At 35.5% G+C, this 69,971-nt stretch overlaps 1 protein-coding gene and 2 non-coding genes across 3 annotated transcripts; all 3 read right to left on the bottom strand.

Annotated features, from left to right (window-relative positions):
* Window positions 1-4,680: 4,680 nt before the first annotated feature.
* On the bottom strand, window positions 4,681-4,787 carry LOC141699257 (small nucleolar RNA R71). The gene has a single exon (XR_012565732.1). It is a non-coding gene; the product is annotated as a small nucleolar RNA R71 (small nucleolar RNA).
* A 5,474-nt stretch (window positions 4,788-10,261) lies between these two features.
* On the bottom strand, window positions 10,262-10,368 carry LOC141699177 (small nucleolar RNA R71). The gene has a single exon (XR_012565659.1). It is a non-coding gene; the product is annotated as a small nucleolar RNA R71 (small nucleolar RNA).
* A 29,881-nt stretch (window positions 10,369-40,249) lies between these two features.
* LOC141698665 (caffeoylshikimate esterase-like) lies at window positions 40,250-44,396 on the bottom strand. The gene is made up of 8 exons (XM_074503438.1): window positions 44,132-44,396; window positions 43,955-44,045; window positions 43,821-43,853; window positions 42,550-42,696; window positions 41,887-42,017; window positions 41,617-41,754; window positions 41,415-41,513; window positions 40,250-40,847 (listed from the first exon to the last, which is right to left on the bottom strand). Exons 1-8 carry the CDS (start codon window positions 44,150-44,152, stop codon window positions 40,455-40,457), a joined length of 1,053 nt encoding a protein of 350 aa, XP_074359539.1. The 5' UTR covers window positions 44,153-44,396; the 3' UTR covers window positions 40,250-40,454.
* Window positions 44,397-69,971: the final 25,575 nt, after the last annotated feature.

Raw genomic sequence — 69,971 nt, 5'->3', positions numbered from 1 at the left:
TGAGTTATCGATAAACCAAAATTCACTAGAGAACTCAGAGTTATCGATAAGTCAAGTCAACAATGAAGTTTCAGAGATATCGACAAGCCATCATGCCTATCGAGATGTCGAGTTCTCTACAGCTTAATTGGAGATCTCGAAGTGAAGAAATTTATCTAAGTACAGAATTGCAGAACAGTTCAATATCCAAGGTTGCAAATCAACAAACAATTCACACAGCTGAATTGACAAGTCTACAAAAAGCAGCTTGAGAGATGTGCAAGATTAATGGTAAAGATTAACTGACAAAGGAAGATTAAAGTGAACACGGGATGCTAAAGATATGCTAAGCCATAATGGAAGATCTATTTTTCTATAAATAGAAATGACAAGTGACAGTTTAGAAAAGCTAATAACATGTCTTATTACACACTGTGTAAACCAGTAGTTAACTGAGTTATAAAGTTAACATTGGTCCTTAGTCAGTAGTAAGAATTCAGATTAGAACTTGTTTTCTCTCTCAAGAAAGAAGCTAAGTTCTAAACCAAGAACTTAGAGATTTTGTAGCAAAACACTACTTGATTTATAATATAAAATTAAGTGAGTTTTGAAGATCTTTGTTCTACATGTTTGCAATGTTATTTATGTTTAACATCTATTCTACAAAATCATTGATAACAACCAACTGCTAAACCCAAAGTCGATTAAAAAGTAACCATTTAAGCCAAAACACATTCACCCCCCCCCCCTCTGTGTTGTATTCATACCTAACATAAATACGCAGATCCAGCCAGAAGGAATGTGGACTATCAAGAAGGAGAACATGTACTGCTAAAAGTATCACCATGGAAGGGATTGACTAGGTTTGGCAATAAAGGCAAGCTAAAGCCCCGTTACGTTGGTCCATTTGAAGTTCTGAAGAGAGTTGGAAAACTTGCATACGAGCTAGCTTTACCACCCCATATGCAGCATATTCATAATGTATTTCATGTGTCCATGCTTAAGAAATATAACCCTGATACAAGGAATGTAATAGAGTGTGAGCCGATAGAGCTTCAGGCAGATTTCTCGTATACAGAGAACAGCCGGTAAGAATTTTAGATCGGCAAGAGAGAGTATTAAGGAATAAGTCTGTATCATTAGTGAGAGTTTTGTGGAGAAACCCCGTGGTTAAAGAATTAACCTGGGAGCTTGAGAGCGATATGATAGAAAAGTATCCTCATTTATTTGCATAGCGTGATTCTGAGGACAGAATCCTATTAAGGGGGGAGAATGTAACGACCGAGAAAATTACACTTGTATTATATTATAATAAAGATAATTATGTGTATTATTATGTAATTAAATGTGTTGATTCATAAAACCCTAACTGCTATGTGCTACGTGTTGTCTGTTTTGATCAGAATGTGTTTCGGGTATTTATTGAGTGTTTTATTATAAGTTATAAGTTTTATCTGAAAACCCGTACATCTCAAATAGTGTTTTAAAAGCCTGTATTTCAAATAAAATCATTGGCCCTATTTTGCCAAAAACGACCGATACCATATCGCTATTCTGAACCCCTAAACATTTTACAAATTTACCTCGTTCACGAAAAACGACTTTTTCGGACCCCTTCGGGAGTCAAAAAACCCCACAAAAATCATATTTTTATTTTTATATGATCATGAAATTATCAAACATCATTTTTCTTTGCATTTATGTAATATTCGCAATTTTTGAGAATTTTTGGCATTTATTTTGTATTTATTGGATAATTAAAAATTCATATTTGATACCCAAAAATTATAAAAATTGGGGCCAAATATTTTTATTAGATGTGTTATTAGCCCCCTAATTTTATTTAGGAGTATTATTTTCATAAATATAAATAGCTGGATTTTTATTGATTATTCATTGATTAATTATAAAAAAATCAGAATATTCAAGAAATTGAGTTTGTTGGTGAAGAACACTCAAGAAATTAAACCTCAAATTTGAAGGTGATTCTGTTAACCAAATCCTTCATGTAAGTAGTCGTTTTAAAGCTTATTCAATCTAGTTTATGATTCTGTAAACGTTTTTGCTAATTGATTTCTCGATTTTTAATTCGTATTTTCGGGTTTAGTATTCGAATTCGGGTTTTGATTTTGGTTAGTTGTTTGATGATTATGTTGTTAGAAACATGTAGATCATCAAAATTCCAGTCGAAACGCACCGGTTTCATCGATTTCGGTTTAGGATTTCGAGCTCGCCGGACTTGGAACCCCGCTGCCGTGTTCTTGAAGTTCCGGCCACGTTCTCGGCGAAATAGCGATGAAGGAAGAAGGAGGGTGATGCCAGGGGTCGTGAGAAGTGAAATCCCAGAAGAAATCAACTGAAATCACCACGTTTGGACACCGTTTTCTTACCGGAACGACCACCGGCGGCGGAGCCGCGGTGGCTGTTCTTCCCGACCCGATTGGGTTGGGGGACGACCCGTTAACCCGGAAACCTCGACCCGGTTTCAATCCCCTAAACCCAGAAATCAATTCCCTGATTCTTTTTTTGATTTATTAATTATTTATTTATATTTTAGTAAATCAAAATCAATTTTTATTAATTCTAAAAATCAAATAAAAATTAGTTTTAAATTCTGACAAATATTACTAAGAATTTCTGAATTATTTTATTAATTTAGAAATTCAACTTTAATTATTTATTTATTTATTTATTATTTAATAATTAAATAATTAATTAATAAATATGATTACAAATATATCGAATAATATGATTGATAATTCAATAATTAGTCGAATAATATGAGTAACTCGTATTTATGCGAGTAGTGGATCGTTGAGTTGAATCATTGTTCGAGCAATAGTTTGTTTATTCGAAAAGTGTCGTAATAATTATTCGTATCGATGATTTATTTGTAAATAGTCGATTTAATCATATAATTGGTAATAATTTGTGAATAATTGTAATAAATTGTAATTAATCCTAATAATTAAGGATTAATTATTTTAAATTACTATAAATATTAAATAATTATTTAAAAATATAATTAAGGTTTAATTAATTGTGATTAATTAATTATAATTGATTTATAATTAATTAAATATTGTTTATTGCGTAGTAATTAAACCGTTAGTCCGATTTGAGTGAAACGAAGACCCTTAGACTCAGAAAAATGAGTCGATTCCATTAAAAATAATTATAAATCATAATTTCTTTCGGAAGAGAGTCGTCTTGTGGTAATTAATTGCTTGTAGGCCCTATTAGGGGTAGATTCGAGTCTAATAAATCTTAAAAAATTATAAAGCGAACCAGATAGGGTTTGTTAATGCGAGTTCAAGTCTAGTATCGATTCTAAAAATAATTATGAGTCTAAAATCAATTGTGTGCCTTATGTGCTATGTGCTTTACGAGATTATGTGAACTTTATGTGTCATATTATATGTGTGTGAGTCTGATAGAATCGTATGGGTAGACGATTAGGGCTGCGTGGTATCAATTCGAGATGCGCGTATGAAGTAAGTTATCTAAATGAATATCTTTCCATGATAGATTCAGTACCAACAAGGCGAATCAAGCCAGAGATAGAAGGCATTTAAGCATACAAGGTGAAGTGCACACCAGACAAGTTTTTCCCCTATTTTAAGTTCAGAATAGTGAAATATACCCCACTTTCCATATCAATTATAATTGATAATTCTTGTTCATATACACCCATACACAATTATTGATTCTTGTCTCTATTTCATTTCGATTCTTAATTTTTCCCAATTTATTGAATCATCTATTCATATCCCAATGTTGATACCCTTATTTATATATACTCTGATATATATATAAGTTGGCGTTTACTAGTTTCGTGTTATCTGATTAGTGTCAACACCATTACATTCTAAGGTTAAGAATAATAAGGCTATTGAATGAAGTATTTAATGAAGTTAGAATCCCATGTTTGTCATATATATTAATTCAACCATTCTTGTTCTCTAACTTATAATTATTAGTTTAATCTCTTAGTTTAATCAAAACCCAATTTGTTATTTGTCTTAGCATTGAGCGATAACCATACATTGTTGCATAGGTGCATAAATTGAACTTAACCTAAACCAGTCTATGTGGGAACGAATCTGATTTATATCTTATACTACTTGTGAACGCGTATACTTGCGTGAATATTAGCGCATATTTTCGCCCTAACAAGTTTTTAGCGCCGCTGCCTGGGACTCGGTGTTAATTTTTAGTTTATGTGTTTATCATCAGTGGTCATTAAAGTTCACTGACTCGGATTCTTTTACTTTCATGGTTTTTCTGTTTGTGTTTCAGGTACTCATTACAATGGGAGATCCAGCAGCACGAACCAAAGCCTTGATGGATTTTTCTCAACCCAAGATCAATGACATTCAATCTAGCATTGTCCGGCCAGCTATCACAGCTAATACCTTTGAGATCAAGCCTGTCATAATTCAATGAGTGTAGAATTCAATCCAGTTTGGGGATTCTTCAACGGAAGATCCCAATATGCACATTAGGGATTTTATTGAGATCTGCGACACCTTCAAGTTCAACGGTATTTCTGAAGATGCTGTGAAGCTGAGACTGTTCCCATTCTCTCTGAGGGACAAGGCTAAGAGCTGGTTACACTCTCTACCAGCTGGTTCGATTACTACTTGGGAAGATCTTGCTCAGAAGTTTCTTACTAAATTCTTCCCTATGGCGAAGACAGCTGCACTCAGGAATGCTATTACTCAATTTACGCAGCAAGCGGGAGAATCGCTATGTGAAGCTTAGGATTGCTACAAGGAGATGCTTAGGAAGTGTCCTCATCATGGAATGCCTGATTGGATGATCATCAATTATTTTTATGATGGGTTGGGAGCACAGTCCAGACCCATGCTCGATGCAGCATCAGGCGGAGCATTATGGGCAAAGAGCTATGAGGAAGCTTATGATCTAATTGAACTGATGGCTGCTAATGAATATCAGTATCCAACCCAGAGATTTCCACAGGGCAATTTAGCAGGAGTTCTTGAAGTGGATACAGCTACGGCTATCACTGCTCAACTAAATATGTTGTCTATGAAGATCGATTCTCTGGCTAACTATGGTGTTAAGCAGATAATTAGTGTTTATGAGCTGTGTGCAGGTCCGTATGTGACGGAGAAATGCGCTATATCTAGTGACTCATCTTAGTTTGTGAGCAACTTTCAGAGAACGCAGCAACCAGTTCCAGACACTTATCATCCTGACAACTGGAATCATCCTAACTTCAGCTGGAGCAACAATCAGAAGACGATGCAACAGCCGTTCCAGCAGTTTGTAAATAATCTATTCAACCCTCCTGGTTTTCAGCAACAAATTACACGAAAATAACAAACTCATGGTGCATGTCTATCTTCGAATGAAAAATCTGAATTGGAGGAGTTGCGGCTTATGTGCAAAAACCAGGCTCTTATATGCCAAAGCCAGGCTGTTTCTATCAAGACTCTGGAGAACCAAATAAGGCAAATTGCTAATGCCTTATTGAATCGACCACCAGGAACGGTTCCTAGTGATACAGAAATAAATCCAGGCAAGAGGGAAGTTGAAGAACAGGTGAACGCCATCACCTTAAGGTCTGGAAAGGTCGCAAGCCCCCAAATTCAGCAAGACGAAGAGCCTGAAAAATCTCAAGTTTCAGAAAATGCAGTTGTGGCTGAAGAAGAAGTGCAGAAGGAAGCAGAGTTGGAACCAAGGAAGACTATTGTGGAACACACTCCTCCTGAGGATAATACAGGGGATAAACAGATCTATCCTCCACCTCGATTTCCTAAGAGGCTGCAGAAGAAAAAGCTGGATAAGCAGTTTGAGAAGTTTTTAGAGGTGTTCAAGAAACTTCATATCAACATACCTTTCCCTGAAGCTCTTGAACAGATGCCTAGCTATGTGAGGTTTATGAAAGGTATTCTCTCTCGTAAAGTGAAGCTCGATGACTTAGAGACCGTTGCTCTAACGGAGTAATGCAGTGCTGTGCTACAACAGAAGTTGCCTCCGAAGCTTAAAGATCCTAGAAGCTTCACTATTCCTTGCACCATCGGAAACTTTTCATTCGACAAGTGTTTATGTGATTTAGGAGCTAGCATCAATCTGATGCCCTTATCTATCTTCAAGAAGCTTGGTCTTCCTGATCCAAAACCAACATACATGTCATTGCAACTAGCTGACCGTTCCATCGCTTATCCATGAGGTATAGTGGAGGATGTCTTGGTCAAGATGGATAAACTCATCTTCCCTTCTGACTTTGTAATTCTTGATTTCGAGGAAGATTAGAAGATTCCCATTATCTTGGGAAGACCATTCTTGTCTACATGCCAAACTATGATCGATGTGCAAAAAGAAGAGCTTTCGATGAAGGTTTACGATCAAAAGGTCACTTTTAATGTGTTCAAGGAAATAAAGTTACCCACAGCTAAAGAGGAGTGCTTTAAATTAGAGTGGGTCAACTCTGTAGTAAATTCAGAGCCTGAGAAATTGCCAAAGTCAAATGCCTTAGAGAGATCCTTAATAGGGGAATCAGTTATTAAAGATAAAGAAGGAGCAGAGCAACTGCATGTTTTGAATGCACCTCCGTGGAAGAGGAAGTTAGATATGCCATTTGATTCTCTTGGGTTAGCAGAGCTGAAAATTTCTCAAGAGCGTCTCGAGTCGTCTATTAAAGATGTTTCCACACTTGAGCTTCACCCACTACCAGATCACTTGAGTTATGCATTCTTGGATGCACCCCATAATAAGGGCTTAGGATATATTTTTAATGATGTAGAGGGTAGCCGAATGAATCCTACAGTGCCTACAGAGGGTTCTTCTCGTGTGCAGCAGGTAGTTGATAGGACTGGTGTTGGTGATGAGCAATACAGGCGAGTAATTAGGCGTATGGAGGCCATGCACGACATTCACCGTCGTTTTGCTGCAGATTTGACACAGGCTTTGGGCACTATTTTCCGAGCCACTGGTGTCGAGGTTGATTGGCCACCTGATCCTCCATCCGAAGAGGGTGATCTTTCTGACGACTAGGTATGCCTAAAATCCTTATTATTACCTTCAATAAGGACACTGAAAATAAATTTTAAGTTTGGAGGTGATAATGTAAGGATTAGTAGTGTGTTTGTGTCCATATAGATTCATATTGCATGTTTAGTTGTAGTTCATTCATATTTTTACATAATTGTTCATTTAGGACATATTTTTTTATTTTTATGTGATTTCATATAGTTGCATTTGCATGCATATTTAGCATGATCCCTTATGATGAACTATGTTATTTGATAAGTTGATGTTGATTTGAGTGTGGTGATGACCAATAGAGGGATGTTTAAGTCCTAATGAATTTATTTGCATGCCAGAAAAAAATATTTTCACAAAGTCTTATAGGGTTGCTTTTGATCTAGATCATGATCATACTTGTTTGTTGTTGAGATTTAATCACTTGGTTATATTTAGAATTTGTGATATTCTCGTAATGACGTAAAAACACTGATTTTGTTTTATCTGGAGAAAACTTGGATTTCATTGCTAGTAGCCCTATTTTTAAGATTTAAGAAATGGCCCTCTCTTAAGTAGGCCTGCACCTTTTAGGTGTTGTAAAGTTAGGCATCAAATGGCTAGTAGCCGGCTCATATTTTTATGAGTAGTCTAGGGTTGAATGAGATGGAACGAAACGCACTCATTCAGAAATTATTGAAAAAAAGAGAAAAAAGAAAAAAAGAAAAAAGTATGTGTTTATGCATAATTGATCAAGAGTGAGCTCTTTAATACTCGAGTTATTAAGTTCTAGGGGACTTTGTGCCTAGTGACCTAAGGCTTTTATAGTCTGGGATTTGCTAACCTAACGCTCGCTACATGGGTATTATTGCATAAGTCTTTTGGGACCTCATTCATTGCACGGTCAAATAAGCATCTTTGTTATGTGTTCAATAATAGTGTGAATCCTTGTATAACTCTAGTAGAAAAGAGGTGTTGTTAGTCATAATATGTTTATTGTCTATTCTGTTTATAAACTTTTGATTGTTTCGATGATAGATAAGTTATGGTTATTGATCTAGTATCGAGAGATATCTATTAAGCATTCCACACATGCACGTTTCTGGTTCATGAGTTGGTTTGTGGGATTTATTCGAATTCTGTTTTAAGTCATTACATTCTTAGAGGCATTGGCTTATTCATTTGGTTATGGTTATTCTGAGGGGATCGATTGCATTATCATTTAGTTGCATTCACGTAGTTGTATTCATGCATTAGGTTTGTTTTGTAGTTATGAGTCTGTTTATGCTTGAGGACAAGCATCGATTCAAGTTTGGGGGTGTGATTAGTGGATTTTATATTCACTTGAAACGCTTTATTACAAGGTTAAATTGGTGTTTTGGAATCAAGTTGTTGGTATTTTGATGTGTTTTTGTGTTATTGCATTTCATGTATCAGTTAAATGAAGAAAGGAGCTTTTAAAGGAAATATGATGAAAAGTGATCAGATTTGGAAGCCAAGGCCATTGTCAAGTTGGAAAATAAGATTCAAGTTATGGCAAAAATAAGATTCATCAGAATTTTTCAGAAGCCGCCCATGCGGCCACGTCAGAAGTGCACGCGACCGCGTGCTGACACGCGGCCGCCTCAGACCCGCGCGCGACCGCCTGCTGATGCGCGGCTGATTTCGCGATTTCACTGAAAAAGCTTTTTTTGAGTGGAATTTGATAATTTTAAGGGTACAGGTCCACTAGGGGCTTATATATACTTAAAAAAAGGGTTTTCATCATCCGGGAAGATTGGGAGATCAAGAAGAAGACCTAGAAGTACAAAACAACTCTGAAAAAGAAGATCTTATTTTCTACTTGTGATTCTTTGAAAATAGTTGTAACTTTGGATGCTCGTTTTCATTCTAGTTGAACCTAGACTTTTTTTATTCGTACTTTGATTATTATTCAGTTTATTAAGACCTTGTTTTATACCATGTTTTCATTGGAACCCATGATGACGATGAGTTGAATTATGGGCTAATCGTTATCATGGGATTCTAGCGGATTTACTTATGGATTTCAATAATTAATTTGTTTCGATATCTTGGTGTGTGGTGATTGATTGATATCCTAGTATTTATTGTGCTTATTTGTCTTATGTGCATAGCTAGCATATAAGATAGCGTGTTAATCTCTATTGAAGCGACAGTGAATATAGAGGTTTAGAACTTGCCATGCTAGCATAGGTTCATATTTGTTATGCAAGATTCGTAGGTAATTTTAACCATCTTACTTGCCCTATGTAATCGTGATAGATAACTTTTGCATTAAACCGTTATGTTTTCAATTCTTATAGACATATAAGGACTAAACATAATTGGTGTTTATTCAACTTCTATCTCTTTTGTGGATGCTTGGTAGTAGGGTATTCGTATAACGAAAGTTGGCGTTTACTAGTTTCGTGTTATCTGATTAGTGTCATCACCATTACATGCTAAGGTTAAGAACAATAAGGCTATTGAATGAAGTATTTAATGAAGTTAAAATCCATGTTTGTCATATATATTAATTCAACCATTCTTGTTCTCTTACGTATAATTATTAGTTTAATCTCTTAGTTTAATCAAAACCCAATTTGTTATTTGTCTTAGCATTGAGCGATAACCATACATTGTTGCATAGGTGCATAAATTGAACTTAACCTAAACCAGTCTTTGTGGGAATGAATCTGATTTATATCTTATACTACTTGCGAACGCGTATACTTGCGTGAATATTAGCGTATGTTTTCGCCCTAACAAGTTTTTGGCACCGCTACCGGGGACTCGGTGTTAATTTTTAATTTATGTGCTTGTCATCAGTGGTCGTTAAAGTTCACTGACTCAGATTCTTTTACTTTCATGGTTTATTTGTTTGTGTTTCAGGTACTCATTATAATGGGAGATCCAGCAGCACGAACGAAAGCCTTGATGGATTTTTCTCAACCAAAGATCAATGACATTCAATCTAGCATTGTCCATTTAGCTATCACAGCTAATACCTTTGAGATCAAGCCTAGCATAATTCAATAGGTACAGAATTCAATCCAGTTTGGGGTTCTTCAACGGAAGATCCCAATATGCACATTAGGGATTTCATTGAGATCTGCGACACCTTCAAGTTCAATGGTATTTCTGAAGATGCTGTGAAGCTAAGACTATTCCCATTCTCTCTGAGGATAATGCTAAGAGCTAGTTACACTTTCTACCAGCTGGTTCGATTACTACTTGGAAAGATCTTGCTCAGAAGTTTCTTACTAAATTCTCCCCTATGGCGAAGACAGTTGCACTCAGGAATGATATTACTCAATTTGCGCAGCAAACGGGAGAATCGCTATGTGAAGCTTGGGAGCGCTACAAGGAGATGCTTAGGAAGTTTCCTCAACATGGAATGCCTGATTGGATGATTATCAATTATTTTTACAATGGGTTGGGAGCACAATCCAGACTCATGCTCGATGCAGTATCAGGCGGAGCATTATGGGCAAAGAGCTATGAGGAAGCTTATGATCTAATTGAACTGATGGCTGCTAATGAATATCAGTATCCAACCCAGAGATGTCCACAGGGCAAGGTAGCAGGAGTTCTTGAAGTGGATACAGCTACGGCTATCACTGCTCAACTGAAGGTATTGTCAATGAAGATCGATTCGTTGGCTAACTATGGTGTTAAGAAGATAATTAGTGTTTGTGAGCTGTGTGCAGGTCCGCATATGACGGAGCAATGCGCTATATCTGTGTGCAAATTTAGATTATCATACAACTTACTTAGGGCTGTCAATTTAACTTAGTCTTGTTATAGTGCAGGCATGTCTTGTACAACAATCTCCCCCAATTTGTGAGAAGATTGCTTATCACAAATTCATTCCTGGTAACAAGACTAACCCCAAGCTACCATGAACAATTAAACTTTACATACAAATTGACAGAAATACAACATTTATACATAAAGGATTTCTTGAGTTTAACAGTTACATTCATTAATCAAACTTCTCATCTCCTATTTCTTTTCTAATGAGGTCCTTTAATTCTACAACTTCCAGTTCCTCTATGATTGGTGTTCCTCTTAATGCTTCTACAAGTTTGAGTTTATCTGCTAATGAATAATTGTTCAAGAACCCAACTCTAAATCTTGAGAATCTGCCAGCCTTGATGTTTAGAAATTATCCATCCTTGGTAATTCTGCTCATTCCCTTTGCCTTGAGATCTTCAGATTTTTGTATATACATGTCTAATATGGAGTAAAATAAACCCTGATTGTGTAATTAATATCGCATTAATTATACCAGAATTGGTTTGACAGTTAAGCCCATTAGAAAAGGCCTAAAACCCTAAATATTAATTAATTTCGTAATTAATTAATAAGGGATAAATTAGCCAATGATAAAGTCCAAACAATGACAAAATTCCTTGGAGATTGACCTCCAAGATATCTTATAGGATAAGGAATCAGTTTCCTACTTCCTAGGCCTCCAAAGTCCATTCTAATTCAGAGACTTGTCCACCAATTCTCCCAACTCTAGTCCAATTCAAGCACTCCCAACACCTATATAAGGGGTCTCACCCCCACCAAATAAGAACAACATTTTTTGACTTGATCATTGGCAATCAGCAAGGTACATAGGCATCTTGTTAAGGTAGATCGAGTTACGAGACACAAGAGTAGTCAAATCGAGCCTCGAAGCTCACGAACCCTAGTAATAAGTATAACAATTAATATACCCTAATTTTCAATCCATAACATTTGGTGCTGTCTGTGGGGAAGCATAACAACAACCATGGAAAGAACACAGAGTGGAAACAATGCCCCTGAAGGAACACCAGCTGGGATGACCCAAACAATTTCGTCAACAGTGGAGATACCTCCACATTCGACCTATGCCACCACCCAAGGAGGAGCCCAGGTAGGGGCAGTTAAAACTCAGCCACAAGGGACGATTCCCCCGACTTCTCAAGGGATGAATTTCCAACTTCAGAAGCTACATACACTTGTAAATTCTCGACCCGTTGGGTATGAGGATTCAACTGTTGTGACCACTAACCCCCTTATAGGATGCCCCTTTACCCCGAGGTTGGAGGAAGTGGAGATGTTAATCAGAGTGAAGCACAAGGGCAGGCGCCCCCATATATACGTGGTTTGGATCCTACTCTGGAGGATCAAGAATTCTATGGATCTTATACTGAAAGAGTCTCTGAATTTTCGGATGATGATGTGGCCTCGAGAAGGAGACGTGCTGGTTTTACCCCGAGGTTGGAGGAAGTGGACAAATCCTCAAGAAGTGCAGGAGAGAATCAAGGCTCACGAGGCTGAGATTCAAAGGCTGAAGCGCGACCTGAAGGCGCACCTGACCCCCAGACCCCCACTACCACCGAGGAGGAGAAATCATCCTTCAATCATAGACCTGGATGGTCCACAGCAAAGGAGGGTTGTCGTTCCAAGGGCTGATCCAAGTGATCTTCTACCCCTAGGAGATCCTAACGATCCCACTCCACTATTTACTGAAGAGATAATGAATGCCCAATCTCAAGGAAGTTAAAGATGCCCACCATCAAAGCTTATGATGGCACTGGAGACCCCGCTAATCATGTCAAGACATTCTCTAATGCACTGTTACTGCAGCTCATAAACGACGCTATTAAGTGTCGAACATTTCCTCAAACCCTGTCGGGAATGGCTCAAAGATAGTATAGCTTTTTGCCTCTGATATCTATTGGGTCCAAGTTAAGCTTTTATTAAGCAATTCATCAGTGGGAGAGTTCATGAGAAAAGTTCAGCATCCCTCATAAGCATTGTGTAGGGAGCAAAAGAGTCCTAGAGAGACTATCTGAATCATTTCACCAAGGAAGCTTTGAAGGTCCCAGACCTTGATGATAAGGTAGCTATAATAGCATTGCAACAGGGAACTAGGGACGATTTCTTCAAGATGTCATTATCCAAGAGCCCCCCTGAAAGCATGTTACAGCTCCAAGACAGGGTCGGGAAGTACATCAAAGTGGAGGAGAGCATGAGGAAGATGGTAGTGAATAACGAGCCAGCTGGTGGCAAGAAGTAAAAAACTGATTTAGAATATATTGCTAAGGACAAGTATCCTAGAACCGAGCAAAGCAATGATTCAACCCCGAAGAAGGGAGGACCAGGACAAAAGTTCACTGAATATGCTAAGTTGAATGCTCCTAGAAGTCAGTTCTTGATGGAAATTGAGAAGGACAGAGATGTTCGTTGGCCTAAGCCTCTGAAGGTTGATCCCACCAAGCTGGATAAGAGCAAATATTACAGATTTCAAAAGGATGCTGGCCATGACACCGATGAGTGTAGACAATTGAGGGATGAAATAGAGTTCCTCATTCGAAAAGGAAGGTTGAGCAAGTACACTGGAGATGGAGGAGATAGGAATAACAACGGAAGAAAAAAATTTGATGATCGTAGGAAGGACCAAGACGATCAGGGGAGAAATCCCCAGCCTAAGGGACCGGTGATAAATGCAATCTTTGGAGGACCACGACCCTGAGGGCCTATGATAAATACAATCTTCGGAGGACCAACCACTGCTGGTTCATCCAAAAACTCAAGGAAAGCATATACTAGAGAAGTTATGCATATTGTTGGGGAAGCCCCGAAGAGGGTTAGGACAGGATTGACAATGGCATTTGATGATTCTGAATTGGAGGGTGTGAAATTTCCTCATGATGATCCGCTGGTCATAACACCGATAATAGGGAACAACCCGGTGAAGAAGGTCCTTGTAGATAATGGTGCCTCGGTGGACATTTTGCTCCATGATACCTTTTTAAGGATGGGTTACAATGATTCTTAATTAACCCCGACCGATATGCCGATATATGGATTCGCAAGAGTGGAGTGCCCCGTGAAAGGGATAATTAAGTTATCAATGACCATAGATCAGGAACCAAGACAAGCAACACAGATGTTGGACTTTGTACTGGTAAAGGCTGGATTGACTTATAATGTAATCATGGTAAGAACGGGAATACATGCTTTCAAGGCAGTCCCTTCTTCCTACCATTCAGTGATGAAGTTTGCCACCCGGAATGGGATTGGAGAAGAGAGGGGAGATCAGAAGATGGCAATGAGTTGTTATTTGGCCTCTCTTAGGGCTGATGGAGTTGGGGGCAGGTTCTGCCTATTGAAGGTATGGATATCCGTGAGAATGATGAGAAAAGAGGGTAGCCAGCAAAAGACTTAGTTCTGATTCCTTTGGCTCCCGAGGATCCTGAGAAAGTAACTTTCATTGGAGCATTACTAGAGGAGCCCGTAGAGGGAAGTTGATGATTTTTTTACAAGAGAATAGTGATGTATTTGCATGGTCGGCAGGTGATATGCCAGGCATAGACCCGGAACTGATCACTCACAAGCTAGATGTGGATCCAAATCGAAAGACTGTGAAGCAAAAGAAAAGAAGCTTTGCTCCAGAGAGGCAAGAAGCTATTAAGCAAGAAGTAGAGAAGCTCTTAGAGGCCGGTTTCATTGAAGAGATACAGTTTCCGAAATGGTTAACAAACCCTGTAATGGTGAAGAAGGCTAATGGAAAGTGGAGAATGTGTGTGGACTTCACTGATCTAAATGTTGCATGCCCAAAGGATTTTTTCCCGTTTTCGAGGATAAATACATTGATAGATGCCACTACTTGTCATGAGATTCCGAGCTTCATGGATGGAATTAGTGGATACAATCAGATCAACATGCATAAGGATGACATCCCTAAGATATCATTCATCACTGACTTTGGTGTATTTTGTTATCTTGTTATGGTATTTGGTCTCAAGAATGCAAGAGCTGCCTATCAAAGGTTGGTAAATAAGATTTTCAAGGATCTTATTGTCAAAACTATGGAAGTTTATGTTGATGACATGTTAGTCAAGAGTTTGATAAAGACTGATCACATAACCTATTTGAGGGAAGCATTTGAGGTGTTGAGATATCACAAAATGATGCTAAATCCTGCAAAGTGTGCTTTCGAAGTGGGATTTGGAAATCTTTTAGGCCTGATGGTCTCCAAAAGGGGAATCGAGGCCAATCCTGATAAAATAAAGGATATCCTGGATATGGAACCACCACGTTCCATAAAGGACGTTCAGAAACTCACTGGAAGAGTTGCAGCTCTATGACGTTTCATATCCAAATCCGGAGACAAGTGTTTGCCATTCTTTAAATCCCTGATGAAGGTTAAAGATTTTGTATGGACTGAGGAAAGCCAGGATGCATTTGAAGGATTAAAGAAATATATGGTTCAAGCCCCGTTGTTGGCCAAGCCAGCTCTGAATGAAACTTGTTTGAGAAAATTCCTTGAGTGTTGTATTAGTTAAGAAGGAACTTAAAGTCCTGAAACCCGTATACTATGTTAGTAAAATTCTGCATGGAGCTAAGTTAAATTATTCAACTATTGAGAAGTTTGCTTTAGCCTTGGTGATGGCTTCAAGGAAGTTACGTCCTTACTTTCAGGCTCATAAAATTGAAGTGCTAACAAATCAGTCATTGAGAAACATCATTCATACTCCCAAAGCTAGTGGGAGGTTGATTAAATGGGCAACAGAATTGGGAGTATTCGACATCAAGTACAAGCCACGAATGGCAATAAAAGCCGAGGCATTGGCTGACTTCGTGGTGGAATGTACCATACCCAACCAAGAAGTCGGGGGGCAGGAAGATACTATACCTCAAGACACAGAAGATGATAAAGGAGACAAAGAAAAGGGCGTTAAAGAAAAGGAGTATTGGGTTCTTCATTTTGATGGGGCATCAAAAACAAATTCAAGCGGAGCTGGGCTAGTTTTACAAAGCCCATATGGGTTCCTGATCGAATATGCTATGAAGCTAGACTTCCCAACTACAAATAATGAAGCAGAATATGAAGCCCTGATAGCTGGCCTAGGCCTAGTAGGAACACTGAGGGTCAAGAACTTAAAAGTCTGTGTGGATTCGAAGCTGGTCATATCCCGGGTCAAGGGAGAGTTTGAGGCAAGAGATGATACAATGCCTAAGTATGTCTGCCTAGTAAGGGTTGTGATGACTCAGTTCGATGAATGCCACGTTGAGCATATTCCAAGGGAGGAAAATGCTAAGGTGGATGCATTGTCTAAGTTCGCTTCATCAGAGATAGAGAAAAGTTTAGGAAGCGTATACTTCCATATTTTAAAAACACAGAGCATTAATGTTAAGCTTGTAGCCCCTATAGGGCTGGGGATATCATGGATAGATCCCATTAAGACCCATATTCAAAATGGTTGGCTACCAAATGATGTGACTGAAGCACGAAAATTGACTGTTCGAGTACTGAGATACTCCTTGATCGATGAGATTTTGTATAAAAGATCTTATGTGGTTCCTTACTTAAGATGTCTCAGACCTGATTAGGCACATTTGGCACTTGAAGAAGTACACGAAGGTATCTGTGGGCAACACCTGGGGGCAGAACACTGGCTCATAAGATAACCCGTTTAGGCTTTTATTGGCCAAAGATGATGGTCGATGCCAAAGACTATGTGAGGAAGTGTGAATGTTGTCAGAAACATGCACCAGTTGTTCGACAACCTTCTGAGATATTGATTTCCATTAATTCTCCCATCCATTTTGCTATGTGGGGAATGGATATACTTGGGCCTTTTCCCATGGCCACAGCTCAAAGGGAGTTCTTGATTGTCGCCACAGATTATTTCACTAATTGGATTGAAGCAAAACCTCTGGCTAAGATCACAACTAAGAAGGTTGCACAATTCCTGTGAGAAAATATCATGTGCTGATATGGAATTCCCCGTATTCTGGTTACCGATAATGGAACACAGTTCAACAATGAGGAATTCAAGAAGTATTGCAAGGAGAATGAGATTGAGTTGTGGTTTACCTCCGTAGCTCACCCGCAAGCCAATGGGAAAGCGAAAGTGGCGAATCGTATAATCCTGGATGGACTGAAGAAGAGGATCGAGAAATCAAGGAATAATTGGATGGATGAAATACTCCCAATACTGTGGGCTTATAGGACTACTTTTAGAGTCACTGCTGGAGCAAATCCCTTCATGTTAGCATATGGGGCAGAAGCGGTTGTTCCTGTGGAAATATCACACTCATCTCCCAGGATCCAAGCATACAACGCTGAAGAAAATGAGGAAGGACAAAGGCTAGCCCTGGATCTAATTGATGAGGTACGGGATGAGGCACATGCCAAGATAGTGGAATATCAGAAAAAGGCTTCTTTTTACTACAACTTAAGGGTAAAAGAAAGTTTTTTCAAGCATGGAGACTTGGTTCTGAGGAAGGTGGAAGCTTCCGACGTTGGGCAGAAGGGAAAACTTGCCCCAAATTGGGAAGGGCCATACAAGGTCAAAAATTGTTCAAGGGAGAGGATCCTACAAGCTGGAGACTATGGATGGTTTTGACTCCCAATCTAAAAGATTGCAGTTCTTAAAGCAGAGATATGGTTTCTTTCTAAACCATTGTCCAGTCTTATTACCCTAGGATGAGAAGAGTCTTCATTGTAGCATAGACATTTCTCTTTCAGTATTACCTCAAGCTTAGCAGAATCCTTCTTCATAGGAATTTCACTTCCATCATCTTCAACAATACATGGAATGAATTCTGTAAATCTTGAACCAGAAATTCTTGTTTTATCTCTGATGGTCTTCAATATGAAGTTTAACCATCTCCTGGTAATATTAGACTTTACCTCTAAAAGGTAATGAAAGAATTGAAGTTCTTTCGGAGTTTTGTTCAGTACATCTGATTCTGACATCTGATATGTTCTTCCATCTTCAAGAAATAGAATCAGATTTTCTTTGATGTTGTGCTTATCATGAGCATCCAGTACCACTTGAACAGAGATAACCTTGTTAAGGTGTTTCTGAGTAACATCTTCAAGAGGTTTTTCAGTTAGTAAAAATGGATCTCTTGTAGCAACTTCAAGTCCTGTTTTGATTTTAGCTTCATCAGAACCTAGTCTAGTCCGGTCTCTTGGTTCTCTAGCATTTAACCCAATGGACATAAAATCAGACAACAGTTGGCTTTTCTTAGGATCTGATGGTTTGACATTTTTCCATAAAAGTTTCTTTTTATCAGCTACTTCCATTTTGTCTAAATCAACTTGAGCACTGTCAGAGGTTAACTTGATGACTTTATCAGAACTTGCTGCTTTTGCTTTTGTTTGTTGTTCTTCACTCTAAACAACTTGAGTTTTGTCAGAGGTTGTCTTTGATTCTTCATAAATCTTCTTTCTTTTCAGAGTTTGAACATCTTCTTCAGTCAGAGTATCATCATCATGAATTGTAGTTTGATAGACAGGATCTATCACAACTAAAGATATTTTCCTCTTTTGAAACTTTATAGGTTCATCAACCTTTTCCTTTCCTTTCCATTTAGGATCAATCTCATATTGTGATCTTATTTTGGGCTTTGATGCCTCATAAATTGTCTTCTCTTTGATCACAATGCCTTTCTCCTTAGGCCTTAGGGGTTTCTTTGCAACAAAAGCTTTTGACTTTAGATTTATCTTTTCAGCTTTAAATCTAGCTTCTTCCTCCTTGAGATTATCTAAATCCATTCCTGGATTATGTTTCAGAAACAATCTTCTAGCAATTTCTTCATCAAGTGTCTAAATCTTGGGATTCTTGTAGTAGACAGTAGTATGCTTTCCCTTAAGCTTCAGATTTTGCATAAACTTTTGAGAATCTTAACTTTCACCTTGTATCAGAACATCAGGCTTTGTCAGACTTTGCTTATCAGAACTTGATCGTTGAATTTCAGTACTTGCTATCAGACTTTCAGTTTGAACAGCTTTAGAACTTGTCTTCTTATGAATAGAAGATCTGTTTGCATCAGTACTTAGTTTCCTTGAAGAAACCTTGTTGCTCTTCTCTTTTCCTTGAACTTGACCTCTACCCTGACTAGGGTTTCCCTGGTCATCAGTTTCATCATCTGTCTTCTTCAGTATTTGATCATCTGAGCATTTGGACTTAACTATCTTCTCCCCTTTTTTGGCATCATCTGATAGTAGGAGTGAGAGAAGAAGTTCTACTGAAGTTTGAATTTTATTCAATTGTTCCTATTGAGAAGCTTGATTTTCCAGAACCTCAGTAATTTGGGCCGGTTACTTCTCTTGAGTTTTCTCAATTGCTTCTACTTTCTCAGAAATAGGTCTGATAAACCTCTTTTTGTCAAGCTTGGTCTCCATTTCTAGCTTATTAGCTTTTTCTAGAAGCTTATCAACCTTGTCTTGAGTTTGAGAGTGAAGACCTTGAAGATGCTTGGTAGAGAGAGCAGTGATCTTGAGCTGTGTCTTGAAATCAGAATTTGATAATAACTCATCAGCTTTTGACACATGCTCTGTCAAAATGTTAGAGCTTGGAATGAAATCAAAATCATTCCACTTCTTGGTCCATTCAACTCCCCTGCGAGTATCCTCCCAAGTTATAGGTGCATCCTAATCAATAAACTTGTTTACCAGTGCTTCCTTTCCCAGAATGGGAGCTGGAGTCTCAACATAAACACTGTCTTCAGAACTCGAAGAAGATTTATTATGTTCTGACAGAACAACAGTGTGTGACGCAACTGGAGATTCAGGAATAACCTCATCTACTGTAGGAATTTCAGCATGCTTTGGAGAAATAGGTGGAGTTGGTAACTCAGCATTTAAGATTAGAGATTGAACTGAAGATTGATGAGCTTCTATAGGAGCTTCCAAATAAAAAACAGTTGGTATGTGCAGCCTAGTGATATCAATTTCAGGAATTAAGCCTGAATCTTCAACTGTAATATCTTCATGAAGAGGAGAGATTGGAGGTGTAACCACTGTATCAGTTGTTGCAGTATCAGAACTTACAGATTTCCTATTCAAAGTATTAGCACTTTGAGTTGCAGTTTCTTTCTGAGAAGTAACATTCTCAGCTTCAACTGTCACAGGTTCTGATGCATGAACCTGTGCTTCCTGTTCACTGTCAGATTCATCCCTGAGAATTAGCTTCCATCTCTTTTGAGGAGGTTGAGGAACAGACTTTGTCCGCTTTGGCCTGGAAGATGAAGATCTGATGGTATGTGCTGATGTTTCAGGTTGAGATGTTTGAGTTAATGGTTTGAAAGATGTCCTGATGGTAGATTTTGATTGTGGTTGAGAAGTTTGAGGTGCTTGTGTAGTGGTGGTAGGTGTTGAATGTTGAGGTTCAGAAGGTTGGACATCAAGATATAGTACAGTGTATGTAACTGGATCATAGTTTAGTAAGGCCTGTTTGACAGATATGGGAATTTGGAGGGGTCTCAACACAGCCTTCTTATTATCAGTAGATAATAAGTGATTAAAAGCTCTTTTAGCAAGTCTAAATGGTGGAATTAATTCACTAGCTAATTGGGGCTTATCAGTACAACAAAAACTATAAATAAGTTGATAGAATCTAGCAGAGTAAACTGTATTCCTATCTTCTGTCATCCTATCCCCAATAAAGCCTAAAATAGCACTGGCATAATCAAAATTAGTTTGATTAATTAGAGCATACCCAATTTGTTGACTGAGAATTGGGATTACATCAAAATTAGAACATTTGTTTGCAAAAGCCTTTATGATGCAGTCAAAGAAGAAACTCCATTCCCTCCTTATGTAAGGTCTCTTCAATTAACCAAGCTTTGCCAATGTCTTCTCATACCCCAGATTGGCCATCATCTGTTGAAGAACTGGCTCATCAATAGTCGAATAAATGCAATTCTCAGGAAATTGCAGTGCTTGGTGAAATGTAGCCAACGTCACGACATGTTCATCCTCCCCTGTTGTAAAGATGATACTTGGGGATCCATGAGCACCACCATCATCATATACGCCACTTCTCCAAAACTCCAGCACTTGAGTTCCAGAGATTGCTTCAGGTTGGGTCAAAGCCCAATATCAGAATTAGCAAGAAAGTCTTGAATAAAGTGAAGTTCCGATGGAGCTTCATTCTTGCTAAGAATAGACGAGTAGTTGTTAGGAACAAATTTAGCTCCATTGAAAATCAAGTCTTTTGGTGCCATCTCTGTAAGAGATTAAGTGAGAAAAAGAGTGTTTGCAAGGTGTTTGATGAAAGTCCTGTAAGAAAACGCTTCAGAGAATATTAGAGAGAGAGAGAGAATAAGAGAGATTAAGAATAGAAAAGTAAGTAAAAGATTAGAAAATCTTTTAACTCCCATATATATACTCTCTTTACTCAACAGTTATATTTTTGAAGCATGGAAGACAATTTACACCTGGCAACGTGTGAACAGTCAGTAAAAACCTAAAGCAGGAGTTAATGGGCACGGGAAATAAGCAATAATTACCGTGCACATGCAGTTTTTCAGGACAGACACGTTTACCACTACCCCTAATGATTATGACTGTTTTTATCTCAGCTAATTATATTCTGATTAAATATGACCATTTCAGTATTCACCACAAATAAGTCTTATAAAGAATAATACCACGTAAGCATCAGAGATTCCATCAGGAATTATTATCAGAACTTTAACTTATATCAGATTTTAACAGTCATCAGAATATGGCTTATCAACTCAAAAAGTGAATATCTTTTTCTGTGATTCTTCATACAAATACTGACTTGATTCTTCAGAATTTAATCATCGGAACTTTCATTAGAACTTGTCCTCATAATTTATGCAAATGACACTTAATTGTTCGTCAAAAACATCTTAATCACCACAGTAATTTTCATCATTCATATGGAGTGAGAGTGTGTGCATTTAGCAGAATATCAGATAAAGATGAAAGTCTGATAAACTTCAGTACATCTTAAAAATAAGGCATAACTAAGAAAAGTGCTTAAAATCTGTCATCAATCATGAAGTCTATTATAGAACAGATTTTATGCTAGAGTCTACCTCAACTGTTTGTGCTCATTTTATGCATCTTTTGAAATTCCTTTTTACAGTGGCTTCTCAGTGTAAGTGAGTCACAACTGCTTATCAGAATTTATGCTATTATCAGAGTATTTCTCCAGTAATTAGAGAATGTGAAAAGTCACCAAGAAAAATTTATTTTCTTGTCTAATGCATAAAACTTAATACCAGCAATGCACTTGGGTCTTTCCTTCCATATTTTTTTCTCTAGATCTCAAAGGAGTACCTGACTTTAATTTTTCTCTTCTTTGCTTTTCTTTTGATAAGTGAGGCTTATCAAGCATGTAGTTCATCCTTAAGGTTTATTGACTTCAGAATTTGACAGATAAGAAGCAAGAATCTAGTTCGTGACTTAGTAATAAGATACAAAAAGTAAACTTGACTAAGCTCAAAATCAGAATTTGCTTGTGGTAATGAGTTTCCACATAAATAACTAATTCAAATATGAGATCTCTAGTATGTTAAAGACTACAATGTCAGCATCTAGCACATATATCCTCATTGGATTGAATAGTCACTGAACATTTAAATCACTATCAGAGTATAAAGATCCACATCAGATAATAATCAGCATTTAATGTATTTCAATTAAAGCACAGATTATATGAAAATAAAACAATCTGTAAACACTGATCATAAAGTCTGATGCATGAGAACAAAAACTAAGCAGATTTAGAGAAAGAACCTAAAACCATTCCAAGTTCATTTACCAGTCTTCTAAAGGTAGCTTCGCATAGTGGTTTTGTAAAGATATCTGCTAGTTGTTGATCTGTTGGAACAAAATGCAATTCCACTATACCTTCCATCACATGTTCCCTTATGAAATAGTACCTAATGCTGATGTGCTTTGTCATTGAGTGTTAAACTGGATTACCTGTCATAGAAATAGCACTTTCATTATCACAGTAAATAGGGATTTTAGAAAATTCTAACCCAGAATCCAGTAATTGATTCTTCATCCAAAGAATCTGTGCACAACAGCTTCCTGCAGCAATATATTCTGCTTCTGCAGTTGATGTGGAAATTGATTTTTGTTTCTTGCTAAACCAAGAAACTAATCTGCCTCCAAGAAATTGGCAGCTTTCACTTATGTTTTTCCTGTCTATTTTGCATCCTACAAAATCTGTATCTGAGTAACCTATTAGCTTAAAATCTGATTCTAAGATACCACAATCCTATATCAGTTGTACCCTTAAGGTAATTGAAAATTCTTTTCACAACTATTAAGTGAGGTTCTCTTGGATCAACCTTAAATCTTGTAAAAAGACAGGTAGCATACATGATATCAGGTCTACTTGCAGTTAAATAGAGTAAAGAACCAATCATACCTCTCTAGTTAGTAATATCTACTGATGAACCAGTATCTTTATCTAACTTGGTTGCAGTGGCCATGGGAGTGGATGCTGTTGAACTATCTTGCATTCCAAATTTCTTGAGTAAATTTCTGGTGTACTTGGATTGACAGATAAAAGTACCTTCTTCATTTTGCTTGACTTGAAGGCCCAGAAAATAACTAAGTTCTCCCATCATACTCATTTGATATCTTGACTGCATTAGCTTTGCAAATATTTCACAGAGTTTGGCTTTTGTAGAACCAAATATGATATCATCAACATATATCTGTACCAAAAGTAAGTCCTTTCTATGGTTGAGGTAGAACTGTGTTTTATCAATTGTACCTCTATGAAATCTACTTTCCAGAAGGAATTGAGCTAAAGTCTCATACCATGCTCTTGGAGCTTGCTTAAAGCCATAAAGTGCTTTGTCAAGCCTATAGTCATGATTTGGAAATTTTGAATCTACAAAGCCTGGAGGTTGTTCAACATACACCTCTTCTTCCAATTCTCCATTGAGAAAAGCACTTTTTACATCCATTTGAAAGACTTTAAAATTTTTGTGAGCAGCATAAGCCAAAAAGATTCTTATTGCTTCCAATCTAGCAACTGGTGCAAATGTTTCATCATAATCAATACCCTCATGTTGAGAGTAACCCTTAGCAACCAGCCTTGCTTTATTTCTTGTAATTATGCCATCACTGTTAGTTTTGTTTCTGAACACCCAATTTGTGCCAACAACTGATCTGTTCTTTGGTCTTGGCACTAGGGTCCAGACTTTGTTTCTATCAAATTCATTTAACTCTTCCTGCATTTCTTGCACTCAATCAGCATCTTGAAGAGCTTCTTCCACTTTATTTGGTCCAGTCTGAGATAGAAAAGAATGATAGAGACATTCATTTGATGTTGCTGTTCTAGTTCTGACACCTGCTTCAAGATCTCCAATAATTAAGTCATGTGTATGTGATTTGGCCCACTTCCTTGCAGATGGAAGTTGATTTCTAGAACTGGATCATCCCCCATGATCCATGCTATCTCCATCAGCATTTTTTGATGCTCCCCCTGTAGTTATGCTCTCTGAGACTTCAGAATTTGAGTTGGATCCTTCAGGATTTGAAGAATCAGAGTTTCCAGAATTATCAGAATTTGGCTCATCAGAACCTGATGAATCAGAACTTGAAGAGCCAGTGACAGGTTCTGATGCTTCTTGAGAGTCTTGAGTTGTGGTAGGATCTTCAGCTAGCTCCCCCTGGACATGTGCATTTTCCTTTGGAGTTGTTATCACAGTTTCAATGATATCGGAACTTAACCCGTCAGAACTTACAGGATCAGAGTTTAAGTCATCAGAATTTACAGAATCAGAATTTAAGTCTTCATTTTCAAATCTCAGCTGATCGTAATCATTGAAATCTTCAAGTCCAGTAATCTTCTTATCATCAAAAGATACATTGATAGATTCCATGACAACCCTTGTTCTTAAATTGTAGACTCTGAAGGCTTTTGTGGAAAGTGGATATCCAACAAAAATTCTTTCATCAGCTTTTAGATCAAATTTTGACAGCTGTTCAGGATGAGTCTTAAGAAAGAAAATAATTACATCCAAATACATGAAAGTATTTCAGATTTGGCTTCTTTTTCTTCACCATCTCATATGGTGTTTTTACATGCTTGTTTATGAGTGTTGTATTCTGTGTAAAACAAGCAGTCTGTACAGTTTCAGCCCAAAACTAGGTAGGTAACTTTGCTTCATCAAGCATAGTTCGTGCAGCTTCAATGAGAGTCCTGTTCTTTCTTTCTACAACTCTATTTTGTTGTGGAGTTCCAGGTGTAGAAAATTCCTGTTTGATTCCATGCTCTTTGCAGAACTCTTCCATGATTGAATTCTTGACTCAATGCCATTATCACTTCTTATAATTTTAACAGGATTTTAGACCAACTTATCCAGCTGTCTGACATGATCAGTTAGAGTAGATGCAGTTTCATTCTTCTTGTGCAAGAAATACACCCAAGTGTATCTTGTGAACTCATCCACTATAACCATAGCATATTTCTTCTTTGCAATAGACATGACATTGACTGGACCAAATAGATCAACATGCAGTAGGTGATAAGGCTTAAGAATTGAAGATTCAGTTTTGCTCTTGAATGAAGATTTTCTTTGTTTTGCCTTTTGACATGAATCACAAAAGCCATCAGGGGAAAATATTGATTTTGGAAATCCTCTCACAAGATCTTTCTTTACAAGCTTATTTATGTTATTGAAATTTAAATGAGAGAGTCTTTTATGCCAATTTCAGCTTTCTTCAATTGATGCTCTACTCATCAGACAAATTGCAGAACCATCAGTACTTGTTGAAAGTCTGGCTTCATAAATGTTACCATGCCTGTAACCTTTTAGAACCACTTTGCATGTAGAATTGCTTACAACTTCACAGTGTTCTTCAAAGAAATCCACATAATAACCTCTGTCACAGATTTGACTCACACTTAGCAGATTGTGTTTAAGTCCTGAGACAAGAGCTACTGTTTCAATGATGACATTCCCAAGATTGATGTTGCCATATCCCAGAGTTTTTCCCATGTTGTCATCTCCATAAGAAACTCCTGGGCCATCTTTCTCCACAAAGTCTGATAGCAGGGCTTTATTTCCAGTTAGGGATGGTAATCGGGTCGGATCAGATCGGGTATTGCAGAATCCATATCCAAACCCAAAAATTTTATTCATACCCGAACCCGAAAATGAATACCCGAACCCGATATATCAGATTTCGGATCGGATTCGGGTATACCCAAACCCGAATTTTTTTGAATTGAATATTCATACCCGAACCCGAAACCCGAAACCCGAAATTTTTTGAATAGGATATTCATACCCGAACCCGAAATCCGAACCCGAAAGCTGAAAATTTGTATAATTATTGATATTGCAAGTGCTTAGGATCGAACACGCGACTTGTAGAGAAAGCGTTTTAATGTATCATCTTCAACCACTCGACCACATCATTATTTGTGTTATTATATGTATAGGTAATATTTAAAAAATCAACTCAATTGATACCGAGTTTTTTAGATTTATTACTAAGATATATTTTGTTAACCTTATAAACCTTATCACTCATTTAAATGATTGAATAATTACATACATTAAACTTTATAATTAGTTAATTTTTAACATAAATATAAAAATATATGTTCTAAAAATTATATAATAATATATAAAAGGTAAATTATAGAATATATATATATTATTGAGGAAAGTTCTATGAAGACCACGTTTTCATCAGAGACCTTGGAGACCACATATGTTCTGCAATCAAAATATTATAAAATATATTATTTTGTGAAGTATGTTTTATGAGTATCACTAATTCATTAAAATTATTGAAGATCATTTAAATTTAATAAGTAGAATGTGTATGTTCTGCAAGCTGAACAAATATTCTGCAAACTTAACATGTTTTGTTGAATAAAATATTTTGGTAATGTTTTACATGCAATACATATATGATATTCAAGATTTTAAATAAAATAAGGATCTTTATAGAGCATGATTCACAAAATAAAATGTTTTGCAATGTTTTTATGCAATATTTAACTTGCAGAACATAAGTGGTCTCCAAGGTCTTCAAAAAAAAGTGGTCTCCATAGAACCTAACCCTTATTATATAATATTATAATGTGTAATATATAAAATTCTAATATAACATATAATATATATATATATATTTAATAATTCGGGTTTATTTTTGGATTTCGGGTTCGGATCGGGTGCGGATAGCATTTCGGATTTCAGATTGGATTTCGGATCAATATACCTAATATCCAAATCCAAATCCAAAAATTCTCGGGTTTAAAAATTAAATCCAAATCCAAAAAATCGGGTTCAGTATATCCAAAATTTCGGGTTACGGATTGGATATCCATCGGATCAGATTATTTTGCCATCCCTATTTCCAGTCATATATCCTGAACATCCACTGTCCAGTACTAGGATATCTTTCCTGTTGCCCTGCAATCATAAAGAACACTAATGGTTAGTTTTAAGGATCCAGACTTGCTTGGATCCTTTGGCCTTTTTAAGTTTGTTAGCATTTGCAGCGGATTCAGTTTCAGAGTTTATGCTAACATGCTGTTTATCAGTACTTATATCAGACTTTGCATCAGGCTTTACACTAGAAAGAATTAAAGTAACTTTCTTCAAAGAAGGTTTTATTTGATAATAATCATAGTACAAACTATGATATTCCTTACAAGTATAAATGGAATGCCATAAACTACCACAACGAAAACAAGGATTTTGTGGCTTAAACCTAACAGACTGACTCTTAATTCCTGACTTAGGAGGTAAAGAGTTTATATTCTTATTCTTCCTTCAAAAAGAAGCAAAATGGTTAGAGTTTCCACAGTTATAACATTTCTTTCTAGGGGAACAGGCATATAATTATTGCTTTTGTTCACACCTTCCTTTCCATTCCTATTTTTCCTAGCTGCCTTTACCTTGTTGACATTCCTAATTTCTTTCAGCTTATGCTTAAGCTGCTTCTTTGTCATTAAGACTATGTTCACTTCAGCTGGTTTATCCTGTTCTAATTTGTCAGAAGTTGACTTTTCCTTAACTTCTGCTACAGACTCTTTCATCTTTTCAGAATCAGATTTTACAGTTTTAGCTACAAACTTAACAGGATTCACCTTTGACTTAGCAGTCTGTTTAACAACAATTGGCTCAATTTATTCAGTTCCTTTTTCACTTTTATTATCTCCATAACCTAAGCCCTCTTTCCAGTTTCCACTACTTAATAAATTCTGAGTTGTTCTACCAGAGTTAGTCCAAGTCCTGATAATCTCTCTTTCTTTTTCTAACTCAGTTTTTAGAGATTCATTCAATTTTAGCACTTCATCTCTAACATAAAAAGCATCAGCTCTTTCTTTCTGAGTTTGATGGAACATAACTAACTCTTTTTCTAAATAGTCATTCCTTTTCTTATAATCAAGATTTTCAGAAGTTAATATTTCACATGTTAAAGTTTGATCTCTGTAACTAATAAACATGGTTTTAAGATATAATCTCAACTCAATATTATCATCAGTATGAAAAGCATAAGTTGTTTGAGGTACCTTCAGTTCAGCAGTTTCAGGGCTGCCATCAGCATTTGCCATCAAGGCATTCACCTCATCTTCAGAATTTGAAGAGTTTGTCCAGCTTTTCTTCTTTGTGACAAGTGCCTTGCCTTTGTCACTCTTTACTTTCTTACAGTCAGGAGATATGTGTCCTCTTTCACCACAATTGTAACATTTGACATTTGAGTTGTCTCCTCTGTCAGACTTTGCACTTTTGCCTTTAGACTTTCTGAACCCTTTCTTATCAGTACTTACACCTTTTCTGGAAAACTTCTTTCCCTTTCTGAATTTCCTGTAGGCTATCTTTGTGATACCCTTCACCATAAGAGCACACAATTTCATCATCTCTGCATCAGCATCCATTTCAGGTAAGCTTTCAGTTTCTGAATCATCATCATCTGAATATGATGACTCTGAATCAGACTTTGTGATGAGAGCCTTTTCTTTTCCCTTCTTTGAGACAGCAACTTTAGGAAATTCCTCCTCAGCCTTAAGATCAACTATCCTTGACTTTCTCCCATGTCTCTTGCTCCTTTGATCCATCTCAAGTTCATGAGTCTTGAGCATACCATAAATTTCATCAAGAGTAGTTTCATCAAGAGCACAGTTGTCTCTTATGGTAGTAGACTTCAAATCCCAATTTTCAGGAAGAGCTAAAAGGAATTTCATATTTGAATCTTCAAGATCATATTTCTTGTCCACCAGTGACAGATCATTCAAGAGTTTGACAAACCTGTCATATAATTCAGTTAATGACTCACCAGCTTTTGAGTCAAAGTGCTCATACTCTTGAGTGAGTATAGTCCTCATGTTCTTTTTGATTGCATCAGTTCCCTGGCATCTTATCTCCAAAGCATCCCATATCTCCTTTGCAGTCTTGTAATTAATTATCCTGTTTGACATGACATTATCAATGGCACTATGCAGCAAATGCCTTACCCTTGCATCCTTGGCAATAGATGAGATGTCTTCAGCTGTGTAATCACCTTTCTCCTTTGGTATGGACTTTATTGGTTGATCTGCAACTGCAACAGAGAGCTTGGTAGGCTTATATGGTCCTTCATTAATCCTATCAAGGTATTTTGGATCTGTAGCTTCCAGAAACATAGCCATCTTCACTTTCCATATGGGATACTCAGAAGGTCTCAGTATTGGAACCCTAATAGTCTCATATCGACTGTGGATTTGAATGTTTTAGTTTCTTCAGTTTTGGTAGGCTTGGTTGGAGTTTGTGCTTCTTCAGACATGATTGTTTGGATCTTTTTTGTATGTGTGTTAACAGATAAGCCCTTGATACCAATTGTTAGGTCACACAACACTGTAGAAGGGGCTTGAATACAGTGTTATTACAATCAAATCGATCTTGAACACAAGTAACAGTAAACAGATATATTCAATATAATAAAATTTATTACAATGGAACTGTTCTCTCTCAGTGATGAACAAATATTACTAAGAGCTGCTAGGTTACAATGAATAATATATCTCGATAATGATAACACATATAGTGTAAACCTATGTCTGTGTTTATATAGTACACAGTTACAAGATAACTTCTAATTGATATTGAATATAATTCTGTCTCCTAAAATATATCAATCGGATATCTTATACAAGTCTTCCAGTCTTCTAATTCTTTTCATGCATATCTTCTTTTATTTTAGTATCGATCTTCTACTGTTAATCAGCTTCCTTCCTTAACAGTAAGTCCTCCCGTACTTAAGTTCTGACATGACCTTAAGTCCTGATATTATGTTTAGACTTCCAGTAAGTACTGATTCCAATAAGTCCTCATATTTCCTGTTTGTTAAGATCTGATAACTAAACATGAAATATATTAGACATGATATCTCAAATATATCTAACACAATAATCTTATCAATAACAAGTTCACAAGAACAAAGACAGGATATCTCAAGAATCAATAACAGGGGTACATCACTATAAAAGTTCAATACTCTACATGGCATGAACAATATCCTCTTTATAACCATTTACACAAGTAAGTAGAGTTACTTGCCTGAATTCGCTTTCCTGTTTCACAAAGGTTGAACTACTGCCACCTAGTATACTTTTCCTTTCCTAGCATGAATGCTCTCACACTCCGAATCTACAATCCAAAAACCAAAACCTTAATTAGATTCCCACTTGACGTTCCCAGAACGCTTAACATTTCCCTTAATCGCAATACCCTAAGAGTATTTATATACTCATTTATAAATACACAACACGCTTATACCATAACTCGCATACTTTAACCATATAGACTTCAGATCACACATTACGATGCAAATACGACATATAGCATTTAATCCTTGCATTTCTAACTCTATACTTGAGTTATCATATCAATCATATATCTTATAATAATATGACTTAATCCTTCCTTTTCATCAATTAATTTGAACTAAAACACACACATAGATCACATAACTTTTAGAAATTACACATGCATTCACTTAGTATCCAATCAATCACCTTCATACCTATTTCCATTCGTCCCTTACAACCAAACACAACCAAGAATCAAACATTAACATGCAAGCACCAAAATTGCATAAAAACTTGGGATCAAGTCACCACTCATTCCTTTAAATCTTATTTTAACCTAAACGCTTACATGTAAAATTCAACCTTGACATGCACTTACTAGAACCAAATCGAAATCACATATATAGTTCATTTAAACACATAAATCAACTTGAATCCCTTAAGATCAAGTAAGAACACCTGAAATTTCCAATAATCAAGACATGCAACCATTTAAGTAATTGATCTACTAATCACTCTAATTATCCAATAATTTCCAAGGTTACACATCAACGAGTCATTTTCATTACTAAAATCTATTTGACCTTTAAAAATATCAAGAACCCATTCGGGTTTTTAAGAAATCATTACATGCAAACATTGTTCCAAATCCTTGAATCACTATTTATTCTAATTTCTCAATATTATCCTAGAATAAACATCCACAACCATTTAAATCAACAAAATCAACTTAATATTCTCAAAATCAAGAGCCATTCAGCTTTTTAAAGGAACAACACATGCAAACACCGAAAATAAGTTTTATGATTAGTAGAGTTTAGTTTACACATCATGACTCACCACCGGTTCACCGGAGTTCATCACCGGTGGTGGTGGCTTTCCGGTGGTGCCCCCATTCGGGGGTTTCCAAACCATAAAAACCTCCAATTTCTCTATCAAACAACAACAAGTATCACATGCAGCAACAATTCATCACAAATCAAGAAGATCAAAGTCAAAACTTGCAAGAAGACCTCGAACCAAGGTTCTCGGCTCAACATCACACACAAACATACACGCACACACGCATGCAAACATCTACACACACATGCACAATATTTAAAGCCCATATATGGATTAAGAATGAAGTTTTATGGAAGAATCCATATAAATTAAGTGAAAAAGAGAGGTGTACCGAAAGGAACAGAGAGAGAGAGAGAGAGAGAGAGAGAGAGAGAGAGAGGGAGAGAGACAGAGAGAGAGAGAGAGAGAGAGAGAGACAGAGAGAGAGAGAGAGAGAGAGAGAGAGAGAGACTTCGAGAGTGAGAAAGAAAGAGAGAGAAATGAGAGAATGTGAGAGATGAGAGAGTGAGGCCGGGTGAAGAGAAAGAAAAGGGGGAGGGAAGCGAGTATATATATTAGCTTGGAAGGGTAGTATGGTCATTGTACCATACTTTTAAATTTCTTTTTCTCTTTTCTCTTATTTCAATCTAAAAATGGATTTATTCAAGAAATAGCTCTCTTAGAAAAGATGAGAATGGAAAGAATAATAATTTTAGAGCATAGATATCAAAATTAGCTTTCCAACCATATTTTCAGAATAATTTTTGAGCGAACGGTTGATTAAATACGGATTTTACAATATTATGCTGAAAATAGCATTTAGACTCCATAAAATCATTTTAAAATGCAACGATCACGAAATAATTCCTTCTATCATTTTCAGAAAGTCTCTAAGACTATTTTGAAGATAAAAACAAATTTCACACCTTAATCTTACTCGAATAATTTTATAAAAATGTATAAAGGTTCAATAAACCTTATTTTAAATCAAATAATCCCTTAAATCCTTTTAAAAATCAACAGATCACGTAATCATGCATACAAAAAAGCAAGCACTTATATTCACACATCACAATTCATAACTGATCATAAAATTCCCTTTTTATTATTACTCCTCCTTTTTCGCGTATCAGGTCACGTTCTGCCTGACGGCCCAACGCTTAGCGTTTCAATTACGCTTCACAATCAATTATTTTTACTAACCGACTCATCACCGGAACATAATTCTCACTTAAACATTCCATTTCACATATCAACACATATTTCATATTTAAACACTTTAATCCCTTTTTAAGACGGGTTCCGTTCTACCTGACGACCCGACAACACAGCTTAACCCCTAAGCTGACTCTTTAAATTGGAACACATCTATCTACGCTCCCAGCGACTAATATATAATAAAGACAATTAACCATCAAAATCATTTAATCACATAATTTATAATCACACCACTGAAATCATACTTTAATCACTTAATCATGTTGCGAAATTCTCAGTCGTTACATCTACCCCAGCTAGTAGACTCTCCCCATCTAGATTTGGTGTCTGGGTGGTGATCATAGTTTCTAGAACTATGTCACTTGAAGTTGGAAACTCTTGAGAACTAGAATCAAGAGTTTCATTTTAGGAAGTAGAAATTTGAGATATAAGAATTTGAGTGTCAGGATTGAGTGTTGGCAGCTCCCCCTAAGTAAATGAGGGAGCATCAAGATATGTGCTCTCCTTGTGTGTTTCATCCTTATTCCCCCTTCCATACACTTGAATTGCTTCAAGTGTTTGTGCAGACTCATTACAGGGTGCACTAGGGAGAGTGCTCTTTTCAATAGAGACACCCTATTGAAAGGGTGCCCCTAGAGTCGGTTTTTGTCCCTGTTTTACAACTACATATTTTTTAGAGGATACAGAGGTGTCTTGAGTGGTCAGCTCAGATTAGATAGCCTTCTTTGTATTTTTGACCAATGGTGACTCAGTTTCTGTCTGTTCCTCACCTCTCTCATTTATGATTGTCAGGTTTGCCTGTTTAACTTCTTTTTACTCACTTCACCCTTTTGAGAGGATGAAGTGGTTGGTTTCCTACCTTATAGTGGTACAGAAGAAGTGGTCTCAGCTTGGGAAGGCCCCTGTTGGTTGTCCTGTATTTGTACTTCTACAGTGACAGGAGCCATAGTTGTACTAGATACAACATTTGATCTCATGTCATGCATGGGGTAAGGGTAAGTCTTAAACCTCTCCATCATGAATGTAGTGATCTTGAGACTTACAGTTACCTTGTTCTTTGTAGTAAGTGAGCCAAATATAATTTTGGACACTTGCTTACAATTGCCTATTTTTTTGCTATTTATACCATTAAGTAAATGAATGTCTGATACTTTATGATTTTAATTAGACATAATAAACCTAGGAAAGAAAATTTCCTTACCTCTTGCAGCTAAGGGCATTGTGAGCCAGGTGACAAGTTCTTCCAGGATCAATAGACCAACATGCAAGTGTCTGTTGTGGGCTATGGAGAACACCAGCTTCTGCACCACACTTAATATGTTTTCATATCCTTTCTTTCTGTAGGTAAAGGCCCTCACTATAGAATCAAACAAGAAAGACCATTCCTTCCTCAGGTTTGTTCTGTTCAGACTTTTTAAGTTGATTCTTCCATCATAGTTTATGAAGTCCATGAACTCAGCTAACTCATCCTGTGTTGGCACCTCTACCATATTTTCAGTTGGAAGACCCAAAGTTGCATTCACATCTAGCTCATTGAACTCTATTTGTTGGCCTCCAATTTAGCAAGTCACCATCATGGATACAGAGTTGTCATTCATAACTATCCTCACTACAGCAATTGTCCAGAATTCATGCAGAACATCCAGGTACATGATTGAGTTAGCAGTTAAAGCGCCTGCAAGATATGATTCAGACAAAAACTTAACAAACCTCTTGAAAGAATCAGGGGATTGATTAGCATAATTAAAAGAAAGGTAGTTAGTTCCATTCTTGGGGATATCAGCTCTAACATTGTTGAGTGCCATTGTTGTTGAGTAAGAAGGAATGGGTAAGAAAAATGAGAGAGAAAGAGCTTCAAACAAGAGAAAAATCGGTTTGGATTTGAAAATTAGGTCACTTAGAGTTCTCGAAGGCGTAAGAATGTGTATGTCGAGATGTCAGGGTATTTATAGTAAAAGGTAAATGACTTATCGAGAACTAAAAATGGACGTTTGGAATTTGCTTATCGAGAAGTCATATTAAGAGAATAGATACATATCGATATATCATTTTCCAGATTCTTATCGAGAACTAGAAAAGGACTTATCGAGATGTCAAATAAATACCCAGTTTGTCCTAAATGGGCTGAATTGTTTCCAATTTTTATTTGAATAAATCAAAATAAAATCAGAATATTTATATTAAAAGTATTTTACAAAAATAATTTATCAAATTAAATTATCTCAGTTCTGAGTTATTTATAGGTCTAAAGTTTATACTTGTAGAGAACTCTATGAGTTAACACTTATAGAGAACTCTACAATGACTTATCGATAAGTCATAATAAAGCTTATTGAGAAGTCCCTCGAGAAGTCAGAAAATTGACTTGTCGAGAACTCACTCGAGAAGTCTTAAAATTACTTGTCGATAAGTCAATTAGACTTATCGAGAAATCATTTTTCTATATACTTTTGATCACTTTGATTCTACCTTGTGCTAATTTTACATACTGAAAATGCAAATCAACATTTAGACGAAAATTCTTAAATTTGAAATTTTTCAAGTTAATTTTTGAATTTTGAAAAAAAAAATATGCAGAGATTTCTGAAATATTTATAATTCATATTTCAGTTAATTTCCAGTTAAATCAAATTAATTTTGATTTACTAGAAATTAATCTACTGCAAAATATTGGTTAGAGTTCTTACCTTAGGATGAAGAAGTCAGCATTCCTATTTCACCTACAAGTCTAGTGAAAGTTGCTTCATCCAAAGGTTTAATAAAAGTGTCAACTAATTATTTTTCTGTTGGAACAAAAATAAACTCAATGGTATCATTTGCAGCATGTTATCTAATAAAATGGTACCTAATGTGCATTGTTCTAGAATGATTAATTGGATTAGCCACAATAGATATAGCACTAGTATCGTCACACATAATTGGAATTTTGTGTAACACTAGTCCATAATCCATTAGCTAATTTCTAATCCAAAGCAGTTGAGCACAGCAACTTCCAGCATCTATGTATTCAGCTTCAGTTGTGGAAGTTGACACAGACTGTTATTTCTTGTTATACCAGGATACAAGTCTTTATCCAGGAAACTGACAACTTCCACTAGTGCTCTTTCTGTCAACCCTGCATCCAGCAAAATCTGCATCTGTGTATCCAACAGCTTCAAAACCAGTTCCCTTAAAATACAATAATCCCAAGTTTGGAGTCCTCTTCAAGTATCTGAAAATCCTCTTCACAACCATCAAATGTGATTCCTTTGTATTGGCTTGAAATCTTGCACATAGACATGTAGCAAATATGATGTCTGGCCTACTTGTAGTTAAGTACAACAAAGATCCAATCATTCTTCTATAGCTTGAGATATCTACAATCTTGCCCTTTTTATCTTCATCCAACTTTGTAGCTGTAGACATAGGTGTAGATGCAGGTGAACAATCAACCATACTTAAAAATTTCAATAAATCTTTGACGTACTTAGTTTGGATGATGAAGATTCCATCACTTCTTTGACTGACTTGACGTCCAAGAAAATAACTCAATTCCCTCATCATACTCATTTCATATTTACTCTACATAAGCTTGGAAAATCTTTGACATAGCTTTTTATTAGTAGAACCAAAGAGAATATCATCCACATAGATTTGAACTAGGATCATATCATCACCATGCTTCTTGTAAAAGAGAGTCTTGTCAATAATACCTCTAGTGAATCCATGCTTAATAAAAAATTCTGACAGTGTATCATACAAAGCTCTAGGTGCTTGTTTTAGTCCATAGAGAGCCTTTAATAACTTGTATACAAAATTTGGAAATTCTGGATCTTCAAAGCCAGGTGGTTGTTGCATATAAACTTCTTCTTCCAACTCACCATTGAGGAAAGAACTATTCACATCCATTTTATATGCCTTGAAATTGGAGTGTGCAGAAAATGCAAGAAAGATCCTTATTGCTTCAAGTCTTGAAACATGAGCAAAGGTCTCGTCATAGTCAATTCATTCCTCTTATGAGTAACCTTTTGCAACTAACCTTGCTTTATTTTTTGTGACAATTCCATTTTCATCCATTTTGTTCTAGAACACCCATTTTGTTCCAATAATACTTCTGTTCTTTGGTGCAGAAACCAATTTCCAAACTTTGTTCCTTTTAAACTGATTTAGCTCTTCTTGAATAGCAGATATCCAATCAGGATCAAGTAGGGCTTCCTCAGTTTTCTTAGGCTCAATTTGAGACAGAAAGCATGCATGAAAATATTCATTTGCAGTTGCACTTCTAGTCCTCACTCCAGCATTGGGATCATCAATAATTGCATCTGCATTGTTACTTCTATCCCATTTCCTTGTGTAAGTTTGTTGACTTATGTTTTCTGCTTCTTCTTCTTCATTGGTATGATTTCCAGAACCTTCTTCTATTTCTCCCCCTGAGTAATCGGGTTCAAAAATGATTTTATGAAAAATCGGTCAAAACTTGGTTTGGCTCCGAGTTTTGGCCGATTCTTTATAAAAAAAATTATAATTAATTTTCAATTATGAATAGAAAAATTCCACAACACAACAAAACGCCCCCTCCTCTCAAGTCTCAACATCCTATTGTGATAAACACATTACCCCATTAATCGAACCCACGAGTATCATCTCTTTCGAAAACTCAGCAAACATAATTTTCCTAGCACTACCAACTTTCTTAACACACCCATGAATATAATGCATATATACCATTTTTTCATATAGCTAAAATACACAATAAGGTTCGAGCTAGTCTTGTTAACAAGATCATAATCATAAATATAAAACATAATGTGCTTACTATTTAAAATATTGTGAGCAAGATGCATTGATATAGATTTAGTGAGAAGAATATGAAAAAGAGACCTGGCAGAATAATGTTTGTGGCTGCACAGAGGAGTAGTAGAGTTGATGATGTCATTGCGCGGTATGATTGTTGGTGTGGCCGTGCGGAGGAGTATGAGGGTGATAATAGTTGATCTACAAAAAATGAAAGTAGTCAAGTAATGAAGTATATATGAAGAAAATAGTAAATATGGGGCGTGTGTCTATATTGTATGTGTAATACTTATTTTATGAAGACTACTTAAGCTTTCATGCTTCGCATACCTTTCGAATATGCCCATATTGGGGTAGGTCATACCCCTTTTCGAATAGACCCATATTAGGGTGGGGGTTGGGTTTGAGATTCTTATTTTTACTCTCGGACACTAAAGCAGGTACACGTTTAAACAAAATTACAAGCCATGCCAATAAAACACACAAATAAGAGTCAAATATAAGATACCTGGTATACATCGAATATGAAAAGTACACTATAAAAATAATTTTCAAATAAGTTTAAAAGTTAGCTCAAGAATGGCGGTACAACCCTATAAAATTGTGTTGCTCTTTTTATTTTTTTCTTTGTCTTCATCTAAATATTTTTAACTCAAAAAAATAATTGTTGGGTAGTTTATCCCCAATCAACCGAATCAAAAACATCTAAATCAGTAATTAGCTTCCATGCTACGGTTGTAGAAAAGGTAAGTCCGTGTGTTCAACGCTACGGCTCATGTATAAGCTGAAGAACCTATTTTTTCTTTTCTTGAAGATATTTGAATGATATTTGGTGATAATTTGTTTCTTATTTCAGTGATTGGGATTGTTAAATTGGAGTTTTATTCGAGTTATTCATAAAAATGGATTGTTGCACGCTTGTTGGATATGAGTTTGCTATTTGTCATTAGTGCTCTAGTAATTTTTGAATTATTTTGGTATTATGATATTTATTGGTAGTATGATTTTAGGGTGATAAGCTTTGTTTTTCTTGATTCATAAACGATTATTGATAAACTTAATTGTTTAACTGAACATCATTGTTCTTGATTGCTACTCTATACGATGTTTGGCTTTTTCTTGCTATGATAAGTTCATGAGTTTATATGTCATGATTACTTGCTTCTAGTCTTAGTACCATGCCTTGACAGATATTGCTATAATAGTTGACATTGTTTTGCAATGATTAAATCTATCATGTGCAAGTTATATGTGTTAAATGATGCTAAATGGTTAAGTGTTTGCAACGTTGTTCATTACAACTTACTTGTCTTTAATACTGGTTCATTAATTTGAATGATTAAAACGGCAGGTTAAATTTATTCATTTAAATTGCCATTTATTTAGCTACAAATTAGGGCATGAGTAAATGAGTTGTTAAGTTACTTTTTTTTGGTTATTTTTATAACTGTTTTTGATTTGATGTGAATTAAGAAATCTAGTTACTAGTTACTTTATTTTAACCTAATGATTTTAAATCAATCAAGGATTGGTACATGTTATTTTACTTATGTTACGGTGTATCTCTTTTAATTGTTTATGATCTTTCTGTATAATATTTTTAGCTACCGTAAGGTATAACGTCGCTTGGTTTAGGTATTTAACTTTTAAAATGGCCTGTATAATTATTAATTTAAGCAAGATTTATTATCTTTTAATTGTTATTAATTACTTTCTGTTACAATTTAACGCTCTCAAATCTAAAGTTTACTTTCCTGTGTTTAAAGATATTTTTGATTTTCTTTTTCATAAAAGTTATAGTTAATTTGGTATGTGTATTAAATGTGTTCCTTTTACTCCTGTTGTTGATTTATGTAACCTCTAAAATAATTATATGTAATTAATGTGTTTGTTTTTCATTTCATGGTTATGTTTTTAAATCCCATTTTAATTATTTTTTAGCTTGCTAGAAATTTGTTGATTTCTATCTTTAGATTAAATTTTTCATAAGGACCATTAGATTTAAATTTGCTATTTCTTGGTATTAATGTAACGGATCTTACTCATTTAATATAATTAAATCTCATGAATGATATTCTTTTTAGATAACTTTTGATTTGAGTTTTAGGTAATTTTGATTTGATTGATTGCTTTTAAATGATGCAGTTGATGCTGATGTGATGGAGTATTTTTGGTATTTACTTAAAAGGGGAGTTACAAATTAGGATCTATTTAACTAATAGATAGGTATTTTAATGAGTGTGTTGATTGAAGTTTTTATGTGTACCTTTTATGGATGACCTATTTGAGGACATAATTTTGGCCTTCTAGAAGAAATCTTCTGGCAATTTATTGGGTTTGTTTATGTCAATTTATTGGGTTTGTTTATGTCAATTTATTGGGTTTGTTCGTGTCGAACTAATATTTTAGTTAGATTTTATATTATTATTATGTATTATATATTTATTTTTATTTTTATAATTTTAATAATCGTTTTTTAATATATTTTTTTGTCCCTTTTGTTTTATTTTCAGGATGGTAAGAGATTTAAAGAGGTTCTCATATCAGATTTAAAGTTCAATTATCAATCAAGATCTCAGTTTACAAGATAATTTTGAAGATATGCGAGATTGTTCGGGCAACTATCAGACACTAGTTTATACTTAATTTTATATATAATATATTTTTAGCAGGTACTCATTTTTCCCTCCTGAAATTTTTTTTCCATTGAATTTTACTCTTGAAGGGTTTTAATGATACCTTTTTATAAGTTATCTGAAGCGATATTATCTAAGTTTGTGGTAGCACTTACTTATATTTTGATAAATCAAGGAAACTCTACTTTGATAAATGAAGGAAACTTTGTCCTTCCCAATTATATTCTTAATTTGTATCAATAATATATATATATAGATATCTGGAAAAAAATATTGTGATAGCAACGGTTCTTCGGTTCCTTTTTTTCGAAAAACCCATAGGTCACCAGTTTTAGGTCAGGATATGACCATGAACTAACCCGGCATAAATATATATGCATCACATAGGTCTTAAGTTTCTGTTTCGCATAATTTAACATAACAAAGAGCAAATAAATATGCCATGCTAAGTCTGCACCGGGGAGTTATGGTGCATTTGACTTGCTTTCAACCCACAGAGATATCTTCCACCCAAAAACTTTTTCTGTGGCTTCTGTCCAGGCATGCTTTTAGGCGATTTAGCACTGGTGCCGTTTTCAGGGCTAGAACTGTCTTGTGGATTATAGGCCAGGAAATTTGTGCAGTCATTTCCAGACCTTTTGTCTAACCAGTCGGTGATGTCTTTAAATACAACCTGGATGTTGCTCTCCGTCTCCCCTGCTGTCAAGCCGTGCCACATTCCTGGATACAATTTTATGGTTTTGTCAACACTACTAGCTAGCTCGTACAATGCTCGACTAACATTGGGATCAGTTACTGTATCTTCCTCCCCGTGCAACACAAAAAATGGTAATGTCACCTGCCAATAAGCAATATTTGCAGCATTTAGAACTAGCAGAGACGATGAATTACTACTACTGGTATAGCTTAGTAGTTGACATTTTACCAAACAGGACATGTAGTTAATAGAAACCGGTCGACGGGTATTCTGATCTGTTTCATAGAGTTTGAAGGGAAGGTGAAACATTAAATTCATACCGCCAATCTAGACTTCATTTTAAATAAGAGATAAATTAAAGTCATGGAAATGACTGATAAATGGGAAACACAGTCTCATGCTTAACAGTACTGTAGGACCTCAAACACATTCTATATAATTAATGCAGATTACAGTTGGTTTTCAGCGGTGGTCACACTCATACAAATAAAGTAAAATCTTCAAACTACTTCTAGAAGATATGGTTGTAACATTTAATGAACATTTGCTTTTCTTGAATCCAGACTTCAGAACAATTTTTAACCTCACTCATTCAGTACTTTGTTATGTGTATTTTACTTGCACATGATGGTGTATCCACCCAAGCACTGTTATAAACTTTTAAAATAACTATGAACTACATTAAGAGAGGATCACAGCAATATGAACCTGGCTTAAGCTATCCTCGAGATTTATGCTAGTTCGGAGCATTTCTAGAGCTGTTTTCAGCCTGGGTTTGTCTTGGTAAATAAGCTTGTTCCCACGTATCTGCACATTTAAGATAAAAACAGATCAAAAAAAATGTCAGTACAAAGCTACTCTCTACTTCTTGCAGTTCACCAAGTTAATTATCAATTACAAAATTTTAAACCTCTTCTCGCTTAACAGGGTCCTTGAAAGCTGCGTCAATAACATCCTTTGTGGGAACTATTTTCCACTTAGGTATAAGATCTTCTAAAGTAGTTAACATGCTTACTACTACTGGATGCGGCTTCACCTTTTCAGATATCTGGAAAGAATTTGTTCTTAATGTTAATTAAAAAATGTAGCCATGTCATTGTTAGTTAGCAATTGAAAGAGTAAACTGTAAGATTATTATCGTTACACTACTGTAATAACAAAAATGTAACACAGTACCAACCTTGCACATCGGAGCCACAAGAATTGCCCCGTGCCAGAAAGCAGGATCCTCTCTATGAATAAGTAGAGCCACGGCTCCACCCATCGACTCTCCATACAAAAACCTTTGCTTATCTTTGTACTCCTTCTGCCCTGGTATCCATACAAACACTTTCATACATCAATTTATGCTTTTTCTATACGATATTTTGGTGTTCTAATTTGGGATCTTCATTTTTTCAAGTAGAACTAAATGAGCTTCAGTTTTAGTCAACAATCTCCTTTCGGTTAGTAACCTTGTTGTTTAACCACACGCTTACCACCGTTGGATAAAACAACCCATGTATACTTTGAGATGCTTGCTGTATAAATGGCTTATGAAAAAGCTGGAATGTAAACTAGTTACAGTAATGAATTATGCCGAAACTCCCCCAATGACTCATGCTGGCCAGAGAGGGTGTTTGTTGGAGGACGATACACTATTTTTTTATTAAAAGAATACTGCTTTTTAGAGTCTATTGTAAATCTGCTATGCATCTACCATAAGCAATAGTAAGCTGGTAGCTTAAACACATTTGATCCACACACCTCCTAATTGTTGAAAATAAGAACTACAGTCACATAAATTCACCACATTACTGAACTTTTTGGAAAATAATGAACTAATTGTTTGTTGGGAGCTTACCACAGACCGATTTAAAGAAGTCGCTGCAGTCATTCACAATGTTCTCGAACTTCTTGATATAACAACGAGATCCCCTGGATTGTCCATGTCCTTCATAATCGATCCCGACAACAGCGTACCCGTACTTGGCCAACCTTGTCCCACAACCTTAAATTTTAAGCATCAGTTCGTGATTAGTTGCATGGCACGCTCAATTTATATCTTGAGACTTGAGACATGATAGCCAGCTAATTATCTCCGAGGAACTTAAAGAAGACATTTTCTTAGCCAAACTTTATATAACATATGTTTACTTAAGCTACTAAACATAAATCTGAAAATTTCTGCAATTGTGCCAAAATTACAACTGCCAAGTGAAAACATGTTGTTTCCAAGGAATCACTAATTATTGTTGTTTTTGCGTAATTGTGTAGAAGATCAAGAGTACAACTATAATATTCCTAAGCATATACAAATTTGAATTTGACAATAAAATTATGGTTTGATGAATATCATCAACAAATGGTTAGGAATTGCATATTTAATGTGAGAATGTATGTGGAGAAAAAAAGATTAAAAATTAATTGTTATAGGTAAGAAATAAAAGCCTTAAAGCAACCACTACAGAGATATAAAGTGAAAGAGGAAAAAACAATTAATGAAGAATTAAATACATCGGAGTTGGTTTTCACTATAGCGGTGACTTGGCACACTCCATTCACATTTTTTCTTCCTCAGTGATAGAATGAAGAGTATCTGCAGTAGTACTGGCTAGATTGGTTTGCTCCAGCAATGCTAGCTAAACGATTAGCTGTGTGGTATATTTATTTGTATTCAAATATTCTCAGACGAGAAAGATGAACAAGAGAGACTGAGACAGATATATAGTAGCCAGTGGAGAGGTGGAAAAGCTAGCCATATATGAAGTAAAAGATTCTAGCTAAAGTGATTTGCCTAGCCACGCCATAGTGTCGGAGTTGTTAAAAAGCTATATCAGTCTTTACAACCGATAAAAAGACAGATAGCTAATTGCTAGGTGGAACGGGCACACTGCACATTGACAATGAAATCCTGATAGACAAATTTATGGATTTCAGTCTAACAAGAACCAGACTTGTTTAAGCCGTGGAATTTGTTAACGGAATCAACCAAGAAGCCTACATAGCTAACACACATTTTAGAGAAGATAATTTGATAAAACTACTCTAATCCTCAACATACAAAATAGACTCCAATAGATTGGACAAATCATCATAATGTTATAAAAGAAGTACTGAAGGTATAAAATCTACCTCTCATGAAATCGCTGCATTCCATGCCGTACCCTGCAGCCTCATTACGAAAAAGAAGTATAAAAATAAATGAGGAGAGGTTTGAAGAATGTGGAAGTTGTTAAAGGATAGTGAGGAGAATAGAGAATGCAAACCATGGCAAAGGAAAACAAGAGCTTTTGGAGAAGATAAAGGCAGCCATCTGCAAGTGAAAAGCCAAACTCCCCTAGAATTCCTTACATATTCCTAAGAACAAACAACCATAATTATACAGTAATCCATGTGAAGATCACATTTTATTAAAACGAGTGTGGAAACAAAAGAATTAGTACCCCATAATATTCCACATCCATTTTTTTATAATCAACACAAAGGCCAGTAGAAAGACTGGAGAAGAGGAGTGGCAGAAAGGGCTTGAGGATGTTTGTAATGTTAAAGAAAATTACTTGACTAGGGAGAACTTAAATTTATGGAATGTGGACAAAGGGAATTAATGTTGAGATCGATTGAGATATGGACTTAATGACTTGTTGGTTGGGAAATAGGGAGTTGCACAATCCATGAGGTAATGTCGATCAAACCATGAATATTTAATGGGTTCGGGTACTTGACATACGATTGTTATAGGTGCATATCGTTCCATGTTTATTTACAGCGATCCTAGACGTGGATAATTAGTGTTTTAATAATTAAGAAAGTGAAAGGGGATATGAGTAGAGTATGTGTAGATGATCCTGGACCATGGGGCTATAAGAGTATAAGCATGTATAGAAGTCCATTGATTGTTTCGTCACTGCTGGTTTAAACTTGGAACTGATGTATCAAGAGTTTACAGTAGTTAGGTAGCTTTGTATAAATGTTTGTGCCACCTAATTCCCAAACCATGCTTCTAGAAGCTGAAGACTCCAGATTTGATATTCTTCGTAAAAGCAAAATTATCTGCATATATATAATCATCAACTCAGTACATGAATATAAATAAAAACATTGACTGATTAAGATAATCAATAATTTGATTTCTTTAGCTTGTTCATAATTTTTAGCTTGTTTTCGAGAAATGAAAAATAAAACGAGATTAAATTTCTTTAGCTTGTTCATAATTTTTTGTTGAAGGATTTTTATAGATTTGTTCTTCATATAATTTTTTGTTGAAGAATTTTTGTTTACGAAGGTTTCCATAGCCGGTTAAAAGCAACTAAATGCAAATCCCTCTAGCCGCTTCTCTCCATGTTGAGAGTTTTTCTGTCTTGTTCAAGTAGCAAGTTTTATTCTTAAATATATTATCATTCAATCCTATTATCATTAATTTATAATTACTTGTGAGCATGGAGTACTCGAAACAAACACTTAATGAGTTATACGCTAAACTAGCAATAGAGGAGGAAGGAGGGGTTATTGTTGCCAATGATCAGATCGCTAAAAAGAAGGAAGCATTCGTGCTGGTGAGGCGGTTCTTGACGTAGAAGAATATTAATAAAATGACAATGCAAAATATGTTAGTATTTTTATGACGTTCGAAGGAGGAAGTCGAGATTCATAATATTGGAGAAATGATATATACATTTGTTTTTTACCATCCAATGGATTTACCAAAGGTGTCGCATTGGAGAAATGATATATACATTTGTTTTCTACCATCCAATGGATTTAATGGAAGACCATGATCGTTCAAGCAAAGTTTGCTAATTTATAATGCAGTAAAAGATAGTTGTGATCCAAAGGAAGTAAAATTAGAAGATACTGTGACATCTGAGTGCAAGTATACGACCTACCAAATGGCTTAATTTTAGAATAAGTTCTCCAAAGTGTTGGTAAGTATTGGTGCTGATGTCAAATCAGACCTCGCAAATTATAATGGCATCTGGAAAGCATATGTTCGGATTCGTGTAAGAATGGACGTTAATAAGCCTCTAAAACGTAGGATGAAAATCAAGTGGTCAGTAAGGGAATGAAGTTGGATAAATTTTTGTTGGGTCCCAATGTGTTTGTAGAAGGGGGGGTTGAATACAAACAGTACCAAATAATCGAATAAATGCGGAATAAAAAATGTGAAACAAAATTCAAGTTAAATAAAAATATTATTAAACTTGAAAGGTGTTACAACAACTGTATCGATTACAAGGTATTAATCTCAAATCAATTATCACAAATCTAGAATAAATTCGACATGAACTTTTTCTATTTTTGCAATAATTAGAATCAAATGCTAAACGCGATTTGAGATTAAGTTCTAGGGATTTTGATCCGCTAGATTGTTACACAAGAACAAGATAAATAATTCTAATGGTTTGGATTTAACATTAACAAACTAGAATTTTGATCTTGATGTAAGCAGAGAAGAAAATAAAATGTTTAAAGGCGGCTGCTTTTTTTTCTTTGTTCTTGTATTTTTTCAGTCTGTTGGATGGATAATTGATCTGCTGCTTGTCTGCTTCTTTTAATCAACATAATAGAATTGAACTGGCAAGACAATCCTGGGCTCAGCAAGACAATCGGTAGGACTATCCTTAGAGCTAGCAAGACAATCAGAATGAACTAGCAAGACTTTCGGTATGACAATCAATTGTCATACCGATTGTCATAGTAGTTCAAACAGATTGTTTTTGCTGAATTAATAAGTGATTTTATTCTAATAATAATTCTGGTAAGACAATCAACTGAATTAGCATGACTTTCGGTATGACTATTGATTGTCATACCGATTGTCATACTAATACAATCAGTTGTCTTTTTGGAATTAAAACAGATTTTAACCAATTAAAAATTCTGAAAAATCTTAATATTAATTCTGAGTTAATTAATCAATTAATTTAATTAATCAAATAAATTAATCTTTGCAGATTTAATTTATTTTCTTAATTAAATTATATGACTTAATTAATTAATAGAGAATTAATACTAACCCTGAGCAGCAACCAATCTTCTGAATATCTTCTGAAAATCACTGAGAATTATGAATCAATTCCACCACTTCAACGTTGACACTCGATGTACTGTCTGGTTCATGAGTGACTAACTTCCGTGACGTTTCTTCATGTCTTGACTTTGACGCTTTGATTTTCTTCAGATTAAATCCTTGTAATTAATGATACTCTGACAAGATCTCTGTCACTTGATTAAATCCACGATCTTGATTTATATCACTGAGGCATTATCAACTTCTTGAACTTCTTCCAGTGAATTACCTCCTCAAGTCTGTAGATGAACCTTGTTTCTGAATCCTTTGACAGATATTACTTTGCGAGATCTCTCTGACGGTCGATCCACTATTTACTTATTACATTCTTATTTGAGTTGAGTTGAATCCTCGAATATACAAATAGGCTATGACATATGACTTACAATCTCCCCCTATTTGTTTGTTAGACAATAACACACAAATACCTAGAGGATAACTCAACTAACAAATAAGAAAAAGATATAAACATACATGCAAAGTAAATAGCAGAAAAGTTCTGGATGAGATTTAACATTTTCCAGATTCCAAGTAGATGTTCCTCTAGACTGAACATATCTTCAAGTAGTTCCATCTTCATTTGTACAACCACATTTCCTGTTGAGAAGGCCATATCTCTTGCTTCTCCCCCTATGAGAATCAACTGATTAAAGAAGATCACCTTCGTTTTACCACCTCTCCCGTACAATAGGATCCGCAGATAAAAACCAATGGTACTCCCCTAACTGCTTCTTCCCTTACTAGGAAATCACCTTGTGTTTACCACCTCTCCCGTACAATAGGATCCGTAGTTAGAAACAACAATGGTGTGGTGTAGTGTACATTTTTAGGATCTTTTTCTTCCTCCCTTCTATTTCTCCCCCTTAGTTGAGGAATCCTCCAAATTATTTCTTAAGCTTTTATCTCCCCCTTAAAGAAGGAATGTATGCCGTCGTCTGAAGGAGTTCTCATATTTCACTTGGTTGGAAAAGAAATAACAAGTAGTTTCTCTTTCTACCTCACTGTGAGTGTGTGATTCTGTTTAGTGTACCTCACATGTGTTTCACTCTTCTCTCCACTCGTGTTTACACTCATTCTCACAAGTGTATCACTCTTCTCTCATAGCTCCATAATCCAGCTGTACCTGCAAGGAAAATCACCTTAGCCATCCTTAAGGAGGTCACAGGTGGTGTAATGGGAGTTCACAAATCCCCATCCTTGTTAAACTCGTCAGATGAATCTGAGTCATAATTTACAAGTTACTAGTTTCCCTTTTAGGGTTCCAGATTTGAATTCTGGGAAGGTAAACAATGATCCAAAGAATTTAGCATAAAGATCAAAGTTCCCTTCTAATGTCTGTGAAGACATTTCCTTGTGACTCATCAGGTTATATCTGAATCATTGTCAACAAGTTGCCGATCTGCGCCTATGTCAGATCCACTATCCGCAGATGCATCCAGGGGATTTAAGCCTGGGGAGGTAGACACTGACCACTGACATATGGCTTTTGGATCAGTATCCTCTCCTAACACCTGTAAAGGCAATTGGTCCACTAACGAACCTTGAACAATCGAATCTGACCTTAAAATGGTCGAAACTCTTATTTCCGTCAACTCATCCTTTGTGTGTGTAACCTCTCCTAGTGCATCAAGAATTGTTTATATTTGAAGTGGTGACACTACATCGGATACCTTGGCCGACAGGCAAAATTCAATAGACGCACCCTGTTGAGAGAATGAATCTAGTAACTGTTTTTGTGCCTTTTCAGCCATTACATCTTTTTGAGAAGATGTATGGGGGCTAGCTGTTGTCTCGGTTTAAATACTACTCATCTATGTAGGAGACAGAGCTACTGGGTTGACTACAGAACCTTCCTTATGTGGTGCACTAGGCACTATCTCCCTCACGCTCATTCATACTACATTTAGTGGTAAGAGAGTGTTGGTTGGTTCTGTTTTTGTGTTTGTCTTTACAGTCTGGGATAGACGTTGTGGGTTTTCAACCTCATGACTGTCAATGAAAGAAAGTCAATGGAGACTGAACCTGTATCATAGAACATATGGTACTAGAGAGAAAATGATTTACAATAGTGATTTCAAAAGATTTTACATGAAATAAGAAATCACTAATGTAGAAAGAAGTTTGATTTTGTTTTTCAATATGAATGAGTTTTTGATAAAACATTGATCACTTAGGGTAAAGTCTAAGTAATTCTCATTCATGTCAAAAGCTTACAAATATCTGCAACATAATGTTAACAACATATCATTGACCGATACTTTTCAAGTACTTTAGATACTAATTGTTATGTTGCATTACAATATACCACTGCACATATAAAATAATATGATTGTGCTTAGTGATAAGATAGTAATTAATATGACGACTCTACTTATTCATATAAAATTATAACTTCTGTTAGAGTGTCATACCATGTCCTTGACGATTGTTTGAGCAGTATACTAGTTCATACCAACCTGAAGTGAGATTGTGAAGAAGAAATTGCATAGTCCAATAGATCTGCAGCTGCAAAGTCCATGAACTGTGGTGCATTGACTTCCTCTTTTGACTTACCAACCAGGAGTACACTTGTACACATCTTACTAGAGTACAATTCCAAGTGTAATGTGCAGCAGGTGTCTGATATGTCGTAATATTCTCAAGTCTCGTCACTGGTGCTATATGTTAGATACTGCTTCCTGATAATAACCTAGCACAATATACAAAATTACAATGATAACATTCCCAGCTTGCAAACAGCCATATCCCTCGGATAAACCTTTGCTGTTATCTCCAAAGGTAATCAGGGGGCCAGCTTTCTCAATCCACATTTGATAGCAGGGCTCTATCTCCAGTCATATGTCTTGATGATCCACTGTCAAGAATCCACACTACCGGTTACACCTGTTTAATGCCCTGCACTACAAATGGATTAGACCTTCTTCGGAACCCAAACTTGGTTGGGCCCGGCATACTTGTAGAACTGTCCTTTGTCAGGCAAAACAACATTTTTAATTTTAATTGTCTCAACTTTCTCAATGACTGAACATTTGACCTTGTAAACAGCCTTAACAAATTTCTGTTTAAGCTTAGGCACAAATGTCTCCTTTCTAGCCTTAGAAGGACTGGCAGTCTTAGACCTATCATGCTTCTTGTTATTCACATGCTGACGAGGAGTAGTCTTATCATTAGACACATGCTTACCATTAAAATAAGCATACATCATATTAAAAGCACAAGACATACAATTAGCAACACCACATGCTTTATGAGAGTGATTAACAGCAGGTAATTTATGCATGGTAGACATGGCATTATTGTTATCCAACTCATGTGTGTCTGAGTTAGTCTCAGTTGCTTTCACAACTTTGACTGGAACTTTCGACTCACTTGACTTGGAAACAATCTTCTCATAAGCATGATCCTCAGCACGTATTTCTTCTTGAATAACAGAAGAGGTCGCATCAAATGGTTCAGCAATTGATGCTTTATAGAGGGGTTCATCAACACCCTTAAGCACATGTGGTACTTCCCTCCCTTTAGCACAGACATGAGGAGGGGAGTTTATGCCTAATTCTCCAATAGCAGCATTGTAATCATAACCTATTCCAGATGTTTGATTAACAGCTTGCTTACTGTAGAACTCTTTAGCCTTCGAACAAGAATTGAAGTAGGCTCTAACCTTAGTCTCAAGACCGGTGATCTTGTCTTTGAGAATAGTTTCGAGTTTTCTATAACAGTCAACTCTATTCTCTAGAAAAGATACCTGTTCTTTTAATTTGTCTTGATTAATGTGCACAAGTCTTAATTCATTGACCTCTTTCTCAAGGTCTGTGATCTGTAAACTTAACAGTTCATTATCACGACGTGCACAATCTAAGTTACCTCTTAGATGATAAACCATTTCAGCATCAGAAAGTTTTACCTCTATTCTTGACGATGAAGCTTTTCCATCAATAGCCATAAGAGCAAGATTTCCTTCATCTTCATCTTCACTGTCAGTATCATCCCAGCTTCTTCCCTTTGCCAGATAAGCCCTTTCAGAGTTCTTTCTTACTTGCTTTGGCTTCCTACATTCTGTGGCAAAGTGTCCCAACTCATTGCAGTTATAGCATCTAATGGTGCTCCGATCAACCATCCCTGTTTTGTATCCACCACTGCTGGTGTTAGAGGATGAAGATCCACCTTTCTGGAATTTGTTGTAGTTGGACTTGTACTTAAGCTTGGGATTCCTCTTGAATCTGACATGGGAGAATCTCTTAACAATTTGGGCCATTGACTCGTCTTCCAATTGCTCCAGCTCTTCCAAGGAATAAAAATCATCACTTGATTGATTTGTAGTAGGAGGATCATATTCTACTACTAACTCATTTTCCTCACCCTTGGAAAACTGTACCATTCTTTCTAACTGTTGAGATTGTTGTTGTTGTTGACCTTCAGCTACAAGTGCAGTAGATGTGTTGACCATTCTATCCTTCCCGTAGACTTCCTTCTGTTGAATCTGCTCCAACTCATAGGTTTTTAACACACCATAGAGCCTGTCCAAAGAAATCTCACTCAGATCTCTAGCTTCTCTAATGGCAGTGATTATATGTTCAAGATGAGCTGGCAGTGTTAAAAGGAACTTTTTGTTGACCTCCCTGATTGAATAATACTTTCCATTGATGTTCAGGTTGTTGATCAACGCATTGTACCTCTCAAACACTTCAGTAATTCCTTCTCCTGGATTTGATTTGAAATGTTCATATTCAGAGGTTAGGATTTCCAACTTGTTCTCCCTAACTTCCTCTGTGCCTTCATTAATCACCTCAATAGTTTCCCACATGTGTTTGGAATTTTTACAGTTCATCACATGTCTGTTCATCAAGGGATCAAGGGAATCAATTAATATTAATTGAAGGCTGGCATCCAAGGAGGCTTCTTCCTTCTCAGCAGGAGTAAAATCTTCAGGCTCTTTTGGATAGGTTCTAGCTTCAGTAGTCACCACACCATCTATTATTACCTCTGGTTCAATAACCATCGGAGTTTTTATACCCTTCTTTAACAAGTTTGAATATTTGGGATTTGCAACTTGTAAGAATAATAGCATCTTCTTCTTCCACATGATATAATTCTCTTTATCAAATTGTGGAATTTTAACGGTTCCAACTTTATGTGAAGTCATTATGAATTTTTGAATAAATAAGAATTCAAGGAGTTGAAAAATCACAAAAGTCTAGGATCTTGATTTGTTCGTTAATCAGAAGGCTCTGATACCAATTGTTGGGTCCCAATGTGTTTGTAGAAGGGGGGGTTAAATACAAACAGTACCAAATAATCGAATAAATGCGGAATAAAAAATGTGAAACAAAATTCAAGTTAAATAAAAATATTATTAAACTTGAAAGGTGTTACAGCAACTGTATCGATTACAAGGTATTAATCTCAAATCAATTATCACAAATCTAGAATAAATTCGACATGAACTTTTTCTATTTTTGCAATAATTAGAATCAAATGCTAAACGCGATTTGAGATTAAGTTCTAGGGATTTTGATCCGCTAGATTGTTACACAAGAACAAGATAAATAATTCTAGTGGTTTGGATTTAACATTAACAAACTAGAATTTTGATCTTGATGTAAGCAGAGAAGAAAATAAAATGTTTAAAGGCGGCTGCTTTTTTTTCTTTGTTCTTGTATTTTTTCAGTCTGTTGGATGGATAATTGATCTGCTGCTTGTCTGCTTCTTTTAATCAACATAATAGAATTGAACTGGCAAGACAATCCTGAGCTCAGCAAGACAATCGGTAGGACTATCCTTAGAGCTAGCAAGACAATCAGAATGAACTAGCAAGACTTTCGGTATGACAATCAATTGTCATACCAATTGTCATAGTAGTTCAAACAGATTGTTTTTGCTGAATTAATAAGTGATTTTATTCTAATAATAATTCTGGTAAGACAATCAACTGAATTAGCATGACTTTCGGTATGACTATTGATTGTCATACCGATTGTCATACTAATACAATCAGTTGTCTTTTTGGAATTAAAACAGATTTTAACCAATTAAAAATTCTGAAAAATCTTAATATTAATTCTGAGTTAATTAATCAATTAATTTAATTAATCAAATAAATTAATCTTTGCAGATTTAATTTATTTTCTTAATTAAATTATATGACTTAATTAATTAATAGAGAATTAATACTAACCCTGAGCAGCAACCAATCTTCTGAATATCTTCTGAAAATCACTGAGAATTATGAATCAATTCCACCACTTCAACGTTGACACTCGATGTACTGTCTGGTTCATGAGTGACTAACTTCCGTGACGTTTCTTCATGTCTTGACTTTGACGCTTTGATTTTCTTCAGATTAAATCCTTGTAATTAATGATACTCTGACGAGATCTCTGTCACTTGATTAAATCCACGATCTTGATTTATATCACTGAGGCATGATCAACTTCTTGAACTTCTTCCAGTGAATTACCTCCTCAAGTCTGTAGATGAACCTTGTTTCTGAATCCTTTGACAGATATTACTTTGCGAGATCTCTCTGACGGTCGATCCACTATTTACTTATTACATTCTTATTTGAGTTGAGTTGAATCCTCGAATATACAAATAGGCTATGACATATGACTTACAATTTTAAATATCAGAGATTATCCACGTTTTGTTTTATGTGTGGGATTCTGGGACATGGAGAACGAGATTGTAATGTTGTACATGCAAATGCAAGCAAGGTGATGCCAAACGAAGAATTAAAATATTAGTTTGTTTATATTTATGTTATTAGTTAAGATTAGACTTAATGTTATTTGATTAAATACTATATTATATATGTGTAGAAATATTCTAGATTATAATAGAAAATAAGAAAGGATTTGTTTCTTTTATTAGAAGATTGTTACTTAATCACTAAATTTAGGATGTTACACTTATGTGGGTATATAAGCTGATGTAATTTTTTATTATAAAGATATAATTTATTGATTATTATTGAAATTGAGAATTGTTTGTCTCCTGTTATGGGTTACGATCCTAACAAAACTCTCTCTTCTGCGGTTGAGAAATCCTAGTGATAGTGATTATTCTTCGGTTGAATCACCTTAGGCATGGATCTTCTACGGTTAATCCACAAATATCTATCATTTTTACCCGTTTTAATATATGTCATGCATCAAGTGGTATCAGAGTCACCGTTCCTTCACAAACCTTTTATCAAACACCTTCCCTACAAAAAAAAGAAAAAAACTACCAGCAGTCCAAGCAGCTACCATAAACTACTCAGCAACCTCCATCAGCCTCCGGCAGCCACCAGCAGCCGCCGACAACCATCAGACAACCTCCGACAGCCACCATCAAGCTGCCAACAGCCACCAGCCACCAGCAGTCCTTGAAAATTCTAAAACTTGCAAAAAAGCCCCTGAATTCTTATTTTGACATATTGGTTACTGCCAACTAGGTAAACAATCATTTTGGGACGTATCTTGAGCAAAACAACCTGATATTAAGAAAGCTCGAGAAAAAAATTGATAATTTGGGTTCGCAAATACAAGATGAGCGAGCAACACTCAAAGAAATTATGGATAAATTTGGCATAAAACATAATCCTCCACATGTACGACCTCCATCTTTGCCTCAACATCAGCCTGATGGTGAAAGGAACATGAAACATGAATTTGTTGATGGGGGAAAAGATTCAATAGAGCCTATTCAACAATACACTGATATCAAGAAAAATAGTGATCGTGTCTTAATTCTTGAAAAAAATTCAAATGTTGACATTCTGAAATTTCAGTGTGATAACATTGAAAAAAAGCGGTAGATGAGGTTGTTAAAAGTGAAGAAATTGTAAACCACGAGAATAACATCGTCAAGGTGAAATATGTTGATTTTCTACGCCTTAACAAGATATTTGCAGCGAACACATCGAATTTTTTTATTTTATGTGTGTTATTTCCGAAGATCTTTCTTATGGAGTTGGAACTAGATGTCTTCAAGCGCTATGACAAGTCATCACTTTGTTCATTGATTCTCAAATATTATAAAACTCATGGACGAGTTTTTTTTCAAAGGCGGGGAGAATGATGTCAAATGAAGAATTAAATTTTAGTTTGTATATATTTTATGTTATTAGTTAGGATTAGACCTAATGTTATTTGATTTAATATTATATTATATATGTGTAGGAATATTCTAGATTATGATAAAAATTAAGAAAAGATTTGTTTCCTTTAATAGAAGTTTGTTACTTGATCACTAAATTTAGGGTTTTACACTTATGTGGTGATATAAGTTGATGTAATATTTTATTATATGGATATAATTGATTGATTATTGAATTGAGAATTATTTCTATCTTGTTATGGGTTGCGATCCTAACAAATATCTCTTCTGCGGTTGAGAAACCCTAGGATTATGATTCTTCTTCGGTTGGATCACCTTAGCAGGATTTTTGTGGCGCCCCAAAATCCGGGGTCAGGGATCTCAGAGGCCACGCCATTTTAATCACTATATACCACATATCTCGCATCACAATATATAAATACTCACACTTTACGACCCCACACTTATCACACACACCTTGAAAGCGAACCATTCATTACTAGAGTAAATCAAACCATAAAGTGATAATTATTACAACCCAAAAGTAATTAAGTCTTACCGGGGAATAACTTTAAGTGATGCTAGTCCGTCGGCCAAATATTTATTTTTTATTTATTACCTTACATAAGTCATACTTGTAAATAAGCCGGACTAAAAACAACTGAAAACCAATCCAGCTTATTCGGTCTACCTGTGGTACAACACCAAACATCCTACGGAACAGCTGGTCATTTCCTACCGGTTTCCTAGCTGTGAGTTTCATGATAGGCATCTTGATTCACTGTTGTGTTGTATCAATTTAAGAAAACAAGTGTGAGTTATAATCCCCAACATAATAATGTACAGTATGAAATGAATGTATGATAAACCCAAGTAAAACGTCATATATGATATTTATGTTTTATTCAAAAATAGTTTTCCTTGGTGATACACACCTTCTTATGAAAACAATTTTTTAATGGATTATTATCCTGCGAATACCTTAATGGTAAACCCAGCACCTAGGCTTAGGTTACGGTATTGCATCACAATTCCAATTGGAAGAATAGGACATTCGTTGAAGCCACCGCATACGATGATCAGTCGTACTACGGAAATAGTAGCCTTTTCTACTAGTAGAAGGATGACACCTTTGTATCCCGGTTATCACCCTAGCCACATTCGGGCTTTATATGCTTCCCCATTCAGTCCGGGTATATTTTGCATACTTCGAATGTCCTTTAGTACACATGGTACCTTCTCATACGGAAAATAAATTTGGTAGTCTCCTCAGTCCACGAAGTACTGGATCTATACCCCTCCCTTGCCCTTTTTAAGAATCCTATCATCTACTTGGAATCATCGAACCATATCGAAGTTCCTCCAGGCGTTTTGCTTGTTGATAGGCACAGCTTTACCTTATATATATGTACTTCCGAAAGTTTTCGGAGGAAGTACTAAGGATGTGAGTTGACTGTTGTGAACAGATAAGTAAATAAGGGGGAGTTTCTTTTGAAACTATATTCAAAATATTTAAAATAAGTCGAGATAATATTCTCCGACGATCTGAAATTATTCGAACGATTTTCTTAAAAATCAGAAAGTATTTTAAATCAGGTTTTTTTATGATTTTTTTAAATTATAAATAAATCATTTAATAAATAATAAATAATTAAATATTAATCGGTAAATAATTAAACCTCGAATAGTTATACTTTTTAAAAGAATATTGAAATAATATTCCTCAACTTGTTTATGTTTAAGTAATATAATAATCTTTAATATTTAATCGAATTTGAAATAAGTATAGTTGAGGGAATACGATCTTTGGAAATTACTTTAATAAAAGTTCGAGGTGTTTAATATTTCGTAAGTGGACGCTGAGTCCCTTAAAATGTACTATTATGGACTTTTAATCGTCCTGTACTATCGTTGGAATAATTCCTGGGTTTATATATTTTGAAATCCCGACCGTGTAGTGTAGCAATACTAACAAGTGGATAATTATACGTCACGCTTATAGCGGAATTAAACATTTTACGATATATACTTATCGTACAACATCGCTACATTATGCGAAAATTCAATTACTGCGTATCATGTCAAGCATGGTATTTATGCAATGATAATAAAACAATCATTTCACAACACAACAGTAAATGGAGTTAGGTCTGTAAACTTTCATGGGTATCTCGAGGTGAAGGATACTCTAGGTTCCGCTCGGAAATCTATATTCATAAACAAAATTCGTTTTGTTAGGTACCGTTCTAATTTACGGCGACTCGCACTCACGTGCTACTTATTATGCACCCTCTCCACTTATATTAACCTTATTATTTATTTAAGTCCTTGTTCTTATTATGGTCGTTTCCTTTGTCGAAGCATCTTAAGTCCGTTTTCATTTTCATCCTCGGCTCCGCTTATGGATTCTACGGTTTTCTAATCGCGCGGTCTCGGCTCCGATATTTTTATAAAATTGAAAAATCATTATTTTCACTTGAAATTTTTATGGAAGTTAGGAAACTCAATTTACTAATCTCTGTACAAATTTCATGATTTATGAAATTTTCAAGTTGATCCTTTTTATTTTCAAAATTCATAATTTGTAGCAGTTTTTGTCGCGTAAATCACTTTTAGTAAAACGGCCATAACTTTTGATCCGTAAATCAGAATTATGCGATTCAAGCGCCTAAACGATCCTTATAACATTTTCTATCATAATCAAGATTTTTCAAGAAACTATAGTTTACATATTCGGGACTTTCTGCAGAAACTTAAAGTTACGTTTTGTTCGTTTTAGCGAGATTACGGTTACGATCGGAGTTTCGTTTATGCCTTAAATCTTTATACTACCACCAACAATTAAAATATCATCATCACCACACAAACTCATCTCAAGAACATCATGTTCTTGGGACAATAACAATCAACCTTAAATCTACTTAGCTAAACATCAAGATTACAACAATACTTCCACCAAAACTAGGTTTACAACTATGTTCTAAAAGAATCTTGAACTTAAATCTTAAGTAAGGTTGGGTCAAAGATTTATACCTTTCTTGAGAGTTTGAGATGTGTTCTTGATGATGGTGAAGTCTTAAGAGTGCTTAGTATGGTTTTTGGAACCTAAAACAACCATTAAAATCAAGAAACCAAATAAAAGTTACTATTCATACTATTCACTATCATCTTTCTTGAATTTATTTCACCCATCAAACCTTGATAAAAAGAGCTCAAAGATTTATCTTACCTTAGTTTAGGTGGTATGAAGCTTGAGAATTAATGGGGGAATTTTTCCATGGCTAGAGCTTGGTGTTTTGATTTTGAATTCTTCTTGTTTCTTGCTAGGGTCGAATGTAATGTTTGGGAGAGAGAGGGAGAGAAAATTTTGTTGCTTCTTGGTTGCTTCTTGCAATAATGTTTGTGATAGCTTGTATTTGATTGTTATTCCTTAGTATATATCCTAAGATTTGATTTGTGTTGCCAAATCTTTAGACAAAACTAGCTAGGCTTCCTAGTTTACAAGCTAAGCTAGATAGTTTAGCCATTTAGCTTACTATTCTCTTAGCCCTAGTTGATCATCCTACTTCCTTAGCTCACTATTTGATAAAGTAACCATGGTTACTTTTCTACCATGGTTAATTAGTGTGTTACGTTTATTTATTCATTTACGCGTTCGTTCGGTCGCTTAAACGTTTTCGTAATACTTTCTCGTAAATGGTTCGCGACGAAAATCCTTTCGTATTTATTACTTATGTTTTGAATTATCGTACTTGGATATAAATACGTAGGGTTTCAAATTCGTAATTATATCGTGATTCCCGTAATCCTCGATGATTCGTAAATATGGTCATTTTTCAAAGTTCGTTTTCTTAGAAAACTAATAGTGTTTACATACACTCATTTGGTACGTATAATCATAATATCAACTTCGAAACTCATTTTCTCATGCACAACATAGTGTGGGCTAAAACAATTTCCCCGTCTGTCAGGGTTACTATTCATTAAACGTTTTTACAAGGTCTCAATAATTCGAGTTATTACAGTTTTCCACGGTTAATCCATATATATATATTCTTTTACTTGTTTTAACACCTTGTCCTGCATCACAAGCTAATAAAGAAAGCGTACGGAACGTGCCTTAAAGCACCGGGAAAAGCTGTTAAATAGTGGAGAAAAATGTCTAAGGAACGGTGGTGGTGGGGGATCACATTGGTCGAGAAATACCAGTTAGGCAGAATTTGCTGAGGATAACATATGTGAAGATGATACCCATGTGAGATTTCAGAAAGTAGGTGGAATTGTGGCCGAATATCAAGCTGATATGGGAAAGATAATAGTGTTGACAAAAAACCAGGGAGGGGGTGATGCTAGTAACAGAAACCCAAAGATTTTGGAGTTACAAAATGAGAAAAATAAGGAAAATAATATTGTGTTTAATACAAAAAGGCACAGAGTTGAAAATAACGAATAAGTACTTATTGATGGCCCAGTAAGTATGACTACAGATGGGCCAATAAGAGCAAATGAAATGGAGAACACCCAACAAAAAAATGGTCCAAAAAACTTGCAGTTGACCCGCCCAGAATTATGAGTATTATAGGGTGGAACTGCCGTGGGCAGGCCAACCCACGAGCAATTAATTTCTCTAAGGAACTAGTCCAACAAGTCAGGCCCAACTTAATTTTTTTTCTGAAATCTTAGGTAATAAAAATAAAGTGGAGAAAATTTGTAAAAAACTCATTTTTCAGAATGTTTTAACGTAGAGTCACGGGGATAAAGAGGTGTTTTAGCATTATTATGGAAAAACTCGGGATCAGTTCAAATAAAAGAGAGTTGTAATCACTATATAAACTTTGAAGTGGTAATAAGAATAAAGTGGAGAAAAATTATAAATAAATTCATTTTGCAGAATGTTTTGTCGTAGAGTCATAGGGACAAGGAGGTGGTTTTATGGAAAAACTCAGGATCGGTTCAAATAAAAGGGAGTTGTAATCACTATATAGACTATGAAGTGGCGTGTGATGAGGTAGCTAGGCAGTTGGAGATATACATTATTCTATTATTGTCCAGAGAGAAATAAAAGACATGAATCGTGGAATTTACTACGGGAGTTAGCTAGTGAATCAAACCTATAATGGTGTGTGGTAGGTGATTTCAATGATATGATGTTTGCACATGAAAAAGTAGGGGGAAGGCCTCACCGTAGAGTATTGTTATATGGATTTACATAAACAATTAATGATTGTGGATTGATTAATATGGGGTTTATAGGTAATGAATTTACCTGGGAGAGATCATGTGGTAATCAAAAGTGGGTTCAGGAACATCTTTGAAAGGTCATCTTCGATTAATTATTTATTTTGGTATTTGCATAATTTAACATAAAATTTAAAACACGTATATCATCTCCAAGTAGGCATGCATTTCATTGACATAATCAAAAGTGAAAAGCATCTCTAGAAAAATATTTTCAAAAATGTTGTTAAGTGTAGTTATATTTTAAATAAATACAAGAGATATTCCAATTTGCTGAAAAACCAAAATACATATTTTTAAAGGAATATACTCTAAAAATCAAAGTAATGAGATCGTAAAAAAACTATCGGAATATAATCTTTCTTAGGCTCTCTTGCAATATTAATAAGGCAACAAGTTTGAAAAGGAATATCAAAATTTGGATATCAATGGTGTCCCAAATTGATAATTGAGCCAACCAATGCTCAAACATCCCATAACCGATACCTAAGACGACTACATCTCTTAAATATACCTGTAATATCCGAAATATTGCATGTAATTATTTTTATCGATAAATGATTATTATGTGATTTTTGGTGAATTATTTGACGATTGGTGTTGTTATGTGGATGTTGATATGTGGTAAAGTATAAGTATGTTAATTTTATCATGTCTAGAATAAAATTTAGATAATTAAGGTATTTTCTGGTAATTTTTGGATTGTTATATGATTTTATATTAATTTATAAATTTATTAATTATTTTCTGAATAATTACAAAACTATTTTATAAAGCCGGAAATCGTCCGACTTCAACCGTTTTTACGTTTTTACAACCCAAAACTCTTCCGAAAACTTCTTCCTAACCTAATCTGGTAATTCCAGACATTTTTCGTATTTTGACTTTTTCAATCCGGATTACGGTTTGACCCGTGCGCGGCCCGGCGCAAGATTTTCGATACGATAATCATTTCGGTGAATCAACAAAACCTGTATTCTCGAAAGACGGGATATTATTACATTATTTTCGTATAAAGTATTTTTTAAAAGCCCGATTTGGATAATTATCCTATACGGGTATCAAATCAGATCGTTTTTGCAGTTACTTAGCGGCTAGGTAACTAATTTATCGATCCAAAATGATCCAAAACGAACCAATATTCCATAAATATATATAGCCCTTTTATTATTTTATTTTATTCGTATAATCATAATCGATCAGTAAAAATATCGAATTTACAGAGGAAAAACTCCAAAAACGTTACGTTCTTGAGAATCAAACGCACAAACGAAGGCGTTATCGAACTCCGATTCGGGCGTGCAATATATCAAATCGAAACTCTCAAAAAGACCTTTCTGAATCAATCAACTATTTTGGTGCAGAAATCGAGGTAATTTTGTTATTTAATTATTTTATTTCGAATTAATTTGTAACACCCCCAGATCCGGGGTCGGGGATCCGGGTCGTCACGGTCTTTCTTTCCACAATATCACTTCACTTAATTAATAATAATAACCTTATGCTGTGACCCCACACTAACACACACCACAACCCGTTATAGTCTCAGAGATGAAATTTAAATAAGTACAAGTCTTTGAATCCACAATTTAAAAGTTATTACAACCCAAAATGATTACTTGATAAATTTACAGTTAATTGCCATTATCTGCCACAAGTTATAATTATACATAATTTGATTCTCAAAAATAGAATGCCTGATCTACCAATAGATCTACCTCTGCAGCTATAGCAGCCACAACATCATCGGGAAGACGCGGGACGCTTCCCACGCGCTTGCGCTGGGTCTGCTGGAGTCTGGCCATCTTTCCTAACTGTTGTTGTGTGATGAAGAAATAAAGCAAGAGTGAGCCTTACAGCTCGCAAGATAATATATAGTGATAACAATAATATAAGTATCTAAATGGATACTTACTAGAATCTTTTATCATGAGTAAGATAATTACTTACTAGATATAAGTAAAAACAAGGGATGAAGTTACCAAATACTTTACTATACTTATATCATTTATAAAGCTACTTGAACTACCACTGTTCAAAGTATAATGAGCTTTCAACAGTTCATCACATAGATGAGACTACAAGACAAGATTTGAATAGATTAAATCTTTAAAATATCATCAAAATAAAATGAAGTTACGAGATACTTCATTTGATGCAAACATCATTTTGAAAACTTGACCCTGCCAACACTCAACAATCGCCCAACCGTAGCCTTTCTATCGAAATGCTCTGGGTAGTGTTGCAGAAATATCCAATTGGATGATGAACTCATTACGGGAGTTTGCCGCGCCAGGAAGACCACTTACGATGATCAGTCGTAGTAGTGCAACCCCACCATTTTCTACATGTAGAGGAGAACCTGTCGGATTTACTTGTCAACCGAACACTGAACTCCTAAGGAATGGACCACCTTAGCGGAACTTCCAGGCCATTTGGGCCAATATAATAAGGCTGGGCCGGCGCCACTCGACCACTTACGCCACTCCTAGTTCAGATGAAATCCATGACTCTGAAACGTAAAGCTCGTTCCCCCTTTCCCCAAGTAGAAACTTGTTGATACGGCTCCACCAAGAAGTCGTATCTAGTTGGAAAGGAGAACTCACCGATATTTCCCAGGCGATGCCTGTTAATGGATTAACTTGTTCCAAGAATTTTACTTCCCGAGTGTTGGGTAAGTAATCGATTCATTTAACAAAACAGCAACCTTGTTGCGAATATAAAACACACCATAGAGCCGGATCCCTCAGGTTTTGAGCGAGTATTTAAATCCCCTTCGAAAGGAGGATCTTAAATATAAAAATGAGTTTTGGGATCCGCTCTAACTTTTAAAAATTATTTTGAAGACTCGCAAAACATTTTTAAGAATGTTTGGAGTGATGCTGATTTAACAAAATAAATCAGTCCCAATATATTAGAAAATATCTGAATATTATTATTTAAATAATATTTCCATAAAGAATAATCTTTATAAAAATAATTGAAGTAGAAGTTTTGAAACTTATACTTGAAATGAATATTAAATATCCAAAGATATACATATATGAAAGTACTATCTTTATTTGAATAATCAAAAGTGAGTTTGATTATCGACACCTTATTCTTTAATAAAATAAAGAATATATCTCAGCAAATAATCGGAGTCATAGATCCTCAAATGAATATTCAAATAATATTCATTAAATAATATAAACTGAGTCATAAGCCCTCGAATGAATATTCAAATAATATTCAATAAATAATATAAAAGAGACATAAGCCCTCGAATGAATATTCAAATAATATTCAGATAAATAAATAAAAGGGTCATAAGCCCTCGAATGAATATTCAAATAATATTCAGATAAATAAATAAAAGGAGTCATAAATCCCCGAATGAATATTCAAAATAATATTCAATAAATAATATAAAAGAGTCATAAGCCCTCGAATGAATATTCAAATAATATTCAGATAAATAAATAAAAGGAGTCATAAGTCCCCGAATGAATATTCAAAATAATATTCATTAATAAAATAAAAGGAGTCATAAATCCTCGAATGAATATTCAAAATAATATTCATTTAATATAAAGGAGTCATACGCCTTCGAATAATATTCGAAATAATATTCAATAATAAAATAAAGTTAAAGTTATCGAATAAACCTTATTCGATTAATAGTTTTGAAAACTATGACCATATATATATATAAGTATATATATATATATATATATATTTATATCCATATATACAAAATCTATTCGGGATCCTCGACTCCCGGTTTTAGAAAATATTTTCACCTTTGGGTCCCTGTACTAAGGGTATATGCAAATTACTGCTATCCTCTAGCATAGGTATTATCAACTGAATCAACAGATATATATGGAAAGAATGCGAAACAGGCATGCATATATATATACCATAGCAGCATGCTTCAATATATTGCATCATTTGCTAATTAACCAACATGCATCTATCGCAAGATAATGCAAATACATATATTCATCACAACAACAGTTATAACGGGTAGAAAACTTGCCTGAGCGACTTGGGGTGATAAAAGGCTCGGGACGAGTCTGGTAACCTATAAACAATAAGTAAGTTGGAATTAAACCAAAGTCACTTGTAAATCTATACTTTAACTAACTTAGACTCTAACGCTTGTTTTGCGCTTATTGATTCTCTTAAGTCACTCGAGTACCCTCGGCTCCACCATTTTTAATAAATTAACCATTACGAGTTTTAAAGCGATTCCTTCGCGAGTGTCTTACCAACTGCCTAACACTCTTACCATAATTGTTTCATACATTAATTAACCCTTTTTGGTCTTTAACCTATGTTTCAAAGTAAGGCGAGGGGAAATGATTCGTTCGCGAAATGCCGTTACTTGAAACGGTCGTTTCTCCTAAACCGTACATCGGAATCAAACGAACTACATATCAAAACAAAGCTCGTAACATGAACTATCTAAACATGGCAATGATCATAATCTAGCAGGGAGTTCTCGGGTCCAAATGTTATGAACAAAAGCAGTCTAAAGTAAATCGGACATTACGACGGCTATGTTTACGCGATTACCAATGTTTAAACTACTCCAATTAACCACCAACCAACTCATAACCATCAATACAACAAAACTTCACCGAAACCATACCACATCAGTCCATAATCTCCAAGGTTTTCAACTCAAACAACCACAATCAAGACCTATGAACTATAATCAAGCTTCAATTACCAAAACACTTCCAAATCAAACCAAACTACTAATAATCACAATCCATGCTTCTCATTTCACAAAACCAACCATTAAACTTACTAACAAATAAAGTAAAGGCTAGGGTTTGAAGTTTATACCTTCCTTGGGAGGTGTTAAGTTGCTAGGAAGCCTTAGGGAGCCTCCTAAAAGCTTGATCTTTCCAAAGAAATCAAGAACACAAAGTTAGGCTTTGAAGTTTCTAAAAGTCCGATTTAAAGAACTGTAAAAATGAGGGTCTTACCATGATTATTTGGACGAGACTTGTGAACAAGAGTTGTAGGTCATCTCAATACCTTTCCAATGAGCTATAGAACACAATATTTGAGTGAGAAATGAAGGAGATACAGCAGTTTTAGTGTGCTGGTTCTGTTTTGGCCGAGAGCATGAAGAACAATGCCTTGGTTTCTTTTTGATTTTGATGAAAAATGATTTGCTTGGCTTGGTTGGTTTGATTTTTGTGTTTGTTTTAGTAAATTACCTAGTTGCCCTTGATTTTGTGTGGTTAAAAAGCCACCACATCTCCTTCCTTCCCATGTCATGCTTGTGTCATCCTCATGATGTCATCCTCCCCTCCTTGTCCTCTTCTCATTGGTTGGGTGACATCATCCTCTCTAATCCCTTTGATTAACTTCCTAATTGTTTGCCTAATGACCGCTGATCTGTTATACTGTTCGCTTAACTTTCGTTTTCGTTTATCGTTTGAGGGATCATACCCGGGATCTTATTACTTAGGTTTCCTTAACCTTTCTCAATACACTATATTCCTTTTTATGATCCTCTATTATAATCCTTTAATTTAAATCCTTTTATCCTGTTACCTTATACTCAATTCTTTCCGTATCTATTGGATTTCCGGGAAAAATCAAAGTGTTCGGATTTGGATTCTGACGATCTTTACATACACTTATATCCCATATAAAGTACTTGTTAGGAATGTATGTGCATTAGTTTGATGATATGTTTAACAAAATACTTAAGTAGAAATTTAGTGTCTGTAGCCTCAACGGATAAGACCACTTTGGCTATCCGTTGATGGTGTAGCTTTACTTAGAAATAAGTCTAGTGTTGTAGCATATTTCAGTCTCTGTATTTAAAATGTAATTCTTGGAAGTTGAGAGAAACTATGAGTCATGTTGACTACAAGATGATATGCAGATAGGAAGGCCAATTGTAAATACTTCATGCCTTGTAATTTTGTATAAGTGAAGTGGTATCAATGGATGACTTAAAGACCTTCAACGGATGAGAAGCTAAGCTTCAACGGATGTCTCTAAAGCTTCAACGGATGAAAGCTTCAACGGATAACATCCTTCAACGGATGAGTGCATCAACGGATGAAAGCTTCAACGGATGTTCTGATGATTAGCCGTTGATAAGGGGTAGTTGTACCTACAAACAGAGGCACATGGGTTGATAGAGACAACTGAGATGTGGTAGCCGAATTTCAGGAACAATAGAAAAAGCAGCCGTTCTTCTTTAGTACAAAGATGCAATAGTCAACAAAGTACTGGAGTGAACAGGAAAAGAAGCAAGTGAAGATCTTATTTTATTACTGTATTTTATATTGTTCTTCACTTGTACACTTGGTAATATATAAACCAAGTAGAAGCTAGTAATTAGAGAAGAGATTTTCCAGAGCTGTTTAGAAAAATATTGAGAGAAAATTCATCTAGTTTGTACTAGGATGCAGCTGTGATCAACATTTTTAATCACAGATTTTCTAAAATACCATCTCTGGTGGAACAACAAATCCACCAGAAAAGTTTTTAAGGTCTGTTGTGTTCTTTACATTTGTGCTTGAATATATATCTGTCTGTATTAGCTTAAAGCAATTCACACACTTGTTCTTCTTGAACACACAACTTTCATAAACTGCTCAAAACTTGAAAAAGTTTTGAGATTTACATTCAACCCCCCTTCTGTAAATCTCATTGTTAGTCCACTAGGAATAACAATTGGTATCAGAGCAGGCTCTTGACATACAAAGAGTTTAAAGATCTTGGAATCTAACAAAGATGAGTAAGAAGGATATTGGAGTAAAGATCCCAGTTCTTGACAAAGACAGTTATCACCATTGGAAGGTGAAAATGCACCTTCATCTACTCTCCCAAGATGAAGGTTATGTAAACTGCATTGAGAATGGTCCTCACATTCCCCACAAAGTAGCAACAGTTGCTACAGCCACAGTTGCTGTTGGTCAATCCATTCCAAAACCTAGAGCAGAATGGACAATGGAAGACACAGAAGAAGTCCACAAGGATAAGAAGGCTATGAACATTTTGTTTAATGGTCTTAACATGGATATGTTTGATAATGTGATAAATTGCACAACTGCCAAAGAGGTTTAGGACACAGTTCAACTACTGTGTGAAGGTACAGAACAAGTGAAAGAAAACAAAATGCAGCTTCTCATTCAACAGTATGAATACTTTCATTTTGAAGAAAATGAATCTTTAAATGAAACATTCAATAGGTTCCAAAAGCTGTTGAATGGACTGAAGCTGTATGGAAGAGTGTACCAGGTGAAGGATTCAAATCTTAAATTTTTAAGATCCTTGCCAAAGGAATGGAAACCCATGACTGTCTCCTTAAGAAACTCTCAAGATTATAAGGACTTCACTCTTGAAAGATTGTATGGAATCTTGAAGACTTATGAACTAGAGCTGGAACAGGATGAGATATTGGAGAAGGGGAGAAAGAAAGGAAATTCAGTTGCATTGGTAGCTGAAGATGAGAGGAAATGCAGACAAGAAACTGCAAGATCTACATCAAACTCCAAAGATGGTATAAGAAATCAGGAATCAAGCAAGGGGAAAGAGCAAGTTGCTGAAAATGAAGACAACTTCAGCCAAGATGACTCAGATGGTATTGATGAGCATCTTGCATTTCTGTCCAGAAGATTTGCAAAGATGAAATTCAAGAAAAACACTAGAGCCACTAAACCTCACAAAAACACTGTGGACAAATCCAAGTTCAAGTGTTTCAATTGTGGTATAAGTGGACACTTTGCAAGTGAGTGCAGAAAGCCAACTTCTGAAAAGAAGAAATTTGAACAAGTAGATTACAAAAAGAAATATTTTGATCTACTCAAGCAAAAGGAGAGGGCTTTCATTACTCAAGAAAGGGACTGGGCAGCTAATGGAGATGAAGAGGATGAAGATGTGGAGTATGTCAACCTTGCTCTCATGGCTGATTCTGAAGAAAATGAAGTTAGTTCATCAAGCAATCAGGTAATCACTACTGACTTAACACAGCTTACTAAAGAAGAGTGCAATGATGCTTTTAATGACATGTCTACTGAATTGTATCATTTGCGTGTGTCTCTTAAATCTCTTGCTAAAGAAAATAGTAGGATTAGAGAGAACAATCTGTTTTTAAGTAATAGAAATGCTTTGTTAGAAGATAAGATGATTGACCTAGAGAAAACAAAGTTGCATTGTATATCTGTTGAAAATGAACTAGCTGAATCTGTTAAGAAAGTAGAAATACTTTCCAATCAATTAGAGAAAGAGCAAGAGGTGATTAAAGCCTGGAAGACATCTAGGGATGTAAGTGCTCAAATTGCTAAGGTCCAAGGAATTGAATCATTCTGTGAAACTGCCTGGGATAAAAATAAAAAGAAACTGGAATTAATTGATGGGCTGTCAACGGATGTGGAATCAACGGATGATGAAAGTTATCCGTTGAAGGAAGAAAAGGAGCATCCGTTGAAGGTTCCTCAATCAAAACAGGCAGATGTTTCTAAAAGAGAGAATCTAAAGAAACTCAACAAAAAGTTTGGTTCAACTTCAAAGAACTTTGTCAAAGAAGAAGCAAGCACATCCAAAGATGTCAGTAAGGTGAATGTAGGGCACATGACCTTAGAACAGTTAAATAATAGGCTCAAGATGGTTGAGGATAAAAAGGAATCTAAAAGAAAATCCAACAGAAATGGGAAGGTAGGAGTTAATAAACACAACAATTACACACCTGATAGGTATGCTCCTAGAAAAAGCTGTGTGCATTGTAGTAGTGTTAATCATCTATCTGCTAATTGTAAATCCATTAAGAAGACTCCCATAACTGTACCCTCTTCTATGCCTAATATGTCTGCATCACCTCTGCATGCTATGCCTGTTATGTCTCAACAAAATCCTTATGCACATTTTGTAAACATGCCACATTTTAACAATCCTTATCTTGCTGCATTTAGTATGCCTCAAATGCCATACAATATGCCCATGTGGAATAACATGTTTGCACAATCAATGCCTAATAATTTTACAAATGTGCTAAATGATTCTGTGACTAACCCTACACCTCAACCAACTACATCTAAGACCAAGGTTGACTCAAACTTACCTAAGTCTAAAGATGCAGGAGGAATGAAGTCTAGGAGAAAGGCTAACAAGAATGGACCCAAGGAAACTTGGGTACCAAAATCAAATTGATTGATTTTATGGTGTGCAGGGAAATGGAAGAAATCTATGGTACTTGGACAGTGGTTGTTCAAGACACATGACAGGAGATTTCTCCCTGCTCACAGAGTTCAAGGAGAGAGCTGGCCCTAGCATAACCTTTGGAGATGACAGCAAAGGGTTTACTATGGGATATGGCTTAATTTCAACAAGGAATGTCATCATTAATGAAGTTGCATTAGTTGATGGTCTCAAGCACAATTTACTGAGCATCAGTCAACTATGTGATAGAGGGAATACAGTTTCCTTCAATTCTGAAGCCTGTGTTGTCACTAGTAAGAAAGACAACAAAGTGGTTCTAACTGGAGTTAGAAAAGGAAATGTGTACATAGCTGACTTCAACTCTACAGATGCAGAATCCATTACTTGTCTCTTCAGCAAAGCAAGCACAGTTGAAAGTTGGCTATGGCACAAGAAGCTATCTCACTTGAATTTCAAGACAATGAATGATCTAGTCAAAAAGGACTTAGTTAGAGGAATCCCTCTAGTTGAATTCTCAAGGGATGGTTTGTGTGATGCTTGTCAGAAAGGCAAACAAAGGAAAGCATCATTCAAAAAGAAGCTTGAAACAACAATTGATGAACCATTACAGCTGCTACATATGGATTTGTTTGGACCAGTCAATGTATTGTCTATTGCAAGAAAAAGATATTGCTTAGTGATTGTAGATGATTTCTCAAAGTTCTCATGGGTCTATTTTCTTG

This window comes from Apium graveolens, chromosome 11 (genome assembly GCF_009905375.1).
Source record: "Apium graveolens cultivar Ventura chromosome 11, ASM990537v1, whole genome shotgun sequence".
Lineage (NCBI taxonomy): Eukaryota > Viridiplantae > Streptophyta > Magnoliopsida > Apiales > Apiaceae > Apium > Apium graveolens.
This window is presented reverse-complemented; position numbering and strand designations above follow the sequence as displayed.

What these genes read in the sequence shown, in the direction of transcription:
- LOC141698665 (XM_074503438.1), bottom strand. Translation starts at nt 44,152, where the DNA reads ATGGATGTGGAATATTATGGG. An exon ending in ATGCAGCGATTTCATGAGAG is followed by an intron (nt 42,697 to 43,820) that starts GTAGATTTTATA and finishes TTAAAATTTAAG; the next exon opens with GTTGTGGGACAAGGTTGGCC. An exon ending in TCGAGGATAGCTTAAGCCAG is followed by an intron (nt 40,848 to 41,414) that starts GTTCATATTGCT and finishes GCTTATTGGCAG; the next exon opens with GTGACATTACCATTTTTTGT.